The sequence below is a fragment of the Gossypium hirsutum genome, chromosome A04 (genome assembly GCF_007990345.1).
Source record: "Gossypium hirsutum isolate 1008001.06 chromosome A04, Gossypium_hirsutum_v2.1, whole genome shotgun sequence".
Taxonomy (NCBI): Eukaryota; Viridiplantae; Streptophyta; class Magnoliopsida; order Malvales; family Malvaceae; genus Gossypium; species Gossypium hirsutum.
The window spans coordinates 11,485,398-11,557,486 of NC_053427.1; the positions used below are offsets into that span (position 1 = coordinate 11,485,398).

General features: G+C 30.9%; 3 protein-coding genes and 1 long non-coding RNA gene across 4 annotated transcripts; 2 read left to right on the plus strand and 2 right to left on the minus strand.

The window, feature by feature from the left end:
• Positions 1 to 153: 153 nt before the first annotated feature.
• LOC121227946 (uncharacterized) lies at positions 154 to 1,047 on the plus strand. The gene is made up of 2 exons (XR_005925469.1): positions 154 to 551; positions 841 to 1,047. It is a non-coding gene; the product is annotated as an uncharacterized lncRNA (long non-coding RNA).
• A 5,937-nt stretch (positions 1,048 to 6,984) lies between these two features.
• LOC107902411 (senescence-specific cysteine protease SAG12-like) lies at positions 6,985 to 7,816 on the plus strand. Its single transcript, XM_041111167.1, has 2 exons — positions 6,985 to 7,153; positions 7,419 to 7,816. Exons 1-2 carry the CDS (start codon positions 6,985 to 6,987, stop codon positions 7,814 to 7,816), a joined length of 567 nt encoding a protein of 188 aa, XP_040967101.1.
• A 16,139-nt stretch (positions 7,817 to 23,955) lies between these two features.
• LOC121227947 (probable LRR receptor-like serine/threonine-protein kinase At1g53440) lies at positions 23,956 to 34,811 on the minus strand. Its single transcript, XM_041110919.1, has 24 exons — positions 34,274 to 34,811; positions 30,221 to 30,392; positions 30,056 to 30,127; positions 29,833 to 29,901; positions 29,653 to 29,724; positions 29,498 to 29,569; positions 29,266 to 29,337; positions 29,053 to 29,124; positions 28,859 to 28,930; positions 28,533 to 28,604; positions 28,374 to 28,445; positions 27,556 to 27,627; positions 27,350 to 27,415; positions 27,187 to 27,243; positions 27,046 to 27,087; positions 26,871 to 26,920; positions 26,421 to 26,785; positions 26,124 to 26,319; positions 25,905 to 26,045; positions 25,563 to 25,681; positions 25,211 to 25,421; positions 24,870 to 25,107; positions 24,633 to 24,783; positions 23,956 to 24,535 (listed from the first exon to the last, which is right to left on the minus strand). The coding sequence occupies exons 1-24, from the start codon at positions 34,386 to 34,388 to the stop codon at positions 24,122 to 24,124; spliced, it is 3,054 nt and encodes a 1,017-aa protein (XP_040966853.1). The 5' UTR covers positions 34,389 to 34,811; the 3' UTR covers positions 23,956 to 24,121.
• A 31,185-nt stretch (positions 34,812 to 65,996) lies between these two features.
• Positions 65,997 to 67,562, minus strand: LOC107947908 (senescence-specific cysteine protease SAG39). The gene is made up of 2 exons (XM_041111168.1): positions 67,115 to 67,562; positions 65,997 to 66,412 (listed from the first exon to the last, which is right to left on the minus strand). Exons 1-2 carry the CDS (start codon positions 67,560 to 67,562, stop codon positions 65,997 to 65,999), a joined length of 864 nt encoding a protein of 287 aa, XP_040967102.1.
• Positions 67,563 to 72,089: the final 4,527 nt, after the last annotated feature.

A 72,089-nucleotide genomic window follows, 5' to 3' on the forward strand; every position in this document is an offset into this window, starting at 1 on the left:
AATGACTAAATTGAAACTTGAAGCCGAAATTCAGGGCAAATAAAAAATAAATAAGAGAGAAAAGGACTAAATCACATGCGCGAATAACAAAGAGGGACTAAAAGGGAAATGATCCCCGCCCTCCAAAACGCGCAGCTTCAAGGAGGACCAAAATGCAATTGAAATAAATCGCGAGTAAAAATTAAAGATTAAAAAAGACTTGATTGCAAAATGATAAAAAAGCGGAAGGACTAAATGCGAAAATAACCCATGCATTAGAAAACACGTAGATCCTAGCCTTGCGGGTCGAGTCGCCCCAAAACGACGTCCTTTTGGGGCTTTCTGAACCCCTCCAAAACAGCGCCGTTTTGATACTTTATATAAGTCAAAAATCCTTCAAAAAAATCACTTCCTCCCCTCAAAAAAATATTCAGAAAACTCTCTCAACCCACTCTCTCTCAGCCCCTAGGCCGGCCAAGGGCCCGGCGAACCGCTGCCGGTTGCCGGCGCCAGCATGCCGTGCACGGCGGCCGGAGAGTTGAAAACCCCTTTTTTTTAGGGCGATTTCAAAGGTGAGTTTCTTTTTACCTCTTTTTCTTTATGCTACTGATATATATATATAACAGTTTTTAAAAAAGGAAAAAAAAAAGGGTATATGTATATGTAGTTTCGAAGAAGAAAAATAAAGGAAAAAAAAATATGATAACCTTGAATCAATCTCCTCCTTTTTGTATTCAAAAATCTCTGCCTTGTATAATCGTTTTTGTTGGCTTTATAGTCGATTCGTTTACAATTGTTTGCTTTTCCTTTTTTGTTTTCTACTGTTGTTGTCTCTTTGCTATTGTGTTGCCTTGCTTGCAGGTACGGAGGCCAGCTGGAGGTACGAAGGCTGACGTGGAGGTGGAGGCAAAGAAGGGTGCGGCGCACCTAGGGTTTCTATTTTGCTGAGAATGCATAAGCATTTTGGGCTATCGGACTTGTACAATTTTTGTATTATTGAGTCATATTGGACTATTGAGAACTTAGACTGTAATTTTGAACTGTTTTAATTATTTGGTTTTATTTTTTCGGAGGCCTAGGCCAAAACTAACCTATTACAATAATTATAAATGATATATCGAGACCTGCTTGAGTGGAGGATTTTTGCCTTTACGAGAAAGCAAGTATATAGAGACCTTTAGTTTTTAAGTCCAGGTGAATTTTGTTTAATATCTTATAATTCCGTTTGAGTGGAGGATTTTTCCTTTGTTGTAATCTTGTTATACTTGTAAGAGCTTGGTGGATCCAACGTCTTTATCGGTTTGCATTATTTTACCTCGATTGAGAAAAAAAACTGTCAATAGTATGATAGTATATAATGATATGCATCTTGATGAATAGAACGTGACAAAACACCATTTTCACCAAAGGCATGCAATGACATAAAATAAAATCAAATTAATTATAACTTTTATGTCATTTCTTACTCTTGCTCCTCAATCCTTAGCTGGTACTATTGTTTATTACAATTGGCACTAGATGTAAAATTAAATATGTTGCCAAATATTTCCTTAAACATTTATATGTTTCAATAAATTTAATTTCAAGTAATTCTTTTACTTATTAAAAAATTAATTTTGGAGAATTGATGTTTATAGTGTCACTGATCACATAACATAATAATTGATAAAGAGATTAGGCCACAGACAATCGAAAGTAAAAAGATCATTATTGTCCTTGCGAAAAGAGCCACATTACATCCTTTTCTTAGACTGTGCCAACAATTACAAATAAGCGATACTACCTGTCATTAAATAAATTGCTAATTTAACTTGGCTTAGAAATTTTATTTTTAGATAAATATTAGAGGTTTTTATCGAGGATAATCATACAACTAAAATGATAATTCTATCTTCACAAAGTTACCTGAGAAAGTTGTCATATTTTGCATATAAACATGCAACTTATTCGCATGATTTGAGGGAGCGTTTTTGTATTGTTTTATCGTCTAATTCTTGTCAGCATTTACTTTGTTGTTTGCACTATCTCTCATTGTAGAGGGAGAAAGCATATTCACAAATTCCTCAGCCCTCAAAACACACTGAAAACATTTTCTTTTATAAATTGGGTAAATTATTTAATTGATCACCCAATTTTTAGGGCATTTTCATTTTGTTCACTCAAAATGGAATCCTTGCAATTTCATCACTCAACTTTTAGGGCATTTTTATTTTAGTCACCCAACTATTAAATCTTTAATGGCGGTTAATTGCACACAGCACATCTTGTTCACACTTTCATTTTGGTCACTCAACTTCTAGGTTGCTTTCATTTTGGCCACCTAAAAAAATTATTTTAAAGTATTGATTGGGGTAAGAAAAATTTAAGGATTAAAGTGAAAAAAGGGTAGAAACTAAAATAATGCATTAAAAATTGACAAATTGTATTTGTTTATCACATTACTGAAAATTTTATAATTTTTTTCAATATTGAAATTTTAAATTTTATAATATAAAAATCAATTAAAAATTATTAAAAAAATTATCCCTTTATAATATTAATTGATTTGTTATTGTAATATTAAAATTAATTAAGTAATATCCTTCTAAATTTTAAAATTTTATTTTATGTTTCCATATTATTCATAATGAAATCAACTCGTTAACTCATTTTTAATAATTGTCTGTGAAGCTTAAAATTTTTTTATTATATGATCTCGAATATTCTATACTAAGCTAAAAACAAAGAAAATTCATTGCAGTTAATTAAATTAATTACTTGTTCTTTGTTTGGGTAAAGAAGTGATGAAAAATTTTGGATTTTGTTTAGTATGAAATATAAAATGAAATATAAAATTAATTAATTGTAAATATTTTTATTTGTTTTTAGCTTAGTAGGAAAGATTCGAGATCATATAATAAAAAAATTATGTTTCATTTACAATTATTAAAAATAATTTATCTAAGTTGATTTTAATTTGAAAACATAAAATAAAATATAATATTTAAAATGAGACTAAATTAATTAATTCAATGTTATAGTAACAAATCGGTTGACATTATCAAGGGATAAAAAGTTTTCAGTAACTTATTTAATTGATTTTTATGTTTTGAAATTTAAACTTTCAATATTGAAAAAAAAATTAGAACTTTCAACAATGTGGTAAACAAGTATAATTTGACAGTTTTTAAAACATTATTTTATTTTCTATCGCCTTTTCACTTTAATCCTTAATTTTTTTACCCCGATCAATTTTTCAAAAAAAATATTTTTTGGAAAAATGTAATTTTTTTTGGAAACTTTAAGGCATATTCTCGATTGCCAAAAGTGGAGAGTTGAATCATAAAATTATGATTTTATATTTTACTCCATGAGGCATTTGCAATAGTATATCTATCATATGCTCAAAATGATTAAGTGATGAATAAGAAATTGATACATAAAGTAAGCTACTTGTGAATATTTGCTAATAAAAGAAAAGCTTAGATCCCACATTGGTTAAATACCAAGTGTGAGATATATATATATGAGAACACACTTGAAAAATTATTGAATGACTAAGCTTGAAATTTTTCCTTCTTTTACAGGGGGTGTAGATCCAAACCCATTGGAGTTTGGACACACCCACACAACATGGGCGACGTGGAATGTTCGAAACGATAAGGCTTGCGAATATTTTACAGCCCAAAACGAATTTTTTTTTCAACATATATTATACAGAACCTATTTTAGAAAGACATATATCTTGATTTGATATGATTCCAATCAATTTGATTTGATTTTATTCGAATTGATTTAAAGGCTCCTTTAATTAAGATTTGTATCTTTATTTATGGAAATTTCCAAAATTCTTCTATATTGAATACCTATAAAAGCTGAAGAATTTTTACGCACACACAAAAAAAATTATTTTGCTCTCGAAAATTCTTCTCTTTTCTCTCCATACTTTCATACGATTTCGTGATAGAGGAAGGCAAGGTTTGTTCGTTAATCACTGCAGAGGTGTTGCTGCTTCAATCATCTTGTTGTTGTATCCTGTGAGATAGTCAACTAACATTTCTCCAAGTACCATAGGAGCGACCGAATCTGTCTTAAAGAAATTGTAATTATAGGCCTCAACATCTAGTAAAACTTGATTCTCTTATTCGATTTCTAGTTTTCATAATCTTGTTTACTTAATTGGCTTTTCGTATCTGATATTTTAAATATAAATATTTATTCAATTTATTTTATATAATTTTGATTTTTTACATAAATATAAACATCTATTTATATTACTTGTTCAGATCTTTTATTTAATATAATTATTTATATTTATATTTGTTCGCTAACGTGTTTGTCCAACAATTTTTGGGTGATCAAAATAAAAATGTGAACATGATATGACTTGTACAAGTTAACTATAGTTAGAAATTTAATGGGTGGATGACTAAAATAAAAGTACCTTAAAAATTGAGTGATAAAATTGCAATAATTTTATTTTTGAGTGACCAAAATAAAAATACTCTAAAAATTGAATGACCAGCTAGATAGTAATGATTCAGAAAATTAGTTGAAGTTTACATATGACTTGAAAAACTATAAATGATGTGACGAAGAAAGTTCCAAGAATATAATTTCCCCATGACTAGCATTAGTCTACTATTTGCTGCGCCAAATAAGTAAAGGAAAAAATGAGCGCAAATCCAGCTTTGTCACTATTTGCTGCGCCAATTAAGTCATAGAGTATCGTGTGGGTTAGAATTTTCGTCAACTTGGTTCTAAGTATACTTGATATTGTTTATCAGACAAACCTTAATTCTAAGTTCAACCCTTTGACATTTGAGGGTTTTCTTTTTAAGTTGGGGTTTTTAATTGTTTTATTTTAAAATATTAAAATAATATTTCACACATTATAGGTATTTTTTTTAATTCTATAAGTAGGTTTTAAAGGATGACACATGTTTATTTTAGGGTTTAAAATATAAAAAGTTATTTTAAAAAAAAAATTGAACACGTAGCGGTATTTGAATCCTACTTATAAAATTGAAAATTTCCATTAATAATGTACTAACTATTAACTCAAAAATAATAAAAGAGAAAGACACCATTATAATAATATTTATTATTTTATTAAAAATATTTTATTAAATAATTTCTCTAGATAAATTAGTTGTAATTCGAATTAGTATCAAGTTAATTTATGACACTAAATTTATTAAAAAAATTATTATATTATAGATAACAATAATAATTAATCAATATTTTCCCTCAATCAAAAGATTTTTATTATGAAAAAATAATCACGCCTTGTATGATAAGTTACCAAATCTAATTTTAATGGATCCTTCAAAAATAAATAAATCACATGAAAAATCAAAAGACATGTTATGATGATTGTTTACGTCATCTTTTTTTTATGTGATCAGGATTCAATTTTTAATTATAAAATTGAGTATATTTCGGGCTTGTTCCTCTGTGCTTAAAAAAAGCACTTCTGGCTTTAAAAGCACTTTTAGAAGAAAAGCTGTGCAGAACAAGTTACCTTTGGCTGGAATTTTTAGTTTTTCAGAAGTGTTTTTTAAAAGCACTTTTGAAAAGGAGAAGTTAAAATTTTAGCTTTTCCTCTTCCAAAAGCTCTTTTAGTGCTTAATTACTTTTTCACCCCTCCAATAATATAGTACTTTCCCTTTTTTTTCTTCGTGTTTAATTACAAATGTATTAAAATCATTAATTAAAAATAAAAAAATATTTTTTAAAATACTAATTACAAATATTTAATGGTTATATTTAAATATTTAAAATATAGTTTATATATTCTAATTATATTTTATAAATAATTAATATTTATTACTTAAAAATATTTAAAATTTATATTTCATATATTAAAATTTTAACAAGTTATAATATTTTTTTATATTCTTACTAAAATATAATAATATTAACTAATTTAAATTTTATTTAAATGCATATTTGTTACTTAATAATAACATGTCTAAAATGGACATTTTATTTCTCAAAAGTATTTTTTGACAACAATGCTAAACACTCAAATTTTAAACTAAACATTTTAAAAGTACTTCTAAAAAACATTTTTCCACAACACTTTTCAAAAGTACTTCTCAAAAGCATTGCCAAACTAACCCTTCATAACCAATAATTTACCTCCAGGTCAAACACTTATAATAAAAGGATTAATTACTACTATTAATGATTTTGCTCAATTGGTGCCACCAATCAAGTATTGTGAGTGTCAAAGAAACTTGCACTAAAGACCTTAGAGTTTAAATATAATAATTTATTTCTTTTAATTATTTTGTGAATTTCCATTGTTTCGACATTTAATATGAATATGTATTTTTTTTAAAAATTCAAATTTAAATGCTACTATTTTAATAATATCAAACTGATTAAAATTTTAAAAATGGAAATCTGTAGCAGTAATTAGCATATTGCTTCAATTAAGATTGAATGAATTAAACTTACTAAAATAATTAAGAGATTCAAATTACATTATTTTGATTTTTTATTTCTTTCTCAGCATGTGATTTTGAAAAATGTCAATTTTGGATTTTGCTAACATATAAGTAAAATTTTCTTTAAAAAACTGACTCTTTTTCTTATAGAAAAGTTTCAAATTTTATTTAAAAATTTGACTTCATTAGCATTTTATGTAGATATTTCATATATATGCACACAAGCATGTGCTAATTCTTCAAAGTTTAGCAATTAGCAAAGAAAAATAAAAACCTTAAATTAGTGCTGTGCCTCTGCATATACTGCTAAACGATGATGAGTTTAATCCATGGCGTTTTGTTTTTAAATTTTTGGACGTTTACATTGTCTCTTGTCATGTCTCGAACAATTTATGAAAGCGCCATTGTTGACAAACATGAGCGATGGATAGTTGATTACAGTCGAAAATATGAGAGCAAATTAGAGAAGGAAAAACGTCTTAATATATTTAAGGACAACTTGAAATATATTGAGAGTTTTAACAATGGCAAAAATAAAAGTTTTAAGTTAAGTCCCAATAAATTTGCAGATATGACACATGATGAATTTATTGTATCTCACACTGGATACAAGATGGGGGACAATTCCACTGTGTCCCAATCAACATCATTTATGTATGAAAGCTTCTCAGATGTTCCGACGAGCATCGATTGGAGGGAGAAAGGTACCGTCACTCCCATTAAGTCTCAGGGTGAATGTTGTAAGTCCCAGTTTACACACTTGCAAAGTATTTATTATATTTGCTTAATTAGATCATCGTATTTCAAATTCTGTGCTTCAAATTTTGAGTATATTAAATTGTTAAACTATCTGTCTAATATAAAAACTATACCTTTCAATATATTTTTAAGAAAAATCAAATCTCTCTGTTGAAATGATAGGTTGCTCGATTGATTGAAAAAAAAAAACCTAATGTTAGTATACATACTTATTAACAAAGGGTTATTGTTGGTTTACTTTTGTAGCATGTTGTTGGGCATTTTCAGCAGTGGCAGACATTGAAGGGATAATCCAAATCAAAACTGGTAAATTAATCTCATTATCTGAGCAACAACTGTTGGATTGCAGCACAAATGGAGGAAACCGAGGGTGCAATGGAGGATGGATGATGAATGCTTTCGACTACATTATCCAAAACCAAGGAATAACCACCGAAGAAGGCTACCCATATCAATCAATGCAAGAAACTTGCGACACTGAGAAACAGATAAACAAAGTTGACGTCATAATCAAAGGCTATCAAATGGTGCCTATAAACGACGAACAAGCGCTGCTTAAGGTCGTCGCAAATCAACCGGTCCCGGTTGCACTTGAAGGCCATGGACGAGACTTTCAGTTTTACAATGGTGGAGTGATTACATGAGATTGTGGAAATTCTTTCACCCATGCAGTCACCATTGTTGGATATGGGACAAGTATTGAAGGTTTAGACTATTGGGTGGTTAAGAATTCATGGGGAAAAGCTTGGGGTGAAAACGGGTACATGAGGATTCAAAGGAATGTGAATAAGCAAGGTGGCTTATGTGGTATTGCCATGAAAGCTTCGTATATATCCAGTATTATAAGTTGATATAATAGACAATTTCTCTGCCAATACATGAACTAAATAAAATTAGTTGCACTACTTGATCAATTTTCGAGGACATTAATAAGTTACGATAATTATAATTGAGTTTTTTTGTCTGAGTTTGTTTTTCTTTTTATCTATTTTAGAAATTTTATTACAACTAGATACATATGAAAATTACGTATTTGTTGATTATTGGCTCACATAAATCCTACATAAAAATGAGAGAAAATATGTGGCCTCACATATAGTATATAAGAAGGCATTAAGCCAACATTTGAATTATCCCCAACCATTTGTTCTCTCCTACTTTCATTAGAATACTTTGGTATATATTTGGGCAATCCTTTTAATTAAGGTTTGATTAGTTTGTAATTTGTGTTTTTGTTGATAGTAAAGTTATTATTCGGTGTTAGTATTTGAGGACATAAGTAAGGTGCCAAGCGTCTTTACTTTGGTGTGTTCTCTCCTTTATTATTTGTATCACTTGATTTTTTATTGCATCTTAATATTTAGTAGTAATTTGTCAGGTTAATTCGTTTCATTTCGGTAGCTTCAATTTGGCTTTGGTGTCCTAGTTTAGTATTGTTGTTCAGATTTGAAGTTCCATTTGTGTGAGATATAACCTAGTGTCCCCAACAATTGGTATCATAGCCTCCACTATCAAGTGATTACCATTGAATATTGCTAGTTGGTGTTGAAATAGCATTGAGGCTACCATCAAGCTCGTAACCCATAATGTAACGACCCGATTTTAAGTTATGTCAAAAATATGGTTTCAGAACCTTATTTCTGCAAACCGAGTTCACAAGGATGAAATATAAAGATTAATGAAGTTATTATGAAAATATATTAAAGTTTGGTTAAGTAATTTAACAGAAAAATTGGTTAATTAAAATTCAAGGATTAAATTGTAAAAGTCCAATCGCTATTGAGTTTTAAATTAGAAAAGACTTGAGGACCTATTTAGCAATTATCCAAAGGATCAAAATAGTTATTTAACCATTATTTGATATGAGTTAGGAGATGATGATGGTTAATTCCACTTTGTTTAATTTATTATTAAAATATACATAATCATTTCTTAATTAACTAATTAAATATGGTTAATTAAACTAAGCTAATATTAATCTAAGTATATAAACTAAATTGGGTGGAAGATTTTCATCATCTCCGTTTGTTTCTGTTGGGGATCAACCTGATTAAGCAACGAATAAGTAAAAATAGCGAAAAAAATTAAAAAATTGAACACAAATTTAATGTGGAAAAACCCCTCCAAAGAGGATAAAAACCACGGGTAAAGATAATTTTACTATAACGATAAAAGAACGAAGAGTTCAAAGAAGGAGATAAAAATTAAGCCCTGAAACCCAAAAAAAAAAGAACCTAAAAAACGTAAACACAAAAATTATCCAGAAGTGTTATGAGTTCTAATCTCTAATGGGTGTATTGTCTAAGATTGTAAAAGAGCTTATTTATAGGCTAAATTCATAGCTCAAATAATAATAAAATAATTTAATCTAATCAGAGTTTGATTGAAACAAATAAATAAAGTTTAACTAGAAGATTATTTCTCAAATCTGACTAAAATAAGAGTCATACTCAACAAATCTCCACATTGACTCATATTTTCACAACACCATCTTTGCCAAAGCCCGCCACAGGCCTATCTTAAACTATGAAGAGAATTAACTAAGTCGAATTTATGCTTAAAAATTGGAAGACTTCTAGTCTTCGACTTGTACACTACCAAATCAAAAGTAACCCGAGTTTGATTTTCACAAACACAATTCCCTAACTTTTCAAAACCTACATCCAAAAGAGATCCTCTCTTCAACGAAACGGTCGTACATTTTTCCCTCCTATGACCAAGTTGTCTTTGCTCCAAACGAGTTGAATTTGACTCGTAACGGACGAAGGACGTCCAATTTCACTAGTCACTATAGAACCTTCTAGAATATAAAAATTGTTGGTCCTTTTACCTTTTAACAAAATTAGAGCTCCACGAGATACCTTAATGTCGCTCGACTCGATGTTGATTCTACATCCTTTCAAGTCTAAAATACTCAAGGAGATGAGATTCTTTCATAAATTAGGTACATACATGACATCTAAGACTGTCCTAAAAGTCCCATCGTGTATCCTAATTTTAACAGTACCAATACCAATTACCTTACTAGATGAATCATTTCTCATGCACACAACTCCACCTTCAACCGAACTGTATGTGGAGAACCATTTTCTATTGGGACACATGTGGAAAGAACATCCCGAATCTAGGATCCACTTGTTAGGGATCGACTCGATTAAGCAACAAACAAGTAAAATTAGCGGAAGAAATTGAGAAATTGAACACACAAATTTAACATGGAAAAACCCCTCCAAAGAGGATAAAAAATCACGGGTAAATATAATTTTACTATAATGGCAAAGAATGAAGAGTACAAAGATGGAGATAAAAACTAAACCCTAAAACCCGAAAAACGTAAGCACAAAAATTCTCCAAAAGTGTTATGAGTTCCAATCTCTAATGGTTGTATTTTCTAAAGTTGTAAAAAGTCTATTTATAGGCTAAATTTCTAGGTCAATTAATAATAAAATAATCTAGACTAATCAAAGTTTGATTGAAACAAATAAACGGAGTTTAACCGGAAGATTATTTCTCAAATTTGACTGAAATAGGAGTCATACTCAACAGTTCCAACTGTCCATGCTATAGAAAAATAAAGAAAGAAAGCTTTTAGTTCATTCAAACATTTGGCCAACAGTTGATTAACGTAATCAAGTCTTTTCCTTATAATTTTTGTAGATTTATGATTATGGAGGCTTGATTTAGCTATCTCATTTATTAATTTGTTCAATTGTTAAGTTTTTAGCAAGTTACCGTTAAAGAGAAATTGATTATTGGGGGCTTAATTTGAAGGATATGATAGTTAATAGGCTTAGATGATGATAAGGACTAAATTAAAAAGTAAATTGACTTGTTAGATAGATCTGTAACATTAGGGACTAAATTGAATAAATTGGAAATTATCATGACATTATACTATGAATATAAAATAAAGGGTCCCCTAATAGAAATATGTGAAATCGAATTTTGACATGATGTTAGATATCGAAAAATTGTGTATCCCGGGTATAGGGACTAAATTGGATAAAATAAAAAATAAAAGTGGCTATGTATTTGGATATAAATTGGGTGTAAATTAATACTATTTTTACTATTAAATTATCGAACATAGCTAAGATGACATCGGGCTATCGTGAGAGAAGGAAAAGTCGAGAATCAGAGGCGAGTTGCTGGAAATTCAATTTGTACTTTTGTAATTCGATATCATTATATTTTTATGCATATACGTGTTGGTTGCATGATTAATCATCGAGGTAAGCTTATGTTTGTCATATGAATTGTTTCATGTTGAATGATAATGTGTTGAGATTAATTGAATTGAAATACGCTTAACATAAATGAACATGATATGAAATTGATAATGGCATATTATGTGAATTGATGATGAAATGAAATGAGATATGATATGATATGATATGATATGATAAGATATGATATGATATGATATGATATGATATGATATGATATGATATGATATGATATGATATGATATATATGTGAATTGGTTATAACATGTAATTGGATCATTGGTATCCTATTAACTATTCGGGCAAAGTTAGATATAGTTGGCATGCCATAGGGTTAGATTTAACTATTATGTAAAGAAAACTTAAGTATTGTATAAACTTAAGTTTTGCCTAGGTTATTTGAGAGAATGAGAAAGTAACCAAAAGATTAAGAGCTTGATACAACACAAATTGATTCAAGTAAGGAACTATTTTATGTGGTGCATTGTTTTTTTTTTAAGCAATTAAAAGAGTCTCTTGAATTGTAAAACTAAGCTTTCAAGGGGGAAACTTAGTGGGAGAGTGATCTAGTATTTATACAATGGTGAGGTTGCTAAATTTGTGAGAGTTAGACTAGTGTTAGGACTTAAATCATTAGTTGTACTATGAGAAAGATAGTGGATCATTGCTTTGGACAAAACCCGATAAACGTAAATTAAAGTCGAACTACGTAAACAATCTCGACTTTCTTTTTATTATTTTTGCACTTTTAATTTTATGATTGAAACTGTAACCATAATTCCAAACACTAATTTAACCACAATTTTTATTTACAAAACAAATACCCCTCATTTCAACAAAATTTTACGTTGACTTAATTGTTACTTATGAGTTATCATAATTTCAAACTCAAGTGTTTAATTATAATTGTATGATAAAGATGATTATCTTATTAACATTGTAAATTTTCTTATAATTTATATTAATATCTTATATAAATTTCAAAATTTATATAATTATTTATTATATTTTTGTTTAATAAAATTTATATGAAACATAATTAAATTAGTATTCATTATATTACATCAATATAAAATTATAAACTGAAATTCAAAATATGAACAAATATAATAAAAAATAAAGCATAATATTAACTAAAATTAAATATATATTTTGTCAAGGTCATGACAAGGTCATTGGACAAGTACTAATCAAGTTACTTTCATAATGGTATGTCATTAGAGAGAGCTCAATCACGATACTATAGTGGAATGACTTCATAACTAAATAAGTTTATAATTAATAGGCGAAAACCTGAAACTTAATTATAAATTATTTGAGTCCTAATTATATATGTCTAATCGGGATTTTTACTATAATAATATGAAAAAAAACCAAAATAGGATGCCCTTAAAATTATGTATGAAAATAGGCCATTGCAAGTGATGGAGGGTGGTGCATAGGCGGCACCACCCTCAAATTTCTGCCACTTCTGACATTTCCAGGTAAAAGAAAAAAAAAAGGCCGAAAAAAATAATAAAATATTAATTGAGGGTACCCCACAGGCGGCACCAATGGTGCCTTTCTCACAACTTTGACCCCCTCTAGTATATATTCACCCTGCCCCCTCCATTCGACTCTACCAGATTGGAAAAAAAAATTTACAAAAGAAGAAGATAGAAAGAAAGGAGAAGAAAGAAAAGAAAAGGTAATTTTTTTGTTGTTATTTTTTAAATAAAATAGATTATGATAAGAAAAAATTATTTTGTTAGTATTATATAGTTTGTTTAGTGTTACTTTTATGTTTTGTTTTAAAATTTATTTTGTTTATTGTGAAATGTTAGTAAGTTTTGTGTTTAGATTAATTATGTGTTTATTGTAAATTTTATGTTTTAAATTTTTTAAATATATTTGAAAGTTTTTATGTTAGTAAAACTATTATAAAGTAATTGTTAATTAGTGATAACAACTAAAAATATTTTTGTTATACATATTGTTAGAAATAGCAACATATTTGGTATTGTCTGATGAGATAATAAGTTTAGCACAGAGGGAGAAAGTTGATAAGATGATGAGAGAAGTGCAAGATTACAGAATGAAACCAGAAGAAGACATTGTTCAACACCTTATTACCGTAAATCAAAAGATGCAAAAAGTGTTTTGGATGGGTCATGAAATGATTAGAAAAAATAAAGTGCAATACTTAACCCTTAGAGGGACATTAATAGAACAGGGGCATCAAATCATTTTAGACGAACTTTGGAAGACATCGATACCACGAACCTATTGGAATCTAGTTATAAACTTCGCGAAGTTTATAATATCTTATGGAGCAAGGAAAATAGCTAGACAAAGTATAGGTTCACGAAAGTTAATTGGGAAGCAAAATGTGTTTGACAAACCATGGATGGATAAATTAGTTGTTAGGAAATTACCAAGAGAACTTATATATTCAATACCAGTTATAAAGATTGAAGAGGCAGAAGATTCCGAGGAATTTCCAAATTGGATTGTAAAATATGAATATGAAGAGAATCAAGAATTTCTAAATTGGATTGTAGAGAATTTCTCAAATGAAGATACGGGATCGAAGACGGAAGAAAATGTAGAACTTAATATAAGTGGTTAAATGTAAAGATAAATGTTGTTCATGTACAAAATGAGAATTGAAAAAGTATGGGCTTATGAATGAAAAAAATTGCATATTGATTAATTAATTTTGTATTTAAGTAATTTATTTATTGTTCGAAATTGTTTTGAGAAATTTTGTTTATTTTTTTAACAGATTGAGTATTGTAGATGGATAATCAGTTTTTCGTATGCGTTTATTTCGATGGAATCATCTTAACAACAATCGTTGGATGCATATTTGAATGTCGGCAACAAATAGCAATGAGATTTAATAGAAATGTCTCGTTGGATGATATGAAGGGAAGAATTAACGTAAAAATTGTTAGACATTGTGGGAGAAGGATCTCAAAATTTTTCTACAAGTTTCCAGTTTCGATAGATCCTATCAAATTAACCGAAATGGAACTTGTAGACGACGAAGACGTGGAGACAATGATAGCTCCTTACTATGGGAATGGGAGTGACAAAAATTCACCGATTCACTTATTCGTTGAATTAGCCGATATGGAGCAGAATGAAGATCTCACTGCATATGGTGAAGAACATGCAACTGAAGAACCGTGTGTAGCGGCTCCAATATTGTATGTTGATAGTGAATCGACTATACGTGGGATCAATATCAATCTTAATGTTACACCCGATATTGATGTGGTTAGTGATGATGGATACGATAATAGTGATCCTTGTGATGAAGAGGTCGATAGTGATAGTGATCCCGATGTGGACGATGTCCCCGATGATATTGACAATGAAGATGTGAATGACGATGGAAATATTAACGCGTCTTCAGTGGGGAACCAGATGCGACGTGTTGTGATACACAATAACCCTGGGCCACATATGTCGCTCATAGACCCCGATGTGGCGCATGAAGCTGAGTTCCCGGAGTACCCTGAAATACTTCCTGCTCACTGGCTGGCCGTAAATTCTGAGCATGATAAGTTATTGGTAGGCCAGAGATTCGAAAGTAAAGAAGTGTGTGTATTTGCTATTAAGCGGTATAGCATGAATATATCAATGGATTACAAAGTTGCAGTGTCTAAACCGATATTATATATTGGAGAGTGTTGAAAGTCAGCGGAAGGCTGTAATTGGCGTGTACGAGCTGCATTTATTCAAAAATCGCAGATGTGGGAGATACGAAAATTTGTTGGGCCTCACACATGCACATCAATATGTATGACTGAAGACCATGGAAAACTTGATTCTAAAACTATCTGTACGTTTATCATGCCAATGGTGAAGGACATGCCAACCATTAAATTTTCAGTACTGATTGCCGAAATGCAGGCACGGTTTCAGTATCAAGTATCATATCGAAAGGCGTGGATAGCTAAACAAATGGCAATGGAGCAATTGTATGAGGATTTCGATGCATCGTATAATAAGTTACAGGGATGGATAGCCACTATGCGGGAGTACGTACTAAGGACTATCATTGAGTTACAGACACGACCGTATTACGGCCCGGATGACCAATTACAGCCAGGAAAAAGAATTTTCCATCTGATGTTCTGGATGTTTGATCCATGTGTGAGCGTATTTCCCCACTGCAAGCCATTTGTACAAGTAGATAGGACCTGGCTATATGGAAAATATACACAGATCTTACTTCTTACGGTTGCTCAAGACGACAACAGGAACGTGCTCCCGATAGCATTTGTCATCGTAGATAAGGAGAACATGGAATCATGAGAATTCTTCCTTACCAACTTGCGGAGATATGTTATTAGCAACGATAATATTTGCATCATCTCCGATAGAGGGAAAGGATTAAGTGCCGCCATTAGGCGTTCCGGTGTACCATGGAGATCTATTTACTGTATCCGGGACATCGCGGCTAACTTTCATCGATATTATAAGAATGCAGACTGGAAGAGACAAGTTGTGAAAATGGGTAAATGATTACCTCATCTTTTCAACATATGTTTTAATGCTTTAGGCCAATACTGTAACTTATCTTTCCTTAATACATATATAGTGCACGAGCTGGAGCCACATATTTTTCGCCAAAGAATGGCTCGACTTGAGAGTGATATGGAGGGTCAAACGAACACATCTTTCCAACAGTGGTTAGGTACTATAGAGCCGTGGCAATGGGCTCAAAGTTTTGATGAGGGCTTTCGTTATGGTCAAATAACCACAAACTTAGTGGAGGGGGTCAACGCTGTGTTGTTGAAAACACGACATCTTCCGATTTTATCTGTCTTTTCGGCTACATTTTATAGGTTGGCAACCTTGATGCCAAGAATGGGTCAGCAACAAGTCAACCAGATAGAGGCGGGACACGTGTTTGTCGAAGATGTCAGGGATGCAATGGTTGCAAACAGTCGGATGGTGAGGTCGATGAATGTAGAAATATATTCACGATGCCATGAAACATTTCGTGTTACAGAGACCATCGGTCGTCGACCGATATACCACTTAGGTCCTATAGAGTTGATCTCCGTAACAGACGGTGTGATTGCAGGAGGTTCTAAACACTTCATTATCTATGTGAGCATGTCGTGGCAGCGTGTGCTAAGGTGAACCTTAATGTTGAACAATTTGTCGATGATGTGTACACACTCGAGCGCACGTTACATGTCTGGGAAAATGAGTTCCCCGTCCTGCCTGACTTGTCTACGTGGGAGGTGCCTCCAACGACTTTCGAGCTTGTCCCAAACAGAGGGCTACGCAGGAATCCGAGAGGTCATCCGCAATCATCCAGAATTCGTAATGAGATGGACATTAGAGAGAAATCTGATGGTAAGCGTTGTGGATTATGCAGGTTAGCTGGTCATAATCAGAGTAAATGCTTGCAGTGAAACATCATAATGGACAATCGTCACGATCGGGTAGGAATTGAGCCTATGTTGTAATGTATTTAATTTATATAAAAAAATTATATTGCAAAGTTTATTCCAATTAGATTAATGTTGTAATGTATTTAATTTATATTACAAGACTAAGTTTATTAAGTTTTAGTGTTTTAATGTTCAACATGTCCAAATTAAACTAATTTACGTTATGGTCAAATTTTGTTACAATTTTCAAAATTCCAATTAATCTAATTATAGAAAGAAATACAAAATTTTTAATATCAAAACCCAATAACCCCCTAAAGTTGATGGTTAGATGGTGTGGTCCTAGGGGTATACCTATTCGGAGGTCGACATTCACGTTATGGGTGATCGCGATGACCAACATCCTCTTTAGTCGCAGGTGAGGGTGTCTGATACATGGAAGAAAAATCATATGGCTCGAATGGCATCGATGAACTTGAGCTGGGAGGAGTGTCATGCTGCAGCGGATACATCCCAGGAGGAGTGAAGTACTACGGTGGATATGGGTCGAGGCTAGTGCTGTACTGAAGGGGATACAGGCCGAGAGAAGTGATGTGCTGCGATGGAGACGACCCAAAGATATCAAACCCGTAATGGTATCTGCCTCTTGACGAGCCCAGGAAATAGTCGTTGTCTGGAAAATTCGGATGATAAGAAGTACCAGCCGAATGTGAATGCGATTGCTCGGACTCGGCCTCAAGCTGTGCCTCAGGCTCTACCTCTCACTTGGGCTCGAGATCTAGCTGTGGATCGGGCTCTATATCAGCCACTGGCTCGTATGCCCAGGTCACTGCACGTGCGAGTGGACTACAGTCGACTGGGCACGAAGTAAATATGGCTTTCCCATACTAAAGTACCATTGCATGTACTCTAGCGATGGTTGCAAATCGGAAGACATATCCATCCGATGTCTTCGACCCATTCGATTATCCCACACCGCAATATATCTCCGGTGCACAACCCCCCAATGCATTCCATGTTTCCCTTTCTTGTTGATGCCGTGAACCTTCCCCACCTCCTTTGGCGGATCCGGGATATACTGGATGCAACCAAACTGTCGTAGTACTCGATCCCCATGGTACCACTCGACTACATTAAAACTGATAATTGGTGTGTTAGTACACCACAATTGAGAGTGAATGTAGGCAGAAGATGATACAACGACCACAATTTCTAGTCTACGATATGGCATCCAAATAAACTGCACAATTAATACCATGGTTAAAATTTCACACGGTTTGAGTAAGATATATAAAATAATTACATGTCGCGAATATTGGAATAGCTTACCCCTTCTCTGGCATGTTGCTCAATCAACAAACGATATATCGGGACAGTGTACGACCTCTCGGTACCCGGATAAGTACTCTATCTACGAAAACAAATTTCAAATAAATATAGTATCGTTAGAATAGTATCATTATAAAGAAACTATCAATTAATAACAAGTTAAATTTTATCACCTGTTAACTAGTGGATATACGTATGGCTGGTGACTAACCGATGCCAAGAATGGCATCCGATAAAGAGCCCATGACTGGAACAATATAAGGCATCTGCCTATGTCTGCAGCATGAGGCTTTGTCGTCCGACAAAGCTCACGATACAACATAGCCAGAACTGCGGAGCCCCAGCTATACTAGCTAACATTATGGAAATCAGTTAATAGAGGTAAATACATGAGATGAACCCTGTTGTTGTTCACATCGGGCATCAATACACCCCCTATAATATGCATAATGTACGCTCGAGCTGCGCACACCAACTCTTCTTCAGTGGCATTATCTGGTAAATGCTGAAAATTTACTTTCAACCATGTAAATTTCAAACCTGATATATTGGACTCATCATCGCCGGGTGAGGCTCCTAGGAGGCCATAACAAAGTGCAGCCAGCTCAACTATCGCACTTACGCCCGTTACCAAATTCCCGTCGATTGGGAGCCCAAGTTGCAGTGCAACATCCTCAAGAGTGACAGTGCACTCCCCACACGGCAAATGAAAAGTATGGGTCTCTGGGCGCCAACGCTCGACCAATGCGGATATTAAATCGTACCGCAAATCAAACGTACGGATCAATGCTGCTGACCCGAATCCAGCTAGCTCTAAGTACGGCATCAGTCATGCATCCGGGGAATATCCTAAACCATTCACCTGGCCCCTTAATACGCGGTACGATTCCTGACAATGTTAAATTGCAGAAAAAAATTATAATAACATAATTTATTTCCGTAAATTACATAAATCTTTTTTTAATGGAACCCGTGAGTAACAAATAACAATATATTACCGTTTTATTAACTGTGTCAGCTATGTGAGGACCTTTCTTAATCAATGAAGCCGTTGTCATACCTTCAATTTCAAAATAAATTTCGGTTATTAATTTCAATGTTTGATGGATTTTAAATATTTGTCAAAATAACTAAATTTTATATATTGGTTTTAATTACAAAAAAAATATCAAACCGTTTTCCCGACAGCATATTTTTTGCCATACTACATTAAAAAAAAATATACCCAATTCAAATACAAATATTTTTATTATTATTTTAAAATAATAATAAGTAAAATATTTTGCTTTAAATTATAATATATATATAATATACTCGGCATGTAGTTCAATATATTTTGGTATTTATTTTATTTTCAAATTTTATTTTTTAAAATATATTATTTTCATATTTTATTTTTTATATTATTTTAGCACATAATGTTTCAAATGTATTGTTTTTGTATTTTTTATATTAATTTAGTAAAAAAACTCTGATTTTGGCCGTTTGTTTTTTTATTTTATTTTCAGATTTTATTTTTTAAAATATACTATTTTCGTATTTTATTTTTTATATTATTTTAGTACATAATGTTTCAAATGTATTATTTTAGTTTTTTTATATTAATTTAGTAAAAAACTCTAATTTTGGCCGTTTATTTTTTATTTTATTTTCGGATTTTATTTTTTATTATTGTTTTAGTACATAATGTTTCAAATGTATTATTTTAGTTTTTTTATATTAATTTAGAAAAAAAACTATGATTTTGACCCTTTTTTATTTTTATTTTCGGATTTTATTTTTTAAAATATACTATTTTCGTATTTTATTTTTTTATATTATTTTAGTACATAATGTTTCATGTATTATTTTAGTTTTTTTATATTAATTTAGTAAAAATTTGTGATTTTGGCCATTTTTTAATTTTATTTTTGGATTTTATTTTTTAAAATATACTATTTTCGTATTTTATTTTTTTATATTATTTTAGTACATAATATTTCAAATGTATTATTTTAGTTTTTTTATATTAATTTAGTAAAAAAATCTGATTTTGGCCATTTATTTTTATTTTATTTTTGGATTTTATTTTTCAAAATATACTATTTTCGTATTTTATTTTTTTATATTATTTTAGTACATAATGTTTCATGTATTATTTTAGTTTTTTATATTAATTTAGTAAAAATCTGTGATTTTGGCCATTTTTTAATTTTATTTTTGGATTTTATTTTTTAAAATATACTATTTTCGTATTTTATTTTTTTATATTATTTTAGTACATAATATTTCAAATGTATTATTTTAGTTTTTTTATATTAATTTAGTAAAAAACTCTGATTTTGGCCATTTATTTTTATTTTATTTTTGGATTTTATTTTTCAAAATATACTATTTTCGTATTTTATTTTTTATATTATTTTAGTACATAATGTTTCATATGTATTATTTTAGTATATTTATATTAATTTAGTAAAAACTCTGATTTTGGCCTTTTTATTTTATTTTCGGATTTTTTAAAATATATATTTTAAAATATACTATTAAGCTATTCTTTTAATATTTTTTATACTATTTTTGTAAAAAAACCTCATCACATAAAAAATAAAAAAGCAATCAAAATATAACATGCCAAATAAAATTAATAAAATATAGATCTAATTAACCTAAAACATACTTACCAAATAAATTAAATAAAATAATAATAAAATATTTTTTGTACATAACATAGATAGGATTTTTTACTTCAATAAAAATTAAAAATAAATTATGAATATATATAAAAAAATAAAATAAATACAAACATACCTTAATATCTCTTTTTAACCAAAATATATCTTGCAAAAAATTAAATTTAAAAATTAAATCAAAATCAATCAACAATAATAACATTAACAATTAATATAAATAATTTATTTCCTTAAATTAACAATTAAAAATTATTTCCTTAAAAAAAATATTACATTTTTTTCCTTCCCTCCCTCTTCTTGTTCTTCTCCTTCTCTTTTTCTTTTTCTTTCTCTTTTTCTTTTTCTTTTTTCTTCCCTCACCAATGACGCCTCCTCCTCCTTCTTCTTCTTCTTCTTCTTCTTCTTCTTCTTCTCTTCTCTTTCTCTTCTCCTTCCCCCTTTCTTCTTCACTCACGCACACAAAGAAATTGGGGACCATTTTAAGGTCCCCAAACACATAATAAAACAAAAGAAAAGGCAGTGGGTAGTCCCGTCGGTGGCAGTGAGCAGTCCCATCGGTGCAGAGCAATGATCGGTGCCGCCTGTGGGGTACCCTCCACCCTTATTTTATTTTTTTTCGTCCTATTCTTTTTTTTTAACCTGCAACTGTCAGAAAAGTGTTTGGATTTGAGGGTGGTGCCGCCTATGCACCACCCTCCATCACTTGCAATGGCCTATTTTCATACATAATTTTAAGGGCATCCTATTTTAGTTTTTTTTTCATATTATTATAGTAAAAATCCCTGTCTAATCGGTCCCTCCACTAGCTTGTTAAAATTTGAAATGAATTGCATGTTAAATCAAATGAACATAAATTAATAGAAATGGTAAAGTTAGATAAATGAGAAACATTCGGAAATGAATGTGGTTTTCTCACTAAATGAAAATGACTTAAAAATTTAATTTTTAGTTTTTTGAATTATTAATTAACTAATTAATTAATTGAAGTTAGAAAATAAAATAAAATTAATTGGTAATTTTGAATTTGTTGAATGTAGGAATATTAAATATATTTTATCTTAGATTCTTTTACGGTAAAATTACCATGATTTTAACAGAATTAGAATCGAATTGATGAAAATTATTTAATTGAAAATTTTATTTATTTGAATTAATTTATGATGTTTATTTTGAAAAATAGAAAAACATGTATTGGTATAGATTAAATTATAAAGTGTTGGGTTAAAAGTTTAAAAAGCGTTTATCATTGGATCCGATACAGGAGAGAGTTTCACTTTTTTTCCTATAAATAGATGGCACTGATCTAAACAAACAACTTTAAGATATTGTTATTCTACCTGAAAATAGTGAGAATTTATTTTTTAAATATAAATTTTATTTTCGAAATAACAAATCTACTGGTTTCTATTAAAGAGGGAATTTTGTTTTCCTACTAAAAGTAAAATAAATAATTTTTAGTTCTATGTTTGATTAGAATTTGTTCGAGCCCACACTCGAAGCAATTCACGATATGAGAATAGTAGAGAAGATCGTTAGGTTAAAAGCTGGGAACAAGAAGGATCCGTCTAGCTGAAAACACAGGTATGATTTCAGAAAAAAATTATTATTATAAATATCACAAATTTGCTCAATTTTCAAAATTTTAATTTTTCGTCATACAAAAATCATTTTCTAATTGATTTTCAAAATTAACTAAAGTAATTTTTAAAAAAGAAAAAGTAGTTTTCCTTTAAAGAAAAGAAGGGTAGTTTTCTCTTTAAAAAGTGGTTTTTGTTATTAATATCTTATTAAGTGAATGTCCATTTTGTATGTACTTTAAATTTTAATAGTTATTAGAATTAGATCTCTACTTCTTTTATACTTTTTATGCCTATAAATCGACACTCTAATAAAGCATTGTAATCATCCATTTTATCAATAAAGTACATTATTTGTTGTTTTCATATTTTCTTTATTTTTTATACTCTCCATATCTCTTTATTTTATAACAGTTTTATGTTAATATTTTCACTTGAACCAATAACATCAAATTTAGTTAAAAGTTTTATATAAGTAAAAGAATTTATCACTCCCATAATTTTGATAAATATATATATATTTATAAGCATTTATATAAAAATTTTATATTTAAAAAATAAAATTTCATATTTAAAAGAAAAAGAGTGAAAATTTACATGAATAATATTTATTATTTTAATTTTGAAAAAAATAAAAGTAGTCTAATAAATTAAAAAAAATATTTTTAATAAAAGTTTTAGATGACACAATTACCCCTATACTCTCTTTTTTTTTAATGACTTTGCTCTTTTAAAAATTAAACTATTGATGAGTTTGGTTATATTTAGTGTAACTTGATTCGTAATACCAATGTTAGTAAGAAAATATTTATACCTATTTATTATTTAGGTAAAAAATATTTATATTAAATATGTATTAATAAAATATTTATTTCACTAATAAAATGATAATTTTGTAGGTAAACTACATCCATGATCACTCTAGAATAGTCCTATGTTGGTCATTCTAATTTTTCTTTTTAATTTAGTCACTATAAATAAGATAATTATGCGAATTAGTCACTGCCATTAAAATTTTCGTTTTCTTTTAATAGATTGTTGACATGACACATTAGCGCATTGAAAGACTGGTATGTGAATTTTTTGTTGACTTTTGACAAAAGTTTATGGACCTCTCTAGAAAGTTTAGGGGGAAAAAGTTTTAGACTAATTGTAGAGAGGTCCCTAAACTTTAGTCAAAAGTAAACAAAAAATGTAATGTGTCAGTCACCCAATGTGCTAATGAATCACATCAGTAATTCGTTAAAAGAAAACAAAATTTTAACGACAGTGAATAATTTACACAATTATCTTATTTAAAGTGACTAAATTGATAAAAGAAATTTGAGTGACCAGAATAGAATAGGCCCTATTTTAGAGTGACCATAAGTGTAATTTACCCTAATTTTTTATATTCTCTATATCTGTTTTACAATCAATTTTCAAAACGTGATTACCCCTTCCAACAATATCGTTTCCAACAACAAAAAATTGAGTGATAAAGCATATATGTTTAAATTCTCTTAATTCATGGGTTGAATCCCTAAACATATAATTTTTGAAGTAGTGTTTTTTTAGTTATTTGATTTAAAGGTTTCATATAAAAATATTAAAATACTTTTACATGACCGATAAAAGAATTACAAAATACAACACACATCAAACTTAATATATCTACATGTATTCAAGAAACATTATAGCAAAACATTTTAATATATTTCCTTTACAAATAATCTAAATCAAAAGGGAAAGTATTTTAAACCAAAAAATCATTCAATTATCCTCTAAGGGTTTTTCTAGAAGCATTCTTGAAGAATGTGGTTGAGTCTCATCTGGTAGAGATATTGACGAATCAATCCATGATCCATCAATGGATGTGCTTCTTGGACCCTGGCTGTCATGCGAATGTATCGAGACATTCGTTTGGCTGTCATGTGAAAGCATCTCAAAGGCTCTGAACCTCGCATCACGGTCCGCATCCTTTTGCTTGATCAATGGAGCTTGGACAGGAATCTTGCCTTCCATCATGCTTACAACCGAAGACATTGATGGCCTTAGAGTGGGAGATGGATTGGTGCATAAAAGAGCAATGTTTAGCATCCGTAAAGCCTCTTCATTTGAGTACTTTGAACCAAGGCTCGGATCCACAAGTTCTAAAAGGTTTCCTTGCTCTTGCTGAACATAGGCCTGCATAACATGTAAGGTTCATGAAAAAAGTTCATGAAGTGATCATGAACTACTGTAGAATCAAAACCATAGATTAGAGTCAAAAACCAAAAATTACCCAATCAAGGAGATAAACAAATTCCTCCTTAGGCCTGTAATTTGTGTTGCTCTTCCCACTAACAATCTCCAAAAGAACAACACCAAAGCTATAAACATCTGCCTTGTCAGTCAAGTAACCCCTCATTGCATATTCCGGTGCCATATAACCTCTGATAAGAAACACATAATAAACGTCACTAAGATGTGGCTTAAATCTGAATAAAGTTAGAGGAAATGCAAAATGAGGGAGATTTACATTGTTCCCGCTATTCTGGTGCTGATATGAGTGTTCTCTTCTTCATCGAGCTTGGCTAATCCGAAGTCGGAGATCTTAGCGTTTAGATCCTTATCAAGCAACACATTTGTTGCCTTAATATCTCTGTGAACAATTTTTAGTCTTGATTCCTCATGAAGATAAGCTAGCCCTCTTGCTATCCCCAAGCATATTTTCTTTCGTGTAGACCAGTCCAAGGTAAGCCGGTGTTCATCACGACCTGAAATGAAAATTATTAAAAAAAAATTGAGGGATTGACAGCCATGATTATGGATCTAGTAATAGTTTTTGATGTTATATAAGATGTTAGTGAAAGAAATTACCGAAAAGTGCACGAGCAAGACTGTTATTTTCCAAGTACTCGTAGATTAACAACAACTGATTTCCTTCAATGCAACAACCATAAAGTTTCACAAGATTCGAGTGTTGCAATGCTGAAATCATCCCTATCTCATTCACAAATTCGCGATTTCCTTGCTTAGATTTAGAGGATAGCTGCTTAACTGCAATAACCATACCATCTGACAGTACACCCTACAATCAAACATAATGAAGTATCAGAAAAAAAGTTTAGCATAAAGAATGGATGTACCATAATCTAGACAGTTCATCTGTATTTTGAATACCATAACAATAGAGCTTCCAATCTAACAGTAAAATGATGAAAATTATTACCTTGTAAACTGGCCCAAATCCTCCTTCACCAATCTTATTTGATGAATCAAAGTTATTTGTTGCAGCCTTAATCTGTCTTAAACTGAAATAGCCAGTCTGAAGTTCTAGCCCCTGAAGCTCTGCAATATAAAAAGATCAAAATATTTAAACAATAACAGATTCTACTATTCATTTATGGAGATGATAATAAAGAAGAGTGTTCTTGTGGGAATATCCAGACTGCCAGGCAGGCGTGGTTTGAGTCATTTGTATTATAGTATTCGATTAATGGGGTTTAAAGCCCATTTGGGTTTATGCTCGAATCTAGTAGAAAGTTGCAGGCGCTAAGATTTGGTTTCTTACCACTGTTTTCATTGTCCTTTCCCCCCAAGTAACCAGTCAGTCGGAGGATGATCAATAACAAGACGATAATCACACATGAGCCAATCACAATACCAGCAATAGCTCCAGCAGATAACCCATTACCAGTGTCGACCTTAAAGTCTAAACCATGAGATAAGAGTTAATATATGACAATGAAATGTTAGCAATGAGCTGGTTTTTTATTTGATATGTACTTACTTGGTGTTACTGTAATAGCAGATATAAGTGGTCCATAGACCCCTCTATTAGGAATGGCAGCGGTTCCCTTCCCTCTCCAGAATAAGTGGATCTCCAAAGTACTTCCATTTACATCAACATTGAATTCCCGGGTGATGCCCTTTCTAACACCACCGGCTTCCTCCATGATATTGAAATCCTCCAAAACTACTTGTCCCTGTATAAAATTTGAGTTTCAGCAGCTGCAATCATTCGGAGAGCTTCCAAATCTGAATTACAAGAAAAAGGGTCCTTGAACAGGGTTATATTTATACATACTTGAATTGATACGTCAAATAATCGCCTTCCTAGACCGTCAAATGTCTGATTATCAGAAAACATTATTTCAGCAAAGTGAAGCTGAACTTTGTAGTTGCCTTGTCGTAAACATAAGCCATAGTACTTCAGTGATTGTGGTGCAATACGTGCAGTTTTGTAGAATTCCGAGCCGTTAACAGCCGATGAAGTTCTTGCAGTATAAGGAGCCCCTTCGTTGCCTAAATAAACCCCGGTACTACTATAAGCCCACTTATTTGCTGAACTGAAGAAGGTTGATGGACCAGAGTTGCTTAAATCTTCTTCATAGTCATCTCCATCAACACTTGTTGTAGCCTCTCCTCCACAATTAATAAATAAGGAATGGTCTGCAAATACAGACATACATATATATATATCATAAATTTCTGATGAGAAGCACATGAAGATTGATTTGAAAATAGTTATACTTACGGTCAGGGTTTCGGGGACAAGGAAGGTCCTTCCTTAAGCACCAAGGAGCTCTGCAAATTATATATATTTAGTTTTAGGACCAGTTGTTTTTCTTAGTTCAGTCATCAAAATGGAAATATACATATATATAGGGAGACACACACACACACACACACACGAAAGCAATAAAACTTACGAGTCACTATTTGCTGCAGATGAGGAACCTGAAACTAAGTTCCTGTTAAGTGATAATGGGATGATTTTAGAGAATACAGAAGATGAACACATTAAACGTCAAATGATTATGAAAATGATAGAAAAATATCAACAGGCTTACACATTTGCCTGTTGGCAACTTGTTTGGGCTGAAGATAAATTGTTATAAGACAAATCTCTGCAATGAATTTTTTTTTTTTTCGAAAGAATCAATAAGTTTATGAACTAACAGTCAACAAATAACAATCAACATTCACAACAAGGTCGATAGGAGATGAACTAACATGTTGTTGTCGCTGTTTAATATCCAAGGAGGTACTTCTCCACTCAATGAGTTGTTAGTCAGAAACCTAATATCATATACATGAACATCTCAGTTTTTGCCATACATGAAGCAAAAAGATATCGAGATAAAATAGCATAGCCTTACTGAAAGAAAGCTTTTTCGATGTTCTAATCGTGCTTGAAATTTACTTTTTTATAGACTTACAGGAAATTTAAGTTTGCCAAATCCTCAAGTGTCCCTGGAATTTGACCAGTTAAGCGGTTGAAGCTTAGGTCCCTATGATAGAAATAATAATCAAAAAGAGTTTTATGAGTAACAGTTAAGCATTTCAAGGAATTTTAGGAAAAGTTACAATCATTACATCTTACAGATGTCTCATTGGTTACCTAGTTATCCAGACTTGGGTAAGTGTCGGATATGAATAAGTGTCCTACAAGTATGCTCAATTTTCAAGTTTTTTCCATATATTTGGAAGATCATACCCTCACACCTAAGTTATCGTATATATAGATGTTGAATATGGGTATTTTAGAGAAGATTAAGAGTCCAGTAACATAGTTGTTTTCATGATGAGCAACTAAATCTGAAGAGTATATTCAATTAATCAACAATCGTTTTTGAGCTTTCGGTTTAAGGGAAAAATGCAAAATAATGGGGACAAATCAAGATGATACAATTGTGATGTAATGTTCAACTTAATTAAGGATGACAGCAGGTCGGAGATTTAAGTAAAAATTTTAAAAAGTAAAGTGGACTCAAATAATGGATTCGGATATTTGAATCCATCAACTGCGAAAGTATTGTGGATTTGAACAATTTATATTTGTAGGTTAATATCCAAATTCGTTGAGGATAGAAATTATAATATCCAAATCCAAATATAGTTCAAATAAAAAAGAATAAAAAAAGAGGCAATTCAATATCCCCAAGTAATCGAATCTGCATTATCCTTTACCATCCCTAGTTGTAACTCTGATCTTATCAAGCATCTCCTAAGGAACTATAATGAGTATGCAACTTACAATGTTTTTAAAGATGCCATTTCCCCTATGTTGGCAGGGATTGAACCAGTAGTCAAGCAATTTCGTAGCACCCTGAGTCACCAAATTCAAACAAATCCTCTTGTGAGGTAAAAAGTCATATGGAAAACAAATTCTTATAGTAATTCATTGTCAACTCACAATTCTTCCATATTTTTCATTCCCTCCAAATTTGGGAAAGCCGAACTTGTCCCATTCAAATCAGATATCCTCCTGAAAAGATGATTAGATATTAGAAACTTAACAGTTGCTTGATACCTTTATCTTGGACCTTGAATCTCTCAAATTTTACCCGAACTTTTCATTTTCACTAAAATACAAGTGTCTACACTTGTGTCTGACATATATTCAAACAAGGGTTGAGGTGTAACCTCCTAAAAAGAAGTATTCTCATGTTGGACATATGCTCATATCTAATAAACCCTGAGTTCAGGTAACATAAGTCTATATGAAGAAAGAAGACTCACAATTCAGTTAAGTTCTTTAACTCAGATATGGTAGAAGGAATTGGCCCTTCCATTGATGTGCCTTGCATATCCCTGCAAGAGAGTTGAAGTTTCTTAAATAACAATGAAAAGATTAAAAAAGAAAAAGAAAATAGGATTGGATTTTAAATCAGCGTCTTAAATTAAAATGCTAAACATTTGAATTTGATACTCACAATCTCGAAAGTTTGGTCCAATTCCCAATGAAATCTGGTATCTTCCCTGACAAACTATTTCCATCAATCCGGCTGCAATAAGAAGCATTTCAGAAGATCAGGGATTTGTAAAATGCATTTTCGATCAATTGTGAAATCGATCGTGAATGTCAATGACAGAAAGAACCAAAATCGTAAATAGTGGCCATAACATTAAAATACAGTACTACTTACAAATCAGTTAAGTTCATCAAATTGCCAAATGATTCTGGTATTCTGCCTGTAAAATTGTTTCCAGAGAGAAGGCTGCATTCGAATAGTAAAGAATAGATTAGGTCACATTTTCACTTCATAGAACATTTTTTCTCAAACAGGGGAAATTCTCAAAATTTCCATTTGCAAAATTCATAACATTGTCTATGTTAATCATGAATGAAACATTCTAAGGATTGAGAAAAGAACTTACAATCTATCCAAGCGGCCCAAATTTCCTAAATTGGAAGGCAATGATCCCCCAAGCAGATTATCTTCCAAAACCCTAAAATCACAATTCAATTTGGAATCAATATATTATAACGCACTCTTTGGTCAATTAGACTGATTTGTGAATCTTAGACTTACAGGTTTAGAAGAGTTGAAATATCACCGATTTCCGGAGGAATCGGACCGCTAAGACGGTTCCCCAGAAGAGACCTAAAGCAATAAAGAAAGATCAGTCAGTTATATTATCTCCATTGATGGATAAAATGATCAAATTGCACAAAAGGTCTTAAACTGAGGAATTTGAAACTAATAACTTACAAATTGGTGAGAGGGATATTAGAAAAACTCGACGGAATTGATCCATTAAGATAGTTGCGAGTGAGATCGCTGTTCAACAAGGGAAACATTGATATGTAACTTCCAACATTCACCTTCGAATTCAAACAACATATTTAAAGGAAAAAAAAAATTCTACTATACTGATGCTCAATATGTGTAAAGTAAATTAATGAACCAATCAAATCAACTTAATTTCACTTACACTACTTGCAGACGTGTAAGATTTCCAAGTTCAGATGGTAGAATTCCAGTCAAATTGTGACCTTTTATCAAACTGTCACAGCAAAAAGATAGAATAAAGAGATGAAAGGAATTGGTTAAGAATGAAGGGAAGGGATGATGATGATGATGAAGAAGATGTACAAACATTTGAGTGACGTGGCATATAGTGCTGTTTGCATCAGAACAGTCGCATGCAATACTGCTTTCAACAAGATCCGAAGTGGTATAATTCCATGAAGTTTCACTGCAAAAGGTTGGGCTGATTCTTGAAGCATTTGGATGTTGCATCTTTGAAAATACCGTTTGAAGAGTTTCCACTGTTGCAGAAATTAATTTAATACAATTAGTCAGTTAATCAGTTATTTAGCATTACTGAAAAATTTTTATTTAATAAATCTATATAAAAAATAAATATATATTTTTTATTTTTTATTTTTTATTTGATATTATTATCTTTCTTCCTATTAATTACATATTGTTTATAAATTATTACAGTTAATTTATTGAATATTAAGAAAATAAAAAATAAAAATTGAATAGTAAAAAGCTTATTTTACAATATATCATTTTTACTGAAATGCTTTAATAATAGGAATTTTTTATTATTTCTATATTTGAATTATCAAAATAATTTATATATTTTAATAGGATTTATTAGTTCTTTTAAATAATAATTACATGGAGTAAAATTATATTGTATGTTAAAAATAGTACAAATATTTTAATTATGATCTGGATCTTTTAATATTATTAAAAAAAATTATCGTTATACAAAATATAGATCTTTTAATATGGTATTTGATATTTTCTTTTTATTATATTTAAATTTTTAAATAAGTTAATATATTTTAATTATATTTAACAATTCAAATAATAAATTAAAAAATTAATTAAAATAATAAAAAATATTTTATCATGTGCCATTAAATATTAATATAAATAAAGACAATAATATAACTTTTGGCCCCTGAACTTAACAACTAGGTCCACTTTGGTATTTTCATTTACATTTGGTACTTGAACTTAAAAACTAAATTCATTTTGGTCCTTTAACTTGAAAAATATAAAAGTTTGATCACATGGCACTTTAAGATCTTAAAATTATATAAATTTTCAAGTGATGATATAATACAATCTTAAATTGTTTGTCATATACATTGTTCTATTAATTGAACCAATGGTTGAACCGATCAGACAATTGATTCTCGAACCAATCGTTTAGGTCAATTTAATTAAAAAATCATAAAAATTAAATAAAAATAATTTTTTTCATTAGATTAGTTCAAACTGTTCAAATACTAATTTTTATTCGAGTTTTCAATTTTTACCGATTTCAAGCAGTTTTCAATTCAATCTTTTTATTTGGGCATACTAATAAATTCTCGATCTAATTACTCTAACCTATCATTTTAATCATGTTCGGAAGCAAAATAAATCTAATTATTAAATTTATATATCTAAATAAATAAATAAATAAATATAAATACCGAAAATTATATTATCCCATAAATAAAAAAAAAACCTCCCATCAATATACCGGAATTTGTCCATTGGCTCTGTAAAAACATTTGACGTGTGAAATAAATGAGATTGTAATAACCTTGAAAAGTACTACCTAAGCCTAATGATTGATGGCTCACCTCATTTGACCCTCCAAAATAATTCTAAGTTGACCCTATTTGCACTATTAGTCACTCTGGGATTTTGATTTTTCTCATTTTAGTGTCAAAATTGTTTACGTATTTAAAGTTAAAATATGCTATTAGTCCCTATTCTTATCTAAAATTTGAATTTTAGTCTCTTTACTCCTCTTATTTTTAAAATTTAAAACCTTTAGTAAAATCATTATTATTGTTTTTAATTTCTATCAAAATTTATCAACTTAATATGTTTATTTTTTGCCAATCATAAGTAACATCATATGAGAGCATTCTAATCAGCATGCCAAGTTGACACATTTTTACAGAAAATACTAACAATGATTGAGATTTATAAAATTAGAAAAGTAAGAGAACTTAATTTTTAACTTTTTAAATATAGGGATTAAATTTTAAAATAAAGTGACTAACAGCATATTTTAACCTCGAATATCAAAATCTGACTCCACCTTTACGGCTTAACAAAAAGAAAAATCAAAGTATTCTACGATCTCATCTAATTTAAGAAGTCAAAATATTTTTAAATATTAATTAAGGATATATTATGATTATTAAAATGCAGCATGAAAACAGATAAATATATACTGGCAAAAGAAGGGTTAAGGTACTTTGGGAAGTCCCTATATAGGAATTGTATCAAATTAGTCCCTTTATCATTAAATGAATCGATTTAATCCCTATACTATTAAAAAAAATAAGCCCAAATCTTAACATTTACTGTATAAAATATTTCATTTACAAAACTATAAAAACTTCAAATATATTAATTTTATTAAATTGTATGACATTTTTTATTTAGTAAATGCTAACTCCATTCCAATTTAGTGCTATTTTATTCTTTTTAATGGTACAAGGATTAACGAAATCTATTTAATAATAGAGGTACTAATTTGATCAAATCCTTATAATAGAGAGACCTTTCGAGTACATTCACCACAAAAAAGTTAATAGTCCCATCAAACAATAATTCATAGTTTAAGCATATGAAACATTATAGTATAATAATTAGCCCATCATATGTAATTTAACCATTGACTGAAACCATCCTATGGCTCTGACTTTCTTAAACTAAGTGTTCAATATTCACATAAACTACTTGCATCCAAATTGTAGAAATAATGGAAGGCAAATAGGGAAAATATCCAAATTGTAGGCCAATTTACTATATCAACTTGTACAAACAATGGAAGGCAAATAGGGATAATGTCCAAATTGTAGGCCAAGGATTGGGACCATTTTACTACATCAAGCAATCAAAGTTGAATTAAAAAAGTTATAATGATTTTTTTGGCCCTTCAACTTTACAAAAATAAATTATTTTAGTTTTTTATTTAATTTTTCGTCTTTATTAGTCTTTAAATTTGTATTGTTTATCAAATTATCCTAAAATGAATGAAAAAATTGACGTTTGTTAACTTTGTTGTATGTTAACAATTAATTGATTTTTAAGAATTAAAAAAATATTTTTATATTTTTATGGTTTTAATAATTTTTAATTTTTAAAATTTTAAAAAATTAATTAATTATGGATATATGCCATATCAGTAAAAATTAAGGTAAAAATTAACATAACTTTTCCATATATTTTTGGGTGATTTTTTTTTTGTAAAATTAGAGGGACTAAAAAGTATTTATGCAAATTAAAAAAAAAAGAATATCTATGGATTTGAAACAGAAATTCCCTTTTCTAAATTGATAATTATAAAATTTTTGAGGAAATGAAAGCAACATATTCAAAAAGCTTTAAAAAATAGATTTTTTTAAAAAAATCTAAAACCAGTTGATTTGGTCCAAGAAAATAGGCAATCCAAATGATAAATAATTAAAAAATAATAATTATAGTTATCATTTGTTTGTTTGCTGAGAAAATATTTCTTTCAATCAAAAACTGGTAGAAACAACAAGATAAAGTAAATGCTGGATAAAGGATATAACATTGTCTTTAAACATTTATTTATTTTCCCAGCAACCAAACAGAGAAGTAGCAAGAGAAAACAAAAACAAAGTCGCACAATGAACTCCTTTGAAATATTCCAATAGTTTCTTCTATTCATGTATCCCATATTTTCTCATCAACCAAACAATACTTAAGATGAATTATAATTGTTTTCTTTCACTAGAATTTTCCTAGCAACCAAACAGAGTTATGTAACCATGTATCATCTATGAACAAACAAACTAAACCATCACTATCCAAAAAAATACAAAGCTTTGCATCGTAGTGTGACATTTTTAATAAAGATTTGTGCTACAAATTCAGTAAAACTTTAAATTTTGCAGCAAAAATTGTTAAGTTATATCCAGAACAATAGCATTCTTTTTTAAAACAAAACGAAAAATTTGGAACCCCAGAAACTTGAAACTTAAAGAGAAGAATGAAGGTATATTTTCTTCACATGCTCTGTTTTTTTCCTTTGAAATCTTAGGAACCAAACAGAGTAATACTAACTTAAACACTCACTTCAAAAGAGAAAAAAAAACAACAACAACAAAAGCAAAAAAACAAAATAAAGAATAAATTATAGAGAGAGTATGCATACCTTCACTATCAGGCAAAACTTGAGCATTTGACCCAAACTCCGTGAAGCAATTCAAAGCCAAAAAACCCAGAAAAAGAACAGAGACCATCTTAAATAGGGAGAAAACAAACCCCATTTTTCTCTTCTTCCACACCCCAAATTTTCTCTTCTTCTAAAAACCAAAAGAAAAAAACTCAAATGTATCTTTGATTTTGTTTGAACAGTGTTGATTTCTTTCTGAGGAATCGAAGTGGAGTAGTTGTTATGGTTATAAAGTTATGATATAATAGACGTCGTTTTTATTGACAGAATAGCAAACGTAAGGAAAGGAATTAATGTGTGATTTTTTTGTGTGAAGATTTTTGTCTTTGGTTTCTGGTTTTTCTTTTTTAATGTAAAAGAAAAGAAAATGACGCAGGAATGAGTGAGAAATATATGAGTTGAGGAATCAAATGGAGACAGGGGAGGAGCCGCCGTTTAAGGCTTTCTACAGCAGCGGGCGCTGCCACACGCTTTGACTTTGGTGGCGGTTGCCGGCATTTATTACTTAGAAGAGTCAAAATCAATATTATACAGTACCTACAATATCTATATATAAACCGGGCTTCTTTTTCCCGAAATAATTATTATTCCAAAAAAATTATGTAAATAATATAAAGTGTGCATAAAAATCCCAAATGGAGAGGACGACTGTTGATTTGGGGTTGAAGCAGTGACAGTGATTATGTCCTAAACAGATAAGGAATCTTCGAAACCCCAAATCGGTAATCAATATTGGGGTTCTCAGGTGTAGTAAACAATCTTTGCTGGTAAATCCACAGCTATCATGTGGATTTAGGGTGAGTTTGAATGAGCGGTGCGGTTACCTGCGGTTAGTGTAAAAACAGCAGTGGCAGTGAGATTAAATACTGTAGTAATACTGTAGCGTGAGACAAAAAGTAAGCTAAACGCACCGCACCGCTCCTCCAAACCCACCCTTAGGCTTTCGAGGTAATCTTCTACCGTTTGACATGATTTGAGGTCCAGAATCTCAAACCTATCGTAAATAGAAATATTTAAAAATCGCCAACTTTATTTAAAAATCTCCAACTTTTTAAGAAGCCAATTCTTGTTAAGCTTCCAAGTGGGAAAAAAAAACAGTTAATCAAGAGAAGAAGAAAAAAACAATGAGTTAATAGAGTTGGCAAATTTCTTAAAAGATAGTTCTACTTAGAGAAGATGAGTTAAAGTTTTCAAGTATCGAAAACCAACCAACAAATATTTGGTAATAATAAAATTTTAGTCATAGATTTAATTTTTTTTCCAACAAAAAGAAAATTAGTTACCTAAAATATATGATATATGTCTTGGAAACAAAAGTCATGGTAGGTGTCGTCTCCCCTACTACGACCAATCATCAATGGGTATACTCCCCACATGATAAGTGAAAAAGTATGCATCCTCGGTTGTTATCGTTCCAACAACGCAACAATTAACTCTGGGCAAATTGTGCAGGGCCTCATGTTTAAGACATTTTCGAATCCAACAACATCCAAATATTCATGAATTTGGTCATGTCCCAATTATGGGGATACCAACAACTAACTGCCAATTTATTTAGTCAATAATTCAATGCAAATTATAAATTTGTTTTTAAAATCTTATAACTATTAAATTAAATTTATCCGAATTTTCCATATCATCAAACACGTGAGGCAATCATATCAATGCCATAACCTAAACTTTAGAAATAAATGTTTCAAACCCTAAACACACACTTATATCATAATACCAAATTCAATAAAAAAAATACTACATACAATAATTACATAAATATTTAGAAATCAAAATTACTTAAATTTACAAATTTTCTATATCACAATTATTTACTTAACATGAAACCTAAACTAATATTTCTATAATTTTAAAAAAAATGAAAATTTATATGCTAATAAAATTTGTTTGTAGAATATTATCTAATGTTTACTACATGTACATATAACAATATTTATTTCAATCAAACAAATAATAACATAATTTCTACATTATTCACTAATTATTATAATACTTATAATAATCGCATTTATTAATAACATGCCATTTATTTTTCAAATAACAATAAACATATAATTTAATAAAAATAAATTATATTAGTTGGAGAAGCACTTATCTTATCGATTCAATTTATTTCAAACCAAATATGTCAACTACTAAATTATATTTAAAATAAATTATAATTATAAAAAACCATTTATTTTTGGATTGTAAAAGGAAAAAATGATTTTTTATGTGGTTTTAGGGTTTTAAAAGTGATTTAGGTTTAGGGTTTTGAGTATTGAGGAGTAATTTTGATTTTTTTTTTATTGGAAATGACCAGCCAAATAGGTTGCCGATTTGGGAGTGGGGTTGAGGGAATTTGAGAGTGAAGAAAAGGATGGGCGTGTGGAATAGAAGTAGGGTAGGGGGTGGAATGGCATTTATTGTCACGAGCGGTGGTTGGCGTTAATTACACACTCATCCGCCAATTGTCAGCCACCATGATGATTTGGCATTCTCATGCGTTACCAACAACCCCAAATCGATATATCGTTTATCGATTTCGGATTATATCTATTTGTTTTTGACATAATTAGTGTAACTATTTTAACCCAAAATTATCTGCTACCATATAGATTTTGGGTTCCAAATGCATAGTTCAAATTATTTAGGTAACATTTTTTTCATATTATTCTGGTTATTAATTATTTTTATGTATTATTATAGAAAAAAAAGCCTATAAACTAATATAAAATTAATTGCTTTATGTATTTCTTTAAATGTGTATAATCGAATCAAAATTATATTTTTATAAGAGTTACATATGTATAATTGGGTCAAATTAAAGTTTATATATCAAATTACATATTAAATCAATATTTATGTGTAGTTTTAAAATTTATCATTTACTCTTTTGTGAACTCTTAAGGTATGTTCTAACATCACATTATAATTGATGGTTGTGCCTTAGCTCGATTGTTATGGACATTGTTGCTAATGTAGGACAACGTAGGTTTGAATGCTTTAAAACGCATTGTCCTCCTATTTATTGGTTGGGTAAAAAGAGCAAATATACTCAAAACCTATAAGAAGATTGTTAAAAAAAACTATAATAAAATATCGCTAAATCTTAGATTTTATATATATAGGTTGGGATGTTTTTTTGATACAATGTCTAGAATTGTCTATAGTCCTTTCTAACTCATAAATAGGAGGATAATGCGTTTCAGCGCACTTGACCCCACGTCTTTCATTGGCAATAATGATGTATATAATTTTCAATACACATTTTAATGTTGTATAATAGATTTAATATATTATTTGATATTGAGATTGATTTTTTTAATGTGATATTTGTATTTTCTTAAAGTGGTACATGTATTTAATAAAAATTATATATTTAATTTGGTGTCATGAGTAACGATATTAACTCTTTAGTATTTAATTTGGGTTTTAAGTTGATTTGATGAAAGTAAATTTTTAATATTATTAGATTTGAGTTTTCATGATTTTGCTAATAGAATAGAACTATTAGTTTAATTTGTTAAATACAATATAACATCCGTGATAGTTTTCGAATTTTAGAGTTGATTTGACGAAAGTTACTTGTTAATATTATTAATAAATTATGAATTTCCATCAAACTAACTTTGAAACCCGAATTAAATACTAAAAAAATTAACACTATCACTTTCATGTAAAAATGTATAATTTTGACAAACTATAGATACCACATTGAATAAAAATAAAAATAAAAATTACATTAAATAAAAGTGTTAAACATAAGTACCAAATGATGTATTGAACTTATATGATAAAACAATTTTATTAAATTCTTTAATTTGATTTAAATATTTATTTATTTTATTTTTTAATTATCTTATATATATTATAATTATTATTTTAATATGAGGTTATCTAATAAATTCTAATCATTAACATTATGAGGCTATTATATATATATATATCAAATTTTTAAAAAAATTAGTATGAGGCTATTATATATATCAAATTCAAAATGTTAAATTTTGAGAATAGTTCTTGTACTGATTGATTTGTGTGGATTTAGTTCCTCTACTTTTATTTGATCCAAATTGATCTCTTGACTTTTCGATTTGCGCATTTTCAGTCCCTTTGTTAACCTTTTTTGTTAACTCTATCAAAAGATTAAGTACAATCACAAATTTAGTTCCTCAACATTTACAACTTTTGTTAATTTGACCTTTACTCTTTTTTCTTTTTTATAAAAAATATAAAAAAATTTTAAAAATTATAAAATTATATAAAAAATTATAGAATAATTAAAATTTTTATAAAATTTTCTAAATGTGTCAACAAATTAATGATAAAAAATATTAATCATTACCAAATTAGAAATCATTATTCCATTAATTATGAGTTTATTCTTACGAATTGAAAATTTAATTTTCTTCATAATAAAGTTTGAAAAAGAATTTCTCTCTTTCAACTCTTCTAGGTTCTTCTTTCATTTTCTGTTAACTCTCGTGGCTTCCTCTAGTATCTGAAATTAACAAACAAAACCTTCGCTATTCGTTCTAAAAAATCGAAGCTCAAAAAGAAGAAAGGAAACAAAACCTTCACTATTCGTTTTAAATTTATATTTAATCTATTATATATTAACTTTGAAATGAATTCATTAAATTATTTTTATGTAAAATTGTTAGTGTAATTATTTAGAAAGTATTAATTGAAAATAAATTTATTAAAATGTAAAAGAAAATTTTATCTTAAATTTAATATTAAAATTAAATTAAAATTTAAATATATAACGTGCATTTGATAAAAAAACATTTAAAAAATAAAGGAGAAGATAAAAATAAAATATGGATTATGATTCAATCACAATCAAAGTTAATTATTATAAAACACGACTAGATTAAAATAAAATTATACAAAAGTGAGATTTAGATTTGAGATCTTAAAGTTCTCATGGCATTAATTTTATCATCGAGTTAAGACCTTATTGATTGTAAATTTATTTTAAAATAAAACTATTATTCCTTCATAAAACTATTATCAATAATAATTATGTTTTTTTTTGTCTTTTACTTTTTGTTTTTAAATTTTTTATGTAAATTCTTGTTAACTATTTGAATTATATATATATATATAAATTTTTAGATGAAATTAAATCTCAAGTGATGGCATGAAGGTCAATGCCCCAATTGTGGCCTAGGTTTGAGTTGCGTTAATTGTGTTTATTATTCATGTTTTGCCCTATTATTGTAATTCACCTCTATGAAAACTTTGAGTTGTGGATTAATTTTTTGGTAAATTATAATAATAAAGCAAAGTCCAAACAACAAATGTGACTAACGTGACTTGAACCCAGACCACACTTGGGATAGTAGGCATACTTGACCATCAGGCAATCACATAAATTTAGAGTCGATATCATTTTTAAATTAAGTTTTCAATATAATTAAGTGGGTTCCATTTTTAATATATATACACACAGCATAAGAGAAGGAACCAAAATATATATGGAAACATTAAGCTATTGGTTAGTTTTTTTAAATTATAAAACACTTCTTTATTTAGTTACATTTAAAATGAATCCTTTTTTAATTAAGTTTTAATAATAAATTATATTATTATAAAGTATATATTAGTTTTTTTTTTATTATTCATGCCCATTTTATTGTCCATATTCGAGGTTCGTTGCTACCTCTCCTATTAATGTTTTCTTTGAAATTCGAACCTACGATTTACCATTGACATTTTTTAAGTCAAGCAAACATGTTATTTTACTTCATTTTAGCTAATAAGAAAATAATGGTGTAATATTTGGAATAATAAAATTTGTTACACATTTACACCTATATTTCAGTTTTAATAATTTATAATATCAAAATAATAAAATATATAATTTTATATAATCATCTATTTATTTTTATAATTAATTTAAATAAATTAAATATTTATTTAATTAAAATTTGAGTTGAATCGAGCCAAAGTATTAAAAATCCAATTGATACATATTTAATATCCTTTTATTTTTTTTACATTTACCTAAATTAAATCAATCAAATTTAATTATTTAATATACGCTCACTTTTAATTCCTTTCCATATTTATCTAAATTAAAATAAATAAATGAATCAAATTTATGAATTTATAAAATACAAGTTACATCACTCTTGTTTATTTAAATTATAAACTTTTTATGTATTTCATATTTCAATAATACTTTTGAATTTTTTTTATAAACATAAGAATTTATATTTTACTTTTAAATCATTTTAATATTATATATCCAAACTAATGAAAAAATAATTTATGCTATTGTATTTTTTTATAAAATATTAAAAACACTTCAATTTAAAAAATATTTTAATATAAAAAATATTTTAATTTTATAACTCTTAAATATGTAATTAGATTTTCATTATTTTAAAATTAAAACTAAAAATGAATAAAAAATAAAATAAATATTAGCAAGGATATAATTGTCTTTTAGTTAAAATTTGCTTAGTAAATAGACCTCTAGGGAGGGGGCTTATGGGATTTTTTCAAACCTCAAGGAGCTAACTGAACATTCTTAAAACCATGAGGGATAAGCTTATTTTACACTAAACCAAAGGGTAAGTGTTTTTACCCTAATATTGAATAAATAAATAAGAGTAACTTGGAAGGGGATTTATTTATACCGGTGTAAAATTAAAGTGATTTTACACTTTTTTGTAATTTTTTATATGATTAATATTTTAACAATTCAACAATCATATTTTATGCTCCATTCATTAGATCATCAATGTCAAATTTGTTGTAAAGTAAAAAAAAAAATCTAAATATTTATTTTATTTAAAAAATTCAATCATTAAGTATATATTAATATAGATAGTATTTTAGATCGATATGATAGATATATCGGATTGATTAAAAAATTTACATACATGATAAATACAAATATCTTGATAAATTCAAAGTTGAATTGTTAAAATATTAATCGTATAAAAAATTACAAAATAGTATCAAACCACTTTAATTTTATACTAGTGTAAGTGAATCCCTCCCGTGTAATTTCATATCAAAGATAAATTTTAACTTTTTAACCACACGGGAGAATTACTTTCTCACATTATTCATAGCAATCTCATTTCACTAAATGGGGAAAATAATTCACAAAGAAAAGTTATATTCTATATTAAACGCGAAATTCATTTCCATACTGATTAAAATATTCAGAAAGTAATTAGTTTCCCTGAAAATAGACAGCTTGACTAATGGTTTAACTAACAAAAATGCTAACGAAATTACCTTTCTTTAAGAAAAATAAATGAATTGGTTCCATTATTGTTACATGGTTCCAATATAAAAAAAAAGTTTTAGACATCTCAAAAGGAGAAAGAGGACCAACTCTACTTTCTAAGAGTAGGACAACATTTTCTTCTTCAAATTGACCTCCGTTAGTACACAGTATCAACAATTATACAAGCTTCTATCCATCTTCTTCTCCTTTTGACTATTTTTAATTAATAAATTAAATAAGAAAATATTTATAATCCCAAACTGTAGTAATTAAATATATAAGTTTATGGGAAAGGTAGGGAGGGTATATTTCAAAGATATGTTTGTTCTTACCTACCTACCTATACCTTAGAACTTTGATAATTATTATTTACGAAAACGGTCCTATTATGGTATTTTATTACTTAAATGAGCAAAAAAAAATGTGATAAATTACTTGGAATTGCTTAAAGAAAAGGGTAAAAACGGAGAAGCAAAATGTAGAGGAAGATAAAAATCGATGGAAAATAAAAGAGTATTGTTTAAGACGATATAAAAATGTTTTAGAAATTCATGAATATGATATTTTCTTTTGCAAGTCAAAATGAGCTCTTTTATAAAAATAACCTTAAAATTTTAATTAATTATGTAAATAATTTACTTTTTTTTATTAAATATGTAAATAACCTAAAATTTATAATAAAATTTAGTGGAGCAAAATAATTTAGCACTACCCACATGCCACGTAAACAATCGGGATAAAAATTTATTTATTTTGGTGGAGCCATGTAGAATGATGTCACCTGCATAAATACCAGAGAAATATTGCTATTTTTAAAAAATTGAGGGCTTTAAAAAAATACCCTTTTTTGGTGGAACCAAATAACTTGATGTCACCAGTTTATATGTTTTCGAATAGATTTAACCAATCCTTGTTATTTTAAGAATTTTGAAATATTATCCCTCTATTTTTAATTCAAATCAGATACATCTGTCAATAAACTTTCATTAAATTTAAATATGTCATTCTAATTTAAAAATTAAAATTTAGTAAATAAAATATATTTAAATTTAATGAAAACTAATTATTAATAATAGTTTTATGGCACATATAGGTGAAAAAATATTTATTAAAAATATATTAAGATTAATTAATGTTTCAGTTACAGTAATAAAATTAATTAATTATTATGTATGGTGTTTTGGGGTTCAAATCTTATTATAATCAAATTTTTATTGATTTATCATATAAAAAGATAAAAATAACTTTATAAAAATAAAAATTTAATTTTATACAAATTAAATAATTTGTATAAATAAGTTAGATACAAATTAAATTTTATTAAATAACTTTTATAAAATTATTAAATATTAAAATTTAATTTAATTTGTATAAAAATATTAAATATGTTTTAATTAGATCCTACAACATCTTATATGTACCGAATTGTAAAATTTAGAGGATGAATTGGGCATTAATGATGATTGTCAATTTTTCTAAGAGGCCTGTTGAGAAATAATGACTTGTTTCTAATATTTTTATCTTAATTTGGGTTATTGCTTGCATGAAAAGAGTTGAATGGTCAATAAGAGAGTGGCTATTTAGGGGGGAGAAATAAAGGTGAAAATATTTTTTTCCTTCTCCCAACTTATTCAAAACTATCATCTTCTCTCTAGATTTTTTGAAAGAAAATATAGAAGAACAAAGGGATCGAGCTGCATGCTGGAATATATATATACACACACATACACACATAGCAAAGTAGCTTAATTAAAGGAGAAATTTGTGAACTGGTAACATTCCTATACTTTTTTGTGTCTTTTGATTTTGAAAGAAAGAAATGAACTATGGACAATCGACTAAATGTTGCTTGTAGATTGTAAGGAAAAGAAGAATGTTAAGTGGAGAATTTACTCTGCATGTTGTTAGAATTCAATTGTCTTACACATAAATGTCTCACAGTCGGTCCTATATAGTTGCTACTGTTTAGTTGGCGAAGACAGAGAGGACCAAACGACAAGGGAAAGTTGAGCTTTGTAACGCCCTCCACCTGACCTGATTGATCAGATCTGGTTATTGGGTGTTACGACTAAAACAGATGTAACCTAAACCCTTATCTACTCACCCATGTAACTACACTAAGGTTAACTAATAAAATTTTTTAAGTTTTACTCTGAAATACCTTATGTGTGCTATTATGAATAACTTTATGTACAGTGTATGTTCACTTTTATATTCTAAATAAAACTACAAGGATTGTTTCTTAAGTCTTGCTTTGACTAAATACATGTTCGAAGTACTACTTAATGAATTATGCACAGACTTTAACTTTGCCATATGGCTTTCTGTATGAACTTAACATTATCATTGCTTTATGAATTTTCATATCTCTCTCTCTTTTAGCCTTCCTCTTTCTCTCTGTATGCATAACAACCCAATTCGTCGCTCCATTGGCGTAGCCCTGGTGTTGTCTCTCGACGCACTCTTCTAATCAATCCTGAAATAAAAAAACATCCATAATAAGTTCATAAGGACTTAGTGAGTTAACTTTCAAATACCTGCTTGTTGTTTCATATTGAGTTTGGTGTTTTACACTTTTCTTTTTCTTATTGGGTAAGTACTTGCTAAGATCATTCCTTCTCGCTTTGAGGTTGTACTTACCGTGTTCTCCCTTCGTATTCTATAAAAGATCTTACCTTAGTGAAAATTGTTTGTCTTACTTGCGGGCTTGTACTTATAACATACTCTCAAACCCTTCTCATTTTTGTAAATTAGGTTGGTTGCTTCCGCTTCGTTACAAGGCACTTTATTAACATTTTCCACGAGGGTGTCCTTTACTAGAGATAGCCATAAATGCTTCATATATCAGAATTAACCACAAAGACTCACATATAACAAAATCAACCCCAAAGGCTCTCATATAGCAGAATCAACCACAAAGACTCTCATATAACAGAATTAACCAAAAATGCTCCTTTTTCGGTAAATGGTGTTTTCAACAATAGGGATTTGCCTAAACTCACAGTTGTGAAGTTTTCCCCTCATCGCCTAGTGCTCACCCAATCATCCTTTTCATCTTATTCCATATGATTCCAAAGCCACCATGACTAGGTCTTACACTATATGGTCTTCATTTCCCCATATGATACCATAGCCATCTAAACTAGGTCTTACACTATGTGGTCTAACTATAATGGCCATGAACTTTCCATATTAGAGATTTGTGTTTATTTTTTCAATGGACCATTTAAACATACACGAACTCTTCATACAGACTCATGCTTGATTGACTCACTTATTTGAAACTTCATCATATCAGATGCATTTACATTTCTAGACATGTAACACATTTTCCTTCAACATTGCACACAGACTCTTTCCATGCAGAGACTTACTCATGACAGACACAATCATTTTTTCAAACATTTTCACAGATGCATAAACTTTCTTTCATAACAAAGGCATATCATCAAGCAGCACATGCAAGTTCATCAGATTTACATTCTTAACAGAACCAACATTTCACACTTGTATAATTTATTTTCTTGTTTAACAGATCAATCATTTATTATAGAAGAGATAAAAACGAACATATTTATATCTAAGAAACAATTTAGAGATTTATTAAACTCTCAAAAGTCTCTTACAAGGAGTTCATGAGGTACTCACCTTTAGAAACTCCAAATACTAAATTTGGACTTCCATCGAGTAGATCAGCATAGATTAGTAGCCCCTAAATGATAGATCACATAAACTCATCAAGATCTGTACATTTGACTCATTCCTCTTTCCACTTTGATCACAGAAACTCATCAAGATCAGTACATTTGACTCATTCCTAGTTCCATCGAGTAGATCAGCAACCCCTAAACGATAGATCACAAAAACTCATCAAGATCAATACATTTGACTCATTCCTCTTTCGACTTTGAATACTCGAATCTCATAACAAAATTGTACCATGCTTGTTTTACCAAGCTAAATAGATCTGCTCTCCTAGCAACATAGCATGCAAGGTCGAGAATCTTACCTTAACAGGGGTTTCTCAAAGCGTAGATCCATTTCCCAGCTTTTGCTTAAAGGATGAGAGGATTTTTATCTCAGTTCCTCATTATATAAATATAGACTACTTCTTGAAGAATTAGGAAAGTAGTTCCTTTTACTTGTCTGGGTTACGTAGATGTTTTTCCTTATCCTTTTAGATATTTGACACGCATCTCAAACCTTGTGATTCACCAAATATATGCATGATAGCCGTAATGAAATGTGTACAAAAATACAAACGTTTACATAACATACCATTGGGTCTTAGCCCATTTTTTGGTAGAACATAGCTAATAGTTCAACAAGTCGCATTTGGCGTATCATGCATTCTCGGCGGCGATCCTAGTATCTAAGTCTTCTCACTGCCTTTCTAGGTTTTCTTTCCTTTCTCTACATTCCTCTCTAAGGGAATTTCGTATCATATTTCAATATGGACCATGTGCCCATGTACACACCAAGAGTCTTAGTGGGGCAGATAACATTTTATTTATTTATAAATTTCAGAGCTTGCCTATATATCAGGTGTTGCCTTACCTTAACCTCGTCTAATCATTGGGCCTCAAATTTAACTTAGAGTGTCTTAACTTTCTTCTAGCTTCTTCCTTTCAAGAAAAAGATTAGAGAAAAGATATTTTATTTTTAACCTATCTTAAACTCTTGACTTAACCCAAGTTCTTATTGGAACTTGACAAACATCACATCATTCATTTGGTGGTCTTATCCAAATCTACAAATTCCAAGGAAACTAATCAAGTGTTTCTTTTAGTTTTAAATTATCTTGGTTCACATTCGGTTGATCCTTAACTATCTTTTCTTATAACTCAACTGGCTCAAAGCCATCATCATAGGATTTCTATGCTGTTGACGTAAACTCACATCATGGGGTTCATTTCCCTAATACTCATAATGGAATCTACCCACCCCGATGAGGCCAAAAATGGCTTCTAAGGGTGAACCCTCCCTTATCGGGCTTAGTTATTGATCACTATGTGCTAACCTAGTGTTCGCCAATCCCAATGAGGCACAAACACACTTAGATAGTTCTTATTTTTAGACTAGATTTAACACTATTTACTTCTATACTCATCATATCCTTCTCATTTCTTAAACAATATTCAAATACTAATATTCTGCTGGATGGGTTGTTACAAGCTAGTAGGTGATGCGTCATTGAGGTGTTTTGTTAGTGAGTTCCTGAACTCAAATCTTTAGTTTTTGTCTTACATGCTTTATACTGTGATGTTCAAGTTGTGTTATGCTTTTGAGAAAGGGTTACCTTTACGTGGTAAAGTTACCACAACCATAGATGTATTTACGAGATAAGGTGCATGTTGGCTATGAGCTTGAGTCATAGTATTGATGAATTATTTCAATGAGTACAATACTATGGTTTATGTTGGTTTCTAAACTATCCTCTAGTTACCATGTATATTTGTAATTTTGATGAGATTTTTGTTGTAATGTTAATGCATGTTAAGTTGGTGTGCAAATGCATGTCTTTGTTATAAGCATAAACTTGTATTGATAAGTTGTTTCTGGTTAAAGTGTTATTAATTTTGTCATAGTGTTGAATGCTTGATATGTGTTATTTTGATGAAAATAAAATATACGTGGAGGTTTGGTTGAAAGACACAAAGAATGAATAGACATGTTGTTTGACTTTTCGGAGATTTAGTTGGACTGTACGTGGATATATGCCCACAAGTATGTGATGACCTTACAAGATTTCTTTTCAAGAATGAGAGTTTACGGAGCCTAACGCTCTAAGCTTTATGTACGTATACAAGTCCGCATGGATTATCTTTTAAGAAAGATTCTATAGGAACTAACCGATGAGTATGAATCTTCAAGCCTAACTTTGCCAAGGTATTATCCCACAAACCTAAGTCTACCAAGAATGAGTTCACATGCACGTATCCGCACATGTGAGTCCATAGGTGTGAACCCATGAGAGCGTGTCCACTAATTAGGGACCTGTAGATAGGAACCTGCATATATGAATTTGCATATATAAAGTCAATGCATATGCATAAGTAGAATAATCGTACAATATATATTAATGCACGAATGATGAAAATAGAGAACCTTGACAATGTATAAAATGTACCAATTTGCAAGCTGTGTTAAGGCGAATGATGTCAATAGTGCAACATGATTGTGCACAATTTGCCCTCGTGCAAGTGATGTCAAACATAAGACTAAACCATTGAATTCATACCATATTATGATAATATCAAGATCGGGTATGTTATTTTAATAATTCACGAGGTCTATTCAGACTTACCTAACTTCTTGTTATGCTTCTCAAGTAAGGTGGTGTTACATCCCAAAAATTGGATTAGAAGAAATTGGGTTAGTGAAATCAAGAGAGGTCACATCTTGATATTTAGTTAAGATTGTGAAATTTTTTCAAGTGAGTTAATTTGGTTCAATGGTTAAGTGTGTGTGAGGTTCTGCGTTCAAATCTTTTTTCTTGTATTTTTGCTATTTTTGCCTAAATCCCTATATTTGAACATCTTATTTGTATATTTTTTCACTCAACTGTTAGCAAGAATTAGCCTACTGGTTTAGTGGTAAGGTTTCAGCTTAACCAAAGGTCTTATGTTCGAATCATGTGTGTACAAAGTGGAGTTGAGTTTTGTTTTAAACTTTGATGAAAAGAATCTAATTTGGATAATTATAGGAGCTAGTGGGTGTTAGTGGGTAGTTTTCAAAGCCAAAAAAAGAAGAGATTATCTCCTAAAATTTTTCTCACCCTCTTTCCCCTACTCTATCGTCCCTTTCCTTTCCATTTTTCTGTTCATTTCTTTTATTTCAATTTTCATATTCCCCACTCTTTCTTTTCCATCAAAATTGCTATCTTGTTCAGTCTTGCATTCTTTTTGTTGTTGGTTCAGTTCGTGTTGGTGTGGCTTTCCCATAGTTCAAAAACTTTTTGTGTCGGGTAAGTGAATGGTTTTTGTTTCAGTAATTATTGTAGGGATTTTTAGTTAGTAATTTTTATATTTCTGTAGGGGTTGATCTTTATAAGTGGTTTCTGATGTCTAGTTTAATCGTTGAATATGCAGTTAGGGGAAGATCAATAGACGTTTGATGGTCCTTTAGCGATCAAAGCATCATTTTAGACTATTACTTTGCAAGGGTAAGTGTTTGAATATCAATTTTTGGGGCTAAAGGGTTAATCCTTGGTTGTTAATTAGCATGGATTACTGTTATATATAGGATTCATGAGCTCTCGGTTGTGTGGTTTGATAAAAAAAATCATCAGGTGTGTGATTCTAACCCAAAACATCATTTAGAACTTGAAAAATCTTGGAAAATAGATGTTGTTTTTGAGACTGATGTTCGTCACACAACAATGTGGCTGTAGTGTGCCAAACGGTGTCCACCGCACAGGCATGTGGTCAATTCTTTGTCAAGTCATGTGGAGCACACATGTAACATCCCTAACTCGTATCCGTCGCTGAACTAGGGTTAAGAGGCATTACTGGACAAATCGGAAAAATTCTCATTCATTTCATCAACAACATAGCATCAAAGTCAAACATCATTATAGAGTCCCTTAAATAGGTCAACGAGACCCTAAACATGCTTTAGAAAGAAGTCGGGACTAAACCGAGCATATACAAATTTTTTTCAAAATTTAAACATTTTTCTAAGTTATAAAGGTCACATGCCCGTGTGAATAGGCCGTATGCCTCACACGACATTAGATACGCCCGTGTGTCTATGCCGTGGCAAAACAGGGCATACATACTAAGTTGTCCACACAGCTACAAGACACACCTGTGTGCCATCCCGTGTGCCACACACGACCGATAGACATGCTCGTGTGTTTAGGCCATGTCAAAATTGTAGGGTATACTGACTTAAAATCATAGGGTACCCCAGGGGACACACAGCCGTGTAACATGACCGTGTGTCGCACACAACTGAGACACACGCCTGTGTCTCTGCCTGTGTGGACAACAATAGGCCATTTGAAAAGCCAAATTTGCCACCCTACAATCATAAATTCATAACGACCAATTTGGAATCATTTCCATACACTTATAGGTAGCCTAAAACATACCAAATTACACACATTTCATGCCATTTCATAGTCAACCATTTCATTACTCAACTCTACAACTAAAACATACCAAATCAATATACCAAAATCATCACAACTTACATAAGTTCCAAATACATAAACTCATCATTTTATCACATATTTCATACCATAAAACTTACCAATTCAACGTTCCATATTCAAACCATCACGTAAGCATTATATACATCATAAAACTTACTTATCAAACACATCATTTAGGCCAACTTAAAGGGCCATACATACCAATATTTACAAGCCAAATCTCATGGCTAGATATTCATATCACAAAACCTATCAAAATAACTCTAGCCTATACATGCCATATACCATATATACAACTCTTAAAATGGTACTTTATAACACTGTAAAACAGAGAGCATTTCACATAATAAGCTTTAAAGCTTAGTAAGTTCATACCAAATATAATCAACAGTTTATAGAATACGAAACATCATCTAATAATCACTTAGTAGTCCACAAATTATCTTTCAATTTTATTCCATCACACTTAACATGTTCATACAAGTTTATCAAGCTTCATACACATAATATCATCTACCACATAGGTATCGTACATACCTCATCTTTCCTGTATTTATTTATTTTATTCTCACCTCTCGTTCAAATACATTAATTTGTTTGGAAGTCTTTCCATGCTTTAAGAATTCACACACTTAGTGTATTAATGATTAGCCGAAGCTATAACAATCTCGCACACTTAGTGTCATCTCAACTAACCGAAGCTATCTCGGTATCGCGCACTTAGTGCCTCATATAGCCAAAGCTATTCCAATTCGCACATTTAGTGTTGTTTATAACTGAAACTATTTTGAATCGCACACTTAGTGCCAAACATAGTCGATTTATCACTGTGTCTAAACCATAATCAAATTTATACAATTTATACATTATCAAAGCAATTAAACTTAAATTGTAACATCATTTATCACGTACGAACTTACATCGTACTCGACATTGATAATTCGGATCGTTTACTCGATAACCTTCGATTTCCCTCGATCTAAATCCGAATTCTTCCTTTCTTGATCTATATGAATTCAAAATTAACCCTTTTATTCAAAAAATCATTCAATTCAATCCATATACACATATTTAGGGTATTTTACAAATTAACCCTCACATCTTCACATTTAAAACTTTAGTCCCTAATCACAAAAATCACAAAATATACAAAATTTCCGTATACTCGTGCTTAGCTCAATTTTCATAGTGTTCATATAAGCCCACATATTTCATTTATTTCACATTTTAGTCCTTTAATTTCTCATTTTCACAATTTAGCCCAAATTACTCAAATTCATCAAAAATTCAAAGACAAAACATGTTAACCCAACATCAAACTTCCATATACTATTATCAAACTTCATAAAACTCATAATTTCATCAATAGCTTAACTCAAAATCATCAAAATTTTCCAAAATTCAAACATAGGCTAGATAGCATACAATGCAACGATTACAAAAATATAGAAATTATAAAAAATGAATCAAAACACATACCTTAATCACCAAATCTCTTAACCGAACCCTAAAAGCTCTTGTTCTTTCTTTTTATTTTTTATTTTCGGCAAGGATGAATGAAAATGGCCTAATTTCATGCTTTTGTTTTACTTTAATTAATAATTATTAACTAAATACCAATTTTTCCCTTAATGAAAACATTATCAAAACATTAACATTAGGCCATTTATGTCCATTAGCCTTTTCAATGGGTTAATAACAACATAAAGACCTTTTCTTTAAAAAGCCACAACAAATAAGCACTTAATCAAATAGAATGCCACTTTTACAATTTACGCGATTAGGCCCTTTTTATCAAATTAAACACACAAATGATAAAATTTTCATACAGAATTTTCAAACATACTAATTCACATATAATAAGCATGGAAAATAATATTAAAATATTTTTTTAACTCAGATATGTGATCCTGAAACCACTATTCCGACTAGGGTCTAAACTGGGCTGTTACAACACAAGTATGTGCAATTACATGGGTAATTCTGGTAAGTTGTATGCTCTACACGGGCGTGTGGTTGGTCATGTGCCAAGCCCTATAGAGCACACGGGTGTGTGTGATTACACGGTCTAGACAAGTAAGCCGTGTGGGTCACACGATCATGTGGGCCCATTGTTCGAAAATTTTTACTTAGACCCGTTTGACTCAGAATTCATAAATTAACCTTCTGTAGGGTTCGTTTGGCTTAAATAAGACTCAAAACGTGACATTTGTCAATATATTTCAATATGTGATATAGCTAAGGTAGGTGAAAAACTTATGTAGAATCTGTGTTCTTATAGCTTTGAAAGCATAATTACGTGTAAGAACATGCATGACACATGTATGTAGAATAACTGTTAGTATAACCCATATGATATGTTGTGATCTATAAAAATATGTTTAGGTATGCATGTCATACCTTTCATTGTGATATGTACGTATGTTATTATGATTATACATGTGCATTGGGATGAGTTTAATATGATGAAGTGTTTTTTGGCAATGTTACTGTAATTCTGGTAGTTAAACCGCAATAACTTTCTAGCAACTCAATTGCACCATTATGAGTTGAAAACCACCATGACCCGATGTGATTGGATGGTTGGACTCTTGTAGTCCTATTTGGTGTGATTTGTTATGATTTAACATGACATTTTATTATGATATATGTTTCTAAAGTTATGACATTCTAATCTAATATTTGTATAAGTGCATGTTATAAGTGAAAATTTGGTTTTTGGATTGAGTCACGCACTGGGCTTCTTGCTCACTCATTTGTTTAATACGTTTTAGGTTATCTTCAGACTTAAAATCAGACAGCGTGTGGGAGCTCGGATTGGTTTTGTACATAAGATGGCTTGAATTATTTTAATTAAGATCTCTGGACTTTTGATTCTTGGACTAAGTTTTTAGATTTGGTTTTGTTTTTTTTTAGCTTTTGATCTGTTCATCGATTTTTAGGTGTTCTTAAACGTAAAACTACAAAATCATACGAATTTGACAAATTGAAATTCGGTTTTCGAAACTTAAAAAATTTGAAAATATTCGCTGCAATTAATTATCAAACTAAATACTTTTCCGCAAAATGAGTATGTTTTACTCATGAGTTTTTTTAAATCACAATGTAAAAGTTTTTGGCAAAAATTAAAATTTTCAAATCACGTGATTACTAAAGTTGGAGTGAAATTTCTAAAAGTTTCCGCTATCTTTATAAGTAAATGTTTAAAAGATTATGTTGTGAAATAGGTGTTTCCAAACTTGAGAATTTCTTGAAATTCGTATAAGCTTAGCGAAATTTAAGATTTCAGATCCAATGATTTTTAAGTTAAATTTTAAATTAGTTTTTCTAATGAGTTGATGTAATTTCTCTAAATTCAACCATAATATCTAGGCCAGGTTTAAGGTGTTACATTTGGTGGTATCAAAGCCAGGTTGCAAAACTCAAGTTGTGGTTTTTGGATTTAAAATTACGTGCATAATCTGTTTTTGAAATTTCTAATTTTTTTAAAAAAATTTTGGAAATCTGATATGGGTGAATATGTGCAAAAAATTACTTAAGTTTTGAAAATGTGTATCCAAGTCTCCGACGTCGGTCCATGTAAGTATGTGTATTTTAGTTAGTTATACTTTAGTTACTTTTACTTTATTATTTTAGTAAAATTTTTGGATGTTGAGATTGTTAAATAAGACATCTCAATTTTAGTATATTTGCTAAACTTTAGACTTATGATATAAAAATAAACATAGGCTAAACTTTAGACTTCTAAATTATTGATAAGCAAAATGAGGTCATGCGTATTTGTAGTCATGGTGCACAAGGACATCGTGGTCATAGTCAAGCGGCTCTCGTTGAGTTCTTTTTTTGGGACAGTTTACCTAATTTGGAATTGAATGGGACTGTAGATATTCCCGTTTCTGAGGGCGGTAGTCGAGAAGTCGGGGATAATGCTTTATCCCATGATGTGTTTAGAGGTTTGCAAAGGATTGTTAGGGCCTAATCTAGAATTTTATATCAAGGGTCAATGACTGAGCGACTTCAGTCAAATCAGATAAAAGAAGAAGAAGAGATCATTAGCTTAGAAAGCAAGGAAAAAAAAGGAAAAATTATGGACTAAGAGGAGTTTTGGTCATTTTGGCTCGAATCTATGAGTTAGAAAGAGGGCCAAAACAGACATGCCTTAGTAGATTAAGGCAATAGTGAGCGCAGATCGAGTTTCAATTTGTGTTGACTATATTAGGCACCATCCGGGAGAATGTTAGAGAAAAATAAGGGTTTGTTTTGGATGTGGATGTGTTGAGTATTGTGTTAAGGATTGTTCACGACATTCTCTAAGTTGGATGCAAGCTTCGGCTCAAAGAGGGGATCAAATGCTGATTTTTACTACTAGGCGTCGAGAGGATCAAGACGCATCTGGTAGTAATACAAGTACATTTATGATCTATGTTAGTTGTACTCTGCATTGACTAAGTGTTTGGTTGTACTCACGTGTTTGATTGTCATTGGAGTTTCTGAGACTCTAAGATTGTGGAATAGTTAGTGATAATTCGGTAGAAAGTTTCTTGAGACAATTTGAGGTAGTGAATGAGAAGTTCATTATATTTTTTTTTCTACCATAGGAGTAACATATTGTCTAGATTTGAATTGAAATTAGGTTTGTGTAGCGATAACTTGGTGATCAGTTAGGAATGTAAAATTTTAGATTTTGTAGTTAAGTGAATGGTGTGACAACAAAAATTTTAGGGATGAAGTTCTTTAAAGAAGAGGAGAGTTGTCACATCCTAAAAACTAGGTTAGAAGAAATTGGTTTAGTGAAACCAAGAGAGGTAATGTCCTAATCTTTAGCTAAGATTGTGAAAATTTATGATGTGAGTTAATTTGGTTTAGTGTTAAGTATTGTGCTTGTACGTGAGAGGTTTTCGGTTTGAATATTATTTCTTATATTTTTTTCTAAATCCTTATCTTTGAACATTTGATTGGTATATTATTTTCGTTCAACTGTTAGCAAGAATGAGCCTGTTACTTTAGTGGTAAAGCTTCAGCCTAACCAGAGGTATTGTGTTTGAATCCTGTGTATGCAAAGTGGAGTTTATTTTTGTTTTAAACTTTGAAGAAAATGATCTGATTTGGATAATTATAGTAGTTAATGGGTAGTTTTTAAAACCAGAGAGAACGAGAGATATCTCCTAAAATTTCTTCCACTCTCTTTCTCTCCTTTTCCCCTACTCTATTGTCCCTTTCCTTTCCATTTTTATTTTGTTAATTTCTTTTGTTTTCTTTTGTTTCAATTTTCATCTTCTCTACTCTTTCTTTTCCACTGAAATTGCTATCTTGTTCGGTTTTGTTATCTTTCTGTTGTTCCCATCGTTCGAATAGTTTATATGTCGGGTAAGTGAATGATTTTTGTTTCAGTGGTTGTTGTGGGGATTTTTAGATGGTATTTTTTATATTTGCATAATGGGTGATCTTTATAAGTGATTTCTACTGTTTAGTTTAATTGTTTAATGTGTTGTTAAGGGAGGATCGAGAGACTTTTAGTGGTCTTCCAAAGATCTAAGCATCGTTTTAGACTATTGGTTTGCAAGGGTAAATGTTTCAATTCGATTTTAGGGGTTGATTTTTAGTAAAATTGGGGTTAATTCTTAGTTTTTAATTAGCGTGGATTATTTTTGTAAGTAGGATTCATGAGTTCTCGGTTGTGTGGTTGATAAGAAATATCATCAGGTGTATGATTCTAACCTAAAATGTCATTTAGAACTTGAAAAATTTGGGGAAACAGAGGTTGTTTTCGATACTAATGTTCATCACACAATCGTATGGCTGGCAGTGTGCTAGGTCGTGTACACCACACAAACGTATGGTCGGTTGTGTGTCAGGTTGTGTTGAGCATATTGGCGTGTGTAATTACACGAGCAATTCTAGTAGGCCGTGTGCCCCACACGAGCATCTAGTTGGCTGTGTGCCAGGTCGTGTAGAGCATACGGACGTGTGTGATTATACAGATTGGCTTGTTGGGTCGTGTGGGCCACATGACCATATGGGTCTATTTTTTAGAAATTTTCACTTAGGCCTGTTTGACTCATAAATTCATAAATAGACCTTCAGTGGGGTCCGTTTGGCTTAAATAAGACTCGAAATGAAACATTTGTCAATATATTTCAGTATGTGATAGGGCTAAGGTAGGTGAAAAACTTATGTACGATCTGTGTTTTGATCGCTTTGAAAGCATAAGTACATGTAAGAACATGCATGGCACCTGTATGTAGAATAATTGTTAGTATAAGCAATATGATATGTTATGATCTATAAAAAATATTTTTTGATATGCATTCCTTACCATTCACATTTCATGGATTGGTGAAAAAAGCGTACCTTATCTTTTGATGGGTTTAGCATTTATAACACACAAGTTCTTTCTTTCAAGTTAATTACTAGTATATTGTATATAATGGTGGTGTGTCCCTATTCACTTATTAATTGAATATTGAGTTGGTTAATATCTAAGATATTTAAAAAAAAAACTTTTCAAATTTTCTTGAAGTCTATATCTTCAACAAACCACTTTCCAACCTTATCCAAAAAATTAGTTTATATGAAATTTGAATACTTAGAATGTTAATAAATTAATATTATATATGTGGAAGTAATGGGTTTCATATGGTTATGAAAGGAATTTGATTTTGCAGTGTTAATTGTTATTTAGCAATTATTGTTTCAACAGGGCTAACGATTAGGATGCTGCTTCACCTTTTAAGACCTCGAGATCTACTGATATATGCGCTCAGAATAAACAAACCATATGTTGAGTGACAAAGCTCAATGGTACTTTCATGATTCATGTCATTATAACATTAGCATTAACAAAATGAACACAATCCAAATCAAGTTCAGCACTTAGCTAATTCACATTCCAATCAAGCCAAGAGTTTCCATTAGCATATGATATATGCATTTGTCAAATTTGTATAGCAATTCACTTGACATTTGCATTAAAACTTGCCATATCATACCATTCAACAATAAGATACCTATACCTTCATTGTATAACATACCAATTTCTCATTTATTTACCTCATTTCATTCTTGAATCTATCAATTTGTTTCGTTTCCATATCAGCCCTTAAGGCTTGTAATAACCGATTTGCTTGATCTTTTACATGCTTTCTCTATCATAAATTACCTATATGCACATATAGTTTCATTTCATCATACCATTTCAATCCAATACCATTTATCAAGTTTATATTGTATAATCCCTATTAACCTGACTTGGACTTAGGACGGATACACGTATTGTCTAACTAACACATCAATATGGAACCCAGTGCCTCATCAAAACGTCCAAAGAAAATATTACGCTCCACGCCTCACCAGCAAAACTGAAGTATAAACTTATATACAAATCTGATCCTATAGCATGCCAACTATATTTGACTCTACCCGCACAATTATTAGGTAACCAATGATCCAATCACATTACATAACTAATTCATATATCATAATCTCATTTCGTTTCATCATCAATTCATGTATGTCAAAATTCACATAACATGGATTATATCATGTTCATAACACATATCACATACCAATTATATCACACTCTTTTATATTATATTCAATTCAGTCCAATTGTTCAACATTCAATATCCTTCAATATGAATCATTTCATATAACAATATAAGCTCACCTTGATAGTAAATTATATCAATATGCATATGTATATATATTTAATTATTTCGAATCATAAAAGTACAAACCAAATTCTCTCATCACCCATCAACGACTCTCATTTTTCCTTTCTCTCGCGATGGTTTAACGTCGTCTTTAGCTACATTCAATAATTTAATAATAGAAACAACACCGGTTTAAATCCAATTAATATTCAAATACAAAGCCAAACATATTTTACATTTTATTCAATTTAGTTCATATACTTGGGATAAGCATATCTTTTTATATTTAGCATGGGATCAAAATCCAATTTCACATTCTTTCATTAGGGACCCTATACTCTCTATCCATAATATAATTTCATGATAGGTTTTCAATTTATTCAATTTATTCCTTAATGTTTCAATGATATCAAATAAACTTAATTAGCTTTACAATTTAATCATAATCATGATCTAAGCTTAACATATATCAGCTTCAAGCCTAATTCATCAATTTCTCTATAACGACAACTTGTTAAAAACTTAACAATTGATTAAATTAATATATGGACTAACTAAATCAAGCTCCTATGATCAATAATTTATAAAAAAAATGATGAAAATGGTTTGATTACCTTGATAATTTTGGTATGATCGAATGAACTCTAACAATAGAGTTTTTCACTTTTCTTTCTTTGGATGCTAGAAGAAGATGATAATACCGTCTTTCTTTCCATTATAATGTTACATATATTAGGATCAGCCTTTAATTAATCTTTAATGAATTAGATTAATTAGGTTTTATTATATTTAAACTAAGTGGGAATAACCATCATCATCCACTAACTCAGATTGAACATTGGTTAAATAATCATTTTAATCCTTTGAATAATTTCTATCTCGATCCCAAAGCCTTTTCTAAGATAAAACTCAATAGTGATTGAATTTTTACAATTTAGTCCCTAAATTTTAATTAACTAACTTCTTGGTTAAATTACTTAAAAGAACTTCAATATATTTTCATACTAACTTCATAAATCCTTATATTTCATCCTTACAAACTCAATTTACGAAAATGAGATTCCAAAACTGTATTTTTTAACATCACTGGAATTCGGGTCTATAACACCCCAAACCCAGCTTAGAAGTTTAGACCGAATTCGGAATGCTACATTGATCATCGAAGTGATCGTGAGAAAATCTTACAAAAACCAGTTACTCTTAATTCAATTTTTGAAAACATTAATATCAAGTATTTAAAACCGAAATAATAAAACAATTAAGTCTTAAAGACAAAATAGTACCACAGAATTAAAACTTTACATTTCAACTGAATAACAAAATAAAAATTCGAAATCACAAACTAATGGTTTATACTGCCTGAGTCATCCGCATACCGAGCCTAGCATCCAAAATTCTGAAGTGTACATGGAAGGGGAAACAGAAGAGAGGTAAGCTATCGAGCTTAGTGTGAGATTAAACCAACTAGCTATCGAAGCAGAAACAGATACAGTAAACCTAAAAAGAGTTCAACAGTGGACCATACTTATAGAGCCACTATAACAAAACAGACTATATGTAACTTTATAGTCATATGGCTCTGTTAGACCCAATAATGGTAATTCTCAGTAGTCACAAACTTGGCCTAAGCCCTTTTCCAGAATCAGAATAGGTTAGGCCTTAGCATATCACACAAGGTTCCTTTAGACGCGAGTGTCTTTCAGTCAGATAATACAATCAGACTTCTCAGTCAATCAGACAGTCAAATATTTTAGTCAAATAGTCAAATAGATACTGTAGTCACAGAATCACACAGATGCATATGAGTGCAGATGAGTTATAAAATAGCTCATCCGTCCAACCAACACACCATCTCCGTCCAACCCTACGTATCCTGTGGGGATTTAATCGACCCACCTATCCCTGCACTCTGAACAGGACCACGAAAAGCCCATCCAACCTTATACACCACAGAACGTCATCCCGGGTTACCCGACAATGATGATCATCAATATTGTCCTCAACCCTCAGGGAATTGGGGCCGCCCACGACCCTCTGGGTATTAGGGCTATCAGTAAGTTGTACGGTGTCGTGCAGAAGATCGCAGTATAGACATATAGTATAACTGCTAGATCTGATATATTACGCAGCAACCCTAGTGTATAAGCTGTACTGTGCTATGCGGTGAACTATGGTACAGGCGTGCAGTATAACTGCTAGATCAGATAATGGTACGTAGCGTAGCTAACGTACACGCAGTACAGTGTAATGCGGTAACCCGCTATACCGTTATCAGTAATGTCCACAACCCTCAGGGTATTGAGACCGCCCACGACCTTCTGGGTATTAGGGGCTATCAGAATGCAGATAAGCTGCCAAATCGTAAATCTCCCTTCTCTTCAACATCCCACCCCAAAAGCTTTGTATGCAGATGTATGTCTGCAGATGTGTGCATGCGGATGCCCTAACTTAGAATACCAGTTCCAGACATTTAATCAGAACAACCATTCACGTTCAGTCAATTAATACAAAATTAGACATGTGCACATACTCATAACTCGAATTCAGTATCAAGCTCGTCACCCAACTAATCACATATGACACACATATCAAGTCCAGATCAGAGTCATAATTACCTTCAGTAAAGCTCAATCGAGGGTTGGCACCCACAGAGTCACAATTACACTTAAATCAAGATAATACAATAATTTTGCAAGTTAGAACCACATGGCCCTGTGCCCTAGCCTTGTGGAATTGCCCAGGTCGTGTAACTCACTGTCCAAAAATGCTAAAAATTAAGAACAGAGGAGACACAGCCATATGAAGTTCTACACGCCTGTGTAGGACACATGCCCGTGTGGCCAGGCCGTGTGGCCCCAAAATTCACCCAAAACCCTAATTCCCAAACCCACACGCCCGTGTACCCAAGTGACACGGCCTATGAAGGAAACTCGACAAAAATCCCCAAATCGCACCTAAATTTTGCTCGGAACCCTAATTCCTAAACCTACACGCCCGTGTGCTATTGCACATACCCGTGTGGACGTTAGAGAGGTCACGAAACCAATCCAAAACATCCCCGAAACCACCATTTTAGCCACCAAACTTCTCCCTAACCTTTGCTCTATCAACAACCACCAAAAAATGACGATTTCGCATCACTTCCATCTACTAAAAACCTAAAATCAATGGGTTAACATTCAATCAAGAAAAGTCGAAAACAAATGTTCACAAACAAAATAAACAGAAAAGGAAACTGTAAACAAGGTTCAAATCCCACACCTGATATGTGATTGAAGATGACGACAGAGGAGCAGAATTCCACAATCAGTCAGTAATCGATTTCATAGAAAACAAAGAGAGGCAAAAAGAGAAAACCGAAGAAGAACAAAAAAAGAAAAGAACGTGAAAAAAAAAGAAAAAAGTAAAATAACAAAAAAAACATATAATAATAAACCCATAACAAAATAATTATTTAACCTAAAAACAAAAAAAATATTTTTCCAAAATTCCCATACAGGGACTCGAACTCTGAACCTTGAGGTATGCTAACACTCATTCAACCACCAGACTAGTAGGCCTATTCTGCTACTTAATGCGCAGCCAAACTCATACGTCCAGCCTCCTCACTGTCCCTATGCTCAAATCCCAAAACTTCTAGGCCCAAAATTTGGGGCGTTACAAGGTCGTTACATATTTTTTTCTTCTCTCTATTAAAACTTTATATTTCTTATATAAACTCCTACGTTTCCTTTTTTTTAGTCTAAGCATTTTATTGGATAGAGTGCAAATAGTAGGAGGCAAGCTAAAAATGAAAAAAAAAGAAACTATAAAAGAGAAAGAGGTGGCAGTTAGTGATTGATGTTAAAGGAGAGCAAACAAAGCTAAATGACAAAAGATTTGGGTATATTAGACAATAGACTTGTCCTATTAGGTTAGAAAACCAAAACCAAAAGATTTGGACTAAAACATAATTATAATGAATTTTACTGATTTTTTATCCTATTTTTCTGTTGAACTTTAACTGGTTCTCTACCATTCATGAAATTTCTAGTTCATAGAGGTAGTCAATCCGATTTGGTTTCAAAACATTAGGTTATGACAAAATAATAATGAAAAAGGAAATTTTTATCTTAATCATGCGAAACAAGGAGCCTGAGTGCTCTTTATATACAAGGGATATAATAGAATTTTTAAAGGAATAGTTTCATAAGAGACAAAAGAAGATGTATTTGTTAAGCCTGGTAAGCTGGAATCAGTTGAGAATTGGATGAGCTAAGCTGGTCATTCTGTTTGTTATTCATTTCTCCTAATATTCCCCTTGTATTGCGCTGTTGAAGTTCTTTAAGAGCAACAACATTTCGCCTATCTCGAAACTTGGAAAAACTTGCAGCAGTTAATGGTTTTGTCAAGATATCACCTATTTGATCATGTCCAAGGACATAGTTCACTTGCAACCTGCCATCCAAGACCTTGTCACGTACAAAATGGATATCAAGCTCAACATGCTTGACTTAAGCATGCAACACTGGATTCATTGCTAAAGACACTGTGCTAGAATTGTCACACCAAACTACTAGAGCTCATTGTAAAGGCATGCCAATTTCATTGAGTAAGGACTGAAACCATGGGATTTCTGTAGCGGCATTTGCTAAGCTTCTATATTTAGCCTTTGATATGGATCGAGAAACCACTCATTGCATCTTAGAAGACCATCCAATCAGGTTGTCACCAAGATAAATACAAAATCCAGATGTAGACTTACGATCCTCAAGGGAACTAGCCCAATTAGCATCACAAAATCCTTTTAAGTTAACCACTGAAGGTTGAAACAGTAGCCCATAGTTTAGTGTGCCTCGAATGTACCTTAAAATTCTTTTAACAGTAGTCCAATGGACATTAAAAGGCAAATGCATATATTAACTTACCTTATGAACTACAAACATACTATTTGGCCTTATCATGTAGACATACTAGAGACCTCTAACAATCTTCCTATATTTGGTGCCATCATGTAAATGAGAACCAACAAGAGAGGATAGAGTTGGTGAGCTTACCATAGGTGTAGAAATTGGCTTTCCATTTCCTATATCTGCTTTATCTAATAATTCTCGGGCATATTCTACTGAGAAATATGCATACTATCACCATGCTTAGTTACTTCCAGTCCAAAAAAATAACTAAAAGGTCCGAAATCTTTCAAAGAAAATAAACTATCCAGAGAATAAAACAACTTTTTCAATTTCAGGATCAGAATCACCAGTGATGATGATATCATCAACATATACAAGAAGAAACACATTTCCCCCAAAAGAAGAGTTCTTGAAAAAAAATGAGGAATAAGTTCTAGAGGACTTAAAATGCAGATGTTGAACTAAAAAATTATGAAGCTTTTGAAACCAGGCTCGAAGAGCCTATTTCAAGCCAGAAAAAACCTTGTTCAACTTGCAAACCAACAAATTACAATTATCATCTACTACCTCGAAACTTAGTGTTGTTACATGAAGACTTCCTCAATCAAGTCTCTATTTAAGAAGGCATTGTTGACATCCACCAACCTAATCTTTCACTTGCTTGACACGACTAAGGAGAAAAATGTTCTTACCATGTTAGCCTTGACAACAAGGCTAAAGGTTTCGTGATAATCCATGCCAACAATATAGGAGAAGCGTTGAGCTACGAGTTTGACCTTGTTTCAAGTAACACTCCTATCAGGGTTCTTTTTAGTCTTAAACAACCATTTACATCAAACAAGAGAGCAATCTAGGGTAGAGGCACCAAATCCCAAGTGTTATTTCGAATCAAGGCTTGTAATTGATCATGAACAACATCTTTTCGTGAGGGAATGACCATAGCTTCCTGAATGGTGGTTGGTTCAATAGAGCTGATAAAAGCAATGTAAGCAGTGTATACTTTTGGTTTGAAGATACCAGTCTTGCTCCTAGTGACCATGTGATGAGTGTTATTAGGAGAGAGATGAGGAATATGATCGGATGATTGCGTGTTTTGAGCATCAGGTGTAGAAGGATTTGAAGACAGATCATTGTCACCAAAAGCATTTTAGTTTGTAAAAGACGGTGGTTAGGAACTCTTAGTATGAACAACAACCGAGGGAGACATGGTAGAACCAATGGACGTGTTGTCTAGAAAGGGAAGATGAGCAACAAAAAGAGGCATTATAATAGCTGGTAGAGTAAATAAGGATTCTGAAGCATCATAATTGGTAACTGAAGGAACCGAAGAAATTATGACATAAGAAAAAACACCTTCATCAAACTGAACATGCCTGAAAATATAAACTCGACCAGTCTTGTCAACACATTTGTATCCTCTATATTTGCAGCATAGCCCCAGAATGTGCACAGAGAAAATCAAAACTGTAGTTTGTGCTTGTTGAGCCTGTTTCAAGCCATAAAGGGCCTTGTTCAACTTGCAAACCAACAAATTACCATTATCATCTACTACCTCGAAACCTGATGGTTGTTACATGAAGACTTTCTCAATCAAGTCTCCATTTAAAAGGGTGTTGTTGACATACACCAACCTAATCTTCCACTTTCTTGACACGACTAAAAAAAACAATGTTCTTACCATGTTAGCCTTAACAACAAGGCTAAAGGTTTTGTGATAATCCATGTCAGCAATCTGGTAGAAGCCTTGAGTGACGAGTTTGACCTTGTTTCAAGCAACACTCCAATCAGGGTTCTTTTTAGTCTTAAACAACCATTTACATCCAACAAGAGAGAAATCTAGGGGTAGAGGCACCAAATCTTAAGTGTTATTTTGAATCAAGGCTTGTAATTTATCATGAACAGTATCTTTCCATGAGGGAATGACCATAGCTTCCTGAATGGTGGTTGGTTCAATAAACCTGATAAAAGTAATGTAAGCAGTGTATACTTTTAGTTTAAAGATACTAGCCTTGCTCCTAGTGACCAAGTGATGAGTGTTGCTAGGAGAGAGATGAGGAACAGGATCAGACGACTGCGTGTTTTGAGCATTAGATATAGAGGGATTTGGAGACAGATCATTGTTGTTGAAGTTGTGGAGAAGAGAGCGATAACACATAGCCATGGTAGCATATTGCGTACCAAAGACTCGAGTAGAGTTCAAATGCAGATGAGGAACTCCCAATTAACTGATTGTGCAAAGACGCACTAACAGTGAAAAGAAGCCACTTCGAGAGAGCGGAATCCTACTACTCATATTGAATGAACGCTGGATTCTTCACAGAAACACCATAATCAAAAGTCAACATTTGAGGTGGAATAGTAAGTGAGCCATCAATGTAAGAGTGAAGGCGATGGGTCTTGATAACAAGAAGCACATGTTGCTTCTAGGTGAGGAAATTACTGTCGTCGACAAGAATGACAACCTTTTGAGAAGTAGACGTAACATGATTAAAGAACTTCGCAATCGCAATTACAGAATCTGTAGAACCAGAATCCATAGCCAAAAGTGAAAAGAAAAAAAAAATTCACTCTGATACCATGAAAAAATAATAATGAAAAAGGAAATTGTTCTCTTAATTATGTGAAACAAGGTGCTTGAGTGCTCCTAATATACAAGGGATATAACAGAATTTGTAAAGAAATATTTTCATAAGAGACAAAGGTAGGTGAATTTGTTAAGCCTGGTGAGCTAGAATCAATTGAGAATTAGATGAGCCAAGCTGGTCATTCGTTATTCATTTCTCCTTGTGAAAATAAAATAATAAAAAAATAAAAATATACAGATTTTTACGTGGAAACCCTTTCGAGAAAAAAACCACGGGCAGAAAAGAAGAAAATTCACTATGTCGAATTCGAATTAATTACAAGAGGAATAGACTATGTCTATTTATAGGCTTGTAAAGCCATATTCTAGAAAGATTGAAACACCTTATTCTAATCAATATTAAATAGATAGAATTTAATAAGGTTTAAAAAACCTTATTCTAAAATAAAATAAAAGAAGTGTAATTCTATATGGGTTCTTCTTTTATTTTATTTTACCACTGTATTTTATTTAAATAAGGATTCAGGTCACTTAATTCTAACACTCCTAATAGGTTATGAATTGAGTCAATGGAAAGCATATTGGGACAGCATCAAAGCTAAAACAACAAAGACAATCTTCTGTAATCAAAGATGGTGGAAGTCTATTGATAACATTGATAATTTAATCTCGCAAAATGAAACAACATTGGAAAATCATGATGTTATAGGTGATGATTATATTGATCTCCTGAAACTCATTCCCAAACCCATTTTGATATTCCTAATAGTTCAATGAATAAAAGATGTAAAAAAAAAATTGAAAAGTTGACAAGGACATGAAACTGCATAAGAAGAGTATGAAATGGTTCACTCATGAACTTATGTCAAGAATGCTATCCATTAAAAGGTCAAAAAATGCTATGTTTGTTTTATAAATACACCCTAAGAAAGTTAAAGTATTACTTTTATCCTTTTTCAAATAAAGATATTGTAACAGAAGGAAAGGCCATAATTATATGAACTCATGCAACTGGATAAGAAGCTCGCATGGCGATACCACATTTATTCACCCCTCTTTGAATCTTCATAAACCCATTCTCACCCCAATTTCCTCCCCATGAATTCTTCACGATCCAATAATCTACCCCTTCTTCACTCGTCCCGTATCCAACAATGGTGATTGCATGGTTTAAATCACTGCCACAATCTCCATTAAACACTCCACCACCTTGAAAAACCGGAAGGCTTGTCCACTCCCATCGATTCCAATGGATACAGGTTGATTCGCCACCGCCTTAAACATGGCGTTTTCATCGTTTACAGGCAATGTTTCGTAGCCATTGAGGGTGGCTGCTTTGATCGACTGTTTCACTAAATCGCAAGCTTCTTGGATTTCGAGATATGGGTAGTCTTTTTCGGTGGTTATCCCTTGGTTTTGGGTGATGTAATCATAAGCATTCGTCATCAGTCCACCGTCGCACCCTTTGTTCCCTCCATTTGTGCTGCAATCCAACAATTGTTGCTCCGATAATGAGATTAATTTCCCTGTTTTGATTTGGAGTATCCCTTCAATGGCTGCCACTGCTGAAAATGCCCAACAACAGTCTGCACAAATAAATGGAAAGTAACCCTTCTTAATTAAATAATAAAATTATTTGCAAAAGTTCAGGTAAAATTTATTACTCAATTTCTAAACTCTTCAAGCCAAAATGATATTCTACTAAAGTTTTTTCAACAATATCAAAAATTTAATTTAATTGAAGTTTAATATTAAACTTTTAATTTTAATGATTTCTTTTTGGACAAAATGATGATATATACATTGAAATTGTAATGATATATTTATTGAAATTATAGTAATAATCTAAAATGAAGGCACAATAAGAGTGATAAATATGATCCCAAACCGGTTAATTTCTTCTTTTATTTTGACAAAATCAAACATTAAATTTAACTATATAATTCTACACATTATAACATAAAGTTTTTATTCTATTTAGAAATATATATATATAATTTAAACTACAGTGATTGATTTAGTAATAAAGGATTATTCATTCATAGAATCCACTTGAGTTTAAATATTTAATGAAGTAAATGATAGATCTTTATTTGAGTAACGTCCTTTGAACATAGTGTTTATATAGTGTGAGTATGTCTCCACCATAGATGCATGAGTACTAATCCTCTAATTGCACGCTACCGAAAAGAAATCTTGAAATTTTCTTTTCATACTCTATGAAATTTGAAGATTTTATTATTAAAATATAAGTGCATTAATCTTTACACACATATATTAACACTTACTACATTTGCCCTGCTGCTTAACAGGAGTGACGGCTCCATGGTCCCTCCAATCAAAGCTTATATCCAAGCCTGCAGCCATCGTTGATTCGGGAAAATCTGAAAAATTTTCATACATATATGATGTTGATTTGGACAATGTGGGGTAATCTTGTAACTTATATCCGGTGTGAGCCGCAAGGAATTCATCTTGTGCCATGTCTGCATATTCATTTAAACCTAGCTTAAAGCTCTTATTTCCACCATTGTTGAAGCTCTCAATATATTCCAAGTTCTCTTTGAATATATTAAGACGTTTCTCCTTCTCTAATTCGCTCTCATATTCTCGGCCGTAGTCAACCATCCATTGCTCACGTTTTTCAACAATGGAGGTTTCATGGATTGTACGAGACATGATAAGAGATGCCAATGTCCCAAAGATTAAAGAAAAAAAGACATGAACTAAACTCATTGTTTCGCAATATATGTAGAGATTCAACACTAATTTATGGTTGTTTTTTGGGGCTAATTGCCAAGTTGTGAAGAACTAGCAACCAATGCATGTATATATATACTACAATGTATGAGTCATGTGCAACTAGTTTTAGAAATTAATTGAAAATATATATATATTTAAGACATGTTGCCTTTTTTGCTTTGCTTTTATTACTGGATTACATTCTTTTCTTTTACTTTATTCCATTCCCTTTAATCGTCCGTAATAGTCTCTTAATGTTCCTCAAATGCAATCTATCTAGTGCATGAAATATGTCAATTAAGTTTTTTTCTCTATGTACAAGATTTGATATTTTTCTCTATTAATTCTTTTTTTCTTTCTTTTTTTTATGAATTTTACTTTTTATTTGTTTGAATTCAGTTTAACGTTGGGGTTTTATTTTTATATGATGTTGGCTGTTTCCCATTGCTTACGATCTTTTCATTAGTTTACAAAGACTATAAATTTAGTTGGCATTGAGAAAATGGTGGCTACCCTCTAAAGATTACAAATATTTGTTGAAAAAATTACATTTTATGGGAACTTTGAGGCAAATTCTAAATAGGTAAAGGTGGAGAGTTGAACCATAATTTATGGTTTTATATTCTACTCTATGAGACCTTTACAATGGTATATCATATCAAAATGGTTGAGTGATGAATGAGAAATTGATGCTCAAAATGGTATATCATATCCATGAGACCTTTTCTTTTACATTAGTAAATACCAAGTGTATGATCTGTTTATATATTTAAACTCTCTTAAAAAGTAATTGAATGATTAAGTTTGTAATCTTACCTCACGTGCAAGGGGGTGCAGGTCCAAACTCGACGAGGTTGGGGTGCACCCACACGATGTGGGCGATGCAAAATGTCCATACCGATTGGGCACAATTGGGCCTGCGGATATTTTAGCCCAACTCGAATTTATTTTCCTATCAGACAAAATCTGCTCATATATGGAAACTTATCTTAGTAATTTGATTCCCACAAATCTGTTTAAAATTTTAAATCAAATTAATTTAATAGTAGATTTTAGGGATTTTTTTCTAAAATTTCAACACTCTCCATGCCTATAAAAGGCCATGAATCTAAAGGGTTTTTGCACACTCTCATACTCTCTAAGAATTTCTCTTGCCGAAATTCTGTTGTTCCAAAAAATATCCTTTTTCACTTTTCATGTTTTTTTTAAATATTTCGGTGATAGAAAAAAGTATTGTTCATTCGATTGATCGTGGTAGAGGTGCTACTACTTCGACCAGTGCTGTTGTTGTATCCTGGGAGACATTCGCCCAACGTTACTCTAAGTACTATAAGAGCGGTCGAATTTGTCTTAAGGAAATTGTGTTTCACAAGCCTCAACGTTTCATAAGATCTCGATTCTCCTTTATTTCAATTGTTTATTATGGTTTCATTTGATTTTCGTATTTGATAAATTAACTATAAATAATTTTGTTCATATTTTATTTTATATGTATTTATTTATAATTAATTTATTTTGTTTGCTAATGTGTTTTGTCCAACAATCTTAAGATAAATTCGCTTATTTGCAATTTTCTAATCCGACACAACACCAAAGTGAAGAAATTTTTTTATATATTTTTTCAATAATCAATTTTTTTAAAAATAAATCTGTTTCGGGATTTTCCCGTCATTCAACAGATTTCCTTTTCTTCTATTATTATTTGTTTTTAATTTCCAAATAAATATTAAAACTAATAAAATTTGTTTCGAAATCTTCCCGTTGTTTAACAGATTTTATTTGATTTTGTTTCTAAATTAAAAATAGGTAAAATCTATTTCGAGATTGATTCCCACCGTTCAACGGATTTATTCAATTTATTTTATTTTATTTCCAAACGGGAAATTAAAGGTAAAATTAAATTCGTTTCGAGATTAATTCCCACCGTTCAATGATTTTATTCCAAATTTATTTTATTTCCAAAACCAACTAAACAAAATCTGTTCTGGGATTGATTCTCGTTGTTCAACGGTTTTATTCCAAATTCTGTTTTATTGCCAAAAATGGGTAACACTTTGATTTGTTGCCAAAAACGAAAAATTAAATTAAATAAAATCTTTTTTGGGATTTATTTCCGTTTTTTAACAATATTTTATTTGATTTTATTTTGTTTCCAAATTAGAATAGAATTAAATAAAATCCGGTTCGAGATTTATTCCTTCTGTCTAATAAGATTTTATTTTATTTCCAAATTCGAATTAAATTAAATAAAATTATTCCCGCCATCAAACAATATTTTATTCGATATTGTTTTGTTTCCAAACAAAGATGTAATCAAATAATTCTATTTCAGGATTTATTCCCATCGTTTAATAGATTTTATTCTAATTTAATGATATAATTTTGTTTAGGATTTAATCCTGCTGTTTAACAAAATTAATTTTGATTTTGTTTAACAAATCAAAGGGAAATTTTTCTATTTATGGTAGGCTTAATTGTGGCTTTAAATGAATTAAAAGAAATTTATCGACGGTGAATTAAAAAGACAATATAAGAATGCATGTCTAGGATTGGTTCCTTGAAAGACTTGGTATTTAAAGCATGCCGAGTGCACCACTTTTTTTTTAGGGTTACCTACCTGATGCATTGTTTTATTATATTTTTTATTAGACCGTATAAACTTTTGTTTCGGGTTTTATTAGATTCCTGTCGTCTAACAAAAGTAGATAAGTTTTCTAATTCTAGTTTTCTTTCGTAACAGAAAAATGAAGACTCCCACCTATTCAATCAATTTGCAATCTGAAGATTTGGTTCAAACACAATCTTTGATCCAAAGCTCAGTATTACTGGTGGCGGCTGCTGTAAGCCACAACGAGAAACTTACAAAATTCTCAGGACAGAATTTCAAGACTTGGCAACAAAAAATATTGTTTTATTTGACCATATTGAACTTGGCCAAATTTTTGAAAGATGACCTCCTACTAGTAAAGAGGGCGAGGTAGATGAAGTTACCGCTTTCACTGCTGTTGAAGCTTGGAAACATTCGGATTTCCTATGCCGAAACTACATCCCGAATGGATTGTTGGATGCGTTGTACAAAGTGTATAGTGTAAAGAAAACAACTAAGGAATTATGGACATCGTTGGACCATAAATACAAAACTGATGATGCTAGAACTAAAAAGTTATTAGTTGCTAAATTTTTGAATTTTGTAATGGTTGATGCTAAATTAGTTGTAAATCAAGTCCAGGAACTTCAATTGATCATTCACGGAATTCTTGTTGAAGAGATGATAAGAACTGAATCTTTCCAAGTGGCAGCCATTATTGAAAAGTTGCCTCCTACTTGGAATGATTTCAAAAATTACCTAAAGCACAAAGAAAGGAAATGTCAGTGAAAGACCTAATTGTCAGACTTTGGATTGAAGAAGATAATAAAGGTTCAGAAAAGAGGCTTAACAAAGCAGCAAATGACAATGTTGATAGGGCAAGCATCGTAGAAGCTAAGAAAGACTTCAAGAAATGAAAACAATCGCAAAATGGGCCTAAACTGAGACTAAAAGATGGTGTTTCCAAGAAGCAAAAATTTCAAGGAAAATGCTTCGATTGCAACAAGATGGGGAACAAGTCATCTGACTGTAGGATCCCAAAGAAAATTAGAGCTAATGAGGCTAATGCTATCGAAGAAATTTCCAAGGAAGTGTCGAATATGAAATTATGTGCCTAACTATGAATAAGAATGTTCTTAGTAAAGGGGAATGTTTATAGGAATGAGATATGTATTAAACTAAATGTTATCTCTATAAAAGAAAAACTATAAATAAGAATGTTGTTCTTTCCTGTTCATATGCAATTATTTAATTAATGGCATGGTAAGCTCGGATATGTTAAAGTACTTTACGTACATAAATTAACCTAAAGCACATTCCTTCATTTCGCAATAATTATAATTATAAATGTAACATGTGTTGAAGGGAATTAGTAAAGGCCAAAAATCACTTGCTCTAATACATAGTAATGCTTCTAAAACTTGTTTAAACGAGAGGAAGGAATAAAAATGATTATTACCTTCATTGCTACGAGCTAAGACGAAGAGAATTTATTCTCTATAAGCAAGAAGTTGAAAAATAACTTAATAAAAAGATTAATTAATCTTGGTGGTGCATACATTGAATCATTGCAATAACACCACCATACTTTCCAAAAATAGAGTAACCGAGAAGAAAATCAAATTTTAAAGGAAAAGACGAACGCACGGCTAAAAAGCTCTAAGTTATCACATGAAATGTGAGGGAAGCGTTTCTATGAGTAAATTACCTTTTAAATAAGGTACCCCACAAAAAAAAGGACAAGACACCACATGAGTTATGGAAAGGTAGAAAACCATGCTATAATCACTTTAAAGTGTGGAGGTGTCTTGCTAGCGTAACATATAATGGTAAGTCGAGACATATGCTTCGTTGACATAACATCGTTAAATAAATGATCTCAAATGGAGTTATCTATATTGGTTTTGAAAAAAAAAGGATAACATTGCGAATCT

Bases quoted from the DNA above. Each gene is read 5' to 3' on its own strand.
- LOC107902411 (XM_041111167.1), top strand. From the start codon at position 6,985: ATGACACATGATGAATTTATTGTATCTCACACTGGATACAAGATGGGG. The intron at 7,154-7,418 runs GTAAGTCCCAGT...TTACTTTTGTAG, and splicing joins TAAGTCTCAGGGTGAATGTT to CATGTTGTTGGGCATTTTCA.
- LOC121227947 (XM_041110919.1), bottom strand. From the start codon at position 34,388: ATGGGGTTTGTTTTCTCCCTATTTAAGATGGTCTCTGTTCTTTTTCTG. The intron at 29,902-30,055 runs GTAAGTGAAATT...CTTGTTGAACAG, and splicing joins CTTACACGTCTGCAAGTAGT to CGATCTCACTCGCAACTATC. The intron at 26,046-26,123 runs GTAAGTACATAT...CTCATGGTTTAG, and splicing joins TGCTATTACAGTAACACCAA to ACTTTAAGGTCGACACTGGT.
- LOC107947908 (XM_041111168.1), bottom strand. From the start codon at position 67,562: ATGAGTTTAGTTCATGTCTTTTTTTCTTTAATCTTTGGGACATTGGCA. The intron at 66,413-67,114 runs GTAAGTGTTAAT...TTATTTGTGCAG, and splicing joins TAAGCAGCAGGGCAAATGTA to ACTGTTGTTGGGCATTTTCA.